This window comes from Tauraco erythrolophus, chromosome 19, assembly GCF_009769465.1.
Source record: "Tauraco erythrolophus isolate bTauEry1 chromosome 19, bTauEry1.pri, whole genome shotgun sequence".
NCBI lineage: Eukaryota > Metazoa > Chordata > Aves > Musophagiformes > Musophagidae > Tauraco > Tauraco erythrolophus.
In genome coordinates, this window is record NC_141483.1 from 6,166,726 (window position 1) to 6,219,823 (window position 53,098).

General features: G+C 42.8%; 1 protein-coding gene across 6 annotated transcripts; it reads right to left on the bottom strand.

Moving 5' to 3' along the window:
• Window positions 1–2,105: 2,105 nt before the first annotated feature.
• DGCR2 (DiGeorge syndrome critical region gene 2) lies at window positions 2,106–52,110 on the bottom strand. Of its 6 annotated transcripts, XM_086623349.1 has the most exons (11): window positions 51,968–52,110; window positions 36,459–36,491; window positions 31,626–31,748; window positions 21,610–21,735; window positions 19,106–19,316; window positions 18,079–18,155; window positions 15,217–15,393; window positions 12,987–13,190; window positions 8,864–9,016; window positions 7,959–8,195; window positions 2,106–7,167 (listed from the first exon to the last, which is right to left on the bottom strand). In XM_086623349.1, the coding sequence occupies exons 1-11, from the start codon at window positions 52,044–52,046 to the stop codon at window positions 6,926–6,928; spliced, it is 1,662 nt and encodes a 553-aa protein (XP_086479475.1). In that variant the 5' UTR covers window positions 52,047–52,110; the 3' UTR covers window positions 2,106–6,925. The 6 variants fall into 6 exon arrangements, with proteins under 6 accessions (XP_086479475.1, XP_086479476.1, XP_086479478.1 ...); XM_086623350.1 differs by lacking the exon at window positions 36,459–36,491; XM_086623352.1 differs by lacking the exon at window positions 36,459–36,491 and having other exon boundaries at window positions 18,079–18,168; window positions 19,110–19,325.
• Between the last annotated feature and the right edge of the window lie 988 nt (window positions 52,111–53,098).

Consider the following 53,098-nt stretch of genomic DNA (forward strand, 5'->3'; position numbering starts at 1 on the left):
ACCCCAGACATGTCAAGCTGGGTGCAGCTGCTAATTACCCTCTGAGGAAAAAGCATTTTAAGCTGGTAAGGGCTTAGAGCGAGCGGCTGCGCAGCAATGCCCTGCCACAGCATCCGAGCACCAATGCCGACAGCCTTGGGCAGATGGGACACAGGGGACACACGGCCACACGTCCCTGGGGAGCAGCAGTGAGCCCCGAGAGCTGTGGCTGCGCTCCAGGCTGCTCCCTGCAGCCGCATCACCCCTGTCCCCAGGAGACAAGAGGGCAGGAGAGAAGGACAAGTTGTATCTGCACAGAGGTTTGCAGTGTCAGCAGAGCCCAGGGGTCCCTGCCCCGCTGAGCCCCCACAAGCGCTGGTGACATCAGGCAGCTGCTATGGACACTCGTCCCCCTGAGAGCAGCAGCAAGGGACCAGCTGCAGCTCATCGCCCTCAGCTGAACCAGCACCTCCCAGCCCGGAGCGGAGATGAAGCGCCACTGGTCCAGGTCCAGCAGCGACGGAGGCGGCTGCGGTGGCAGCTGTGCTCTGCGGGCGCAGGAAAGGGAGAGGGAGGCCCTCCATGGCACCCGCGGCGGCGAGGACTCTGCACACTGGACGGCTTTCAGCGATGAACGCATCCTGTGGCCACGAGCAGGGCGCAGGGACAGCCCAGCGATGCTGTGGGGACTTGTTCCGCAGCACTCACAGCAAACATTGGGAGCTCGGCAGCGAATGTTTCTCGGACCTGATCTCCCAGCCCGGAGCACAGGCAGGCAGCACTGGGTCCAGAACGTGCAGAAAGGTGCTGCTGCTCTTTCCCTGAACCCAAACCCAGCCCCCCTCACGGCAGACCGGGATCAGGAGGCAAATTTTAATTCTTTAACTACATTCCCCCAAGTAAGGTGGGTTTGATTCTGCATGGCTCTGGAAAATCTGATGCCAGCATTCGTACTGCAGGCCACCCACGGAGCTGTCACCAGGACGGGCATGAGGACACAGGGGCTCAGCCTTGTGACACTGTCCTCACTGCCAGGACTGCTCCAGGAGAGGCAGGGCAGGCGCCAGCAGCACAGCTTTCCCCACTCCGAAAGAACACATCTTGCAACCAGTGGACTGACTGCACCGTTTGGAGTCTCCAGTCGCGTTGCGATGAGTACGTACCACAGGTGAAGTAACTTCCACAGCAGCGATGCTCAACGCACCTTGCGGGGACAGAAGAGATACGACAGTTTGACTCGGACGTGGTGTTGCTCCATCCCATATTCCAGCAGCCTGTCAGCTCCAGCTGCAAACCTGCACTGCTAAACCAGCACAACTGTTTAAAGAGCCTTATTTATCCAGCAAGTTCTTTTGGGGGAATATTCCCTGCTATCAGCCAGCTTTGTTAAATAATTCAGAGTTCCAGGCTCTTTCACGAGAGGGAGCATCACCTCCCACCTCACTGTGGGCCAGGGGGCTGGGGGACAGGAGACCTGCCTCTCCCACTCCACACCCCGGCTCATTTTGTTTCCCCCCAGCTCCAAAGGGAATTGCCATCGCCTGTCGTGTAACGCAGCTCGGGGCTGGTTTGAGCAGAATCGCCATCTGCTGCACATCCCCCTGCAAAACAGAGAGGTTTCAGCACAGGACAGAAAACCCCCCTGTGCAGCCCCCCACTGCCCGTGGGGCATGTGGGGGCACCACGGCTCAGCGATAACGCTGTCCCCCTCCGACTCCACGTTGCTCTCCAATCGACTTAGTTCATTCCTCAGGGCCCTGCCATCCCACACCGCGAGCCACAGGTCCGGAACACCCCTCCCACCAACCACAACCACCTGCTCCTCCTGCCCAGAGGCTTGGCACCTTCCCCACGGGTTTGGAGAGGGCAGCAGGAGAGGGCTGCACTTCACTTCTTGGGTATACAGCCAAGACTTTCTTAAAATTACACTAATACAGGTAAATTCCACTGGAATTCGTATACAAAAAAGGACTTGGGCAGCCTCCCTGCTCGAAGTTAAATGCGTTTATTGATCTTTTTGCAAGATCACAGCTCAGAAGCGTGATTTAACAAGACCTTCCTTCGCAACGCTGAGGAACCACATCGGTGCAGAAATCAGGAGACATTGGAACAGGCCATTTCTCTTACAGAACACAATTTATTTGGCATTTGGATGAAATGTTTCTCACAGCATCTTGAGAAAAAAGAAAGATTAGTGCCAACCCCAAAGAAAGAAGTTAAAACAAAAAAACAGCGTCACAGGGACTGAATTATTATAGTATCAAATTTAAATTCTACATGGTATTTCACAGAATATCAAAATCTTTTATACACTGCCACAGTTAAGTCCAGTCACAAACCAACTACACAGGAGAGGCCTGCAAATGCAGCGTTGGCTAAAATTATTTTCCAGGAGAAGGTAAAAAGCAGTGTCGCTCTCTCTCGCAGCCTCCCGGGCACCCGCCAGCCCCATGCTCGGTGTGGCGCAGCACGGCCACGCACGCAGCCCGCGAGCCCAGCATCTCCGCTGGCATCGACTCCCACCCACTCAACGTTCAAGGTGCACAATACTGGAAAATTAAAGCTATGTCGTACCGTAGCAGGCAGGTAATGCAGGCTGGCGTTGGGGGAAGCAGATCTTTACTGCCAAAAGTGTCTGTTCCCAAGAAATGTGGAATTCCTTTGGAACTGGGGAACGTCAGAAGCAAAATGTACGTACTTTGATTTACCTCCTCTAAGCTAATTTGCTCTAATTTTAGAGTCTAGCTCCCAACTCGCAAGGGAAATTGAAAAGACATTTCTGTATATTGCATGTACCTTAGCTCAGGAGAAAAAAAGATGTTTCAGCAACTGAAAAAAGAAAAGCAGCCGTGTGTTATGGACTGCGTGAGACAACATTAAAACTTCAGTGCTTTGCCACTGAAAATCCACATCTGAAAGATACAACATCTTTAAAACCAAATTAGTTTAACACTACATGGGAAAAGAACAGTAATGACTGGTCACAAAAACATGTTCTTCCTAAGTGGAACTCACGAGACACGTGAACAGGCCACCACTCTGTGACACCTGTGGAGGCAGAGCACCTGTCTGCTGTCAGATTAAGCCTGCAGAAAAAAATTTCCACCTATTTCATTCTTCTTCAGTCAGTGTCCTGCCATGAATGGGTAAAGGAATAGTCTGAGGCTCAAAACTAGACAAGACTGACCATGACAGAGGTCAGCTCTTTGTACATCTGAATGACAGTTCTGATCTAGCACAGAATGAAACCCACCGTCCTCCCAACGTTACAATGCTCTTCGACTCACCCAGTAAGAAAAACAGAGGGTGATGTGAGACTGTGTACGGGTATCACAAATTAACACCGGTAGAAGAGAATATCTAGGGCTGTTCTGGAAGGAACAGCAGAGACCTCAGTATGGCACCACAGCATGTCGTAAGGACAGGAAATCTGAGGAGTGTTTTTTTCCAAGGCCACAACGGGAGGTGTGAGCCCTGCACAGAACTGAGCGCTACGACTTTACGACAACTGTGGTCATGGACATCCCAAGAGAAACGCACTCTCTGCTCACGCGTGGTGCTGGGAACGATGCAGTAATGCCATCTCTCCCACGGGGTCTGGAGGGATGCTAGGGATGCATCAGTAGTTAAGGAAAACATCCAGAAGTGAACAGTGGAGGGGGGAGGAATCAATGCACAAAACTCAAAAAATCTCATCAATCTAATGGCAATCAAAACAGAAAGGTCTTCCTCAGGCAAGCATCGACCCTCTGTAATTGGTGCTCAGGACAAACTGCTTACCAGTCACCTTGCTGAGGGCAAGGCAGGTTTGCTGAGGAGTCAACTGCTGTCAAGAAAACTTAACTCTTCCCCAGTTGGTCCAGAAGTTTGAGTAGTTGTGATGTTTTCTGCTATAAAGGCTCTTACTCCAAAATGAAGTACTCAATGTGAAAAAGCTAAAGTAAAAAGGGAAAAAAAAAATGACAATTTTATTGCCAAATTAGAAGCTCACCAAGAGGTAAATGAGCTGTACTTAGTGAGCTGCTCTGTTCAAGGCAAAATTTCCCTTGTTTACAGTTATGATGAAGGAGGCTAGGGGAAAAAAAGAGAGAAAAAGAGCAGCCTCCATGCCAATATGCAAATGGGAAAGGCTCAGAAACAGAAAATCACACCGAGGCTTCTACACAGAAGCCATCACTTGGAATAGCTACAACCAGGAGCCAACATGAAGTTGCCAGTTGTAACAGAGCTAATTTTCAAATAAAATTCACCACAGAACCAAAAGTAAAATAAAAAAAAATATTCAACAGATTCCCACAGCGTTAGGAGAAGTGTGAGGTAAGGTACCTGTTCACCTCAGCCACAAAACACAGCTTCAGAGACTAAACCAAGCCCAAAGGCCTTCTGTTATTGCGCTAGGATACTACAAAGAACAAAATATTCCATCTGGCTTCAAAATAAATTGGAAGTTTACCGTTTTGCACTGCTAACAAAATATTTTTCAGGAACAGATTGTAGTAGCATAGACTTTGCATCCTATTTAAGTGTACACTATCACAGCCTGTCCTACAGGAGAGTGTAGCCAGCTTGAGAGAAGTATTAACCCTAAGAGTCTAGTTTATGTCCCAGTGCTTAGCTTCACCTAGCTGGACGCAGCACAAAGGTTACTGTCTACAGTATGTATATATATATATATATATTTCGCCACCCAGAAACACACACGCGCACACACGCATTCGTACCTATAAAACTAAAGAAAAATCAGTACATACAATGTATAAAACGTATGAATGTGCTCAAAAATGCACAAAACCCGCTTTATTTTCCTACTTCAGAAATGCTCGATAATTTGTACGCATGGTTCTGACTACTGCTATCCATCCACTTCATCAGACCAGGACTTGAGCTCAGAGGAGGAGACGGTAAGAGATCCCACAGGGTGGAGAGCTGCTCCTCTCGTCTCGTACCACTGCTGTTAGGGCTGGTCAAACCAGAGCGCAGGATGCGGGTGGTGATATGGCTCCAGGCGGAGGGGCTTCCTAACAGCGCTTCCTCCCATTCCTGTGCCAGCAGCGCACCCCAGAACTGTGATTCACGCTCTCCAATGGATTCGAGACTGTTAGCGAATGTCAAGACACCGGATACGATCTCAATAACGAAACTCAGTTTTCTGTGCAAAAGGAGTTAAATTGTCAAGACCAATCCCCACGTACAGTATAAGCCTATAGGCAAGACAGAATAGAAAGTAGCAGCATATTCAATGGGGAAAGAGTCTGCTGCACTGGGAATCCACCACAGTGGGTTAGGATTTGTCATACGAGTACGATTGCTCCATCGTTACTAGAAAAATAGATCACATACACACCCCCATGCAGTGTTCTCTTCCTGTCCCTCTAGGCTCGTACCCTTCATAAGGTAACAGGAGGACGCTCTCAAGGGGCATTCTTTACAAATTCCTTATAATTCATCTCATCTGCTGACTGCTAGAGTAAGTCAAGGAGAAGCAGAGGCAAGATGGGGAAAAGAGTAAAGTATTTGTACACTGAAATTCAAACTTAAATTTAAAAATCAGCTATAGAGATTATTTTGCATTCATTATCAAAACCAACAGTGCTTGACTTTGGGTTTGGTGAGGGATTGAATCTTTTTGCCGTCTGTAAATTAACTTAAAGAGTTCAATCTGAAGGGGAAATTTAAGACGACAATCAGACTGAAGCAAACTGCTTTATTGATTTAAGTACCCTAACCTCATTATAACCCTCCGTGGGATGTGGATAAATGGTTTGGGAGGCACAGGGGAAATCCCTAAAATAGGGTTGGCCATTTATGAGACTCAGATAAGGAACAAATGTCCAATTAGAATTAAACATCACATATAGTATGTGTTGATCACTGTTTTTAAATGGTATTTGTAGAACTATAAAGAAGTGAAATGGAAGGGAGGGAACACACTTACATGCTAAATATAGCATGCAATAAGAAAAAGCAAGAAGAATGGTCTTTTATCCAGGTCAGTCTTGTGCAACTGTTCACTGTAAAGGAGTTAAACTACAAAGAAAAATACCTCAATCTTCCTCGTGGGATTATAGCAAACAGGGCTCAGTACAGTGCAGTCAGACTGCAGCAAAAGTTAATTGCTCCTCACAGCTTCCCTAAAGTACTACCTAACAGATATGAGAATCTACTGATGGGACACAAGCATGACACAGACTCAGTTTTCTTTATGGGCCTGAAGTTTACCTGACAATATGAAATTTTGCAGCTACCAACAACAAATAGTTGTAACTGCAAATCCTAGTTTTTTTTAGTACCCACTTGTCACATACTGCGTAAAGCATTCATCCTCCAGTCCCTATGGTGTTTAAAACAGCATGGCAGATCAAAACACACAAATGTTTTGTCGTGTAACTCTTACTTGGTGGCACATGTTTTAGCTCCTCAATGTTCCCACTCTGTAAAACAGGCCCCCAGCCCCCTCCCCTGCAGTTACATCTTCGCTGCCTTTTCCAAGCGTTGCACTGAAGCAAGAGACAAAGCAATTGATTGAACGGTGACTGCCCCCACCCTCCTTTTCCATCGCCTGTTCCCCGGTCCAGTGGTATCCAGCCAAATCCAAGCAGCTTTTTTCTAATGTAGATTTTGTTTCCTTTCAGGTTAAGAAAAAAAAAAAACCCAACAAACTACCCATACTTTTCGCCTCCTTAGAAGTCAAAGGAATTCTCTGCACTCTTTTCCACAGCCAATGGAAAAAAAGAGCAGTTATACAATCCATATTTACAGGACAAACCGATTAGTGAATGAATAACGACAGCCAAAAAACGAGAGGCACAATCCTAATCTAGAACATAAAAGTAGTGTTCAAAAAACAAAGTGGAGATTCCTTCTGAAGTTCAAACCACGGATTAATGTTTGTCTGTGCAAACAGTTGCTAAAACTATTTCTGACCAGCAGCCAGCTTTTCACTCCTTTATACAATGGTATTGAGAGAACAGTGGCTGTGACGGCTGCCCGAAAGAGTTTCTGCCGGCGTGTTTTCATTTAGCGTTGTGTCAGGAGGGACAAGAAAGGTGCTGCTGTCAGCAGAGTCTTCCAGCTCCACTGGAGAAGGACCAACTGAGGGAGGAAGTGATCCCTCTGTAAGCTGTGGGGATACATCACAGTTTCCTAGTGATGGAGGACTGCTTTGCACAGTCTGAGAAAGAACTCCATCTGCAAAGGATAAAAAAAAAAAGCAGCATCATAACGTGAAGCATATCATTTCACATTCCCAAATAGATTTACTATCTGTATTTCTGGAAGCTCTGAGTTTTTCCTGGTTTTGCATAAATGCATAAAGAGATGACACTGCAAAAGAAGAAAATTATGTAGCAAAAATAAAGGTTCGATATATAAATAAGACGCTTGCACTAATCAGGCTTACTTATCTTGTGAGATATGCTGCTATAAAATCCCGAATTGGAATGATTTCTACAGTATGTGAATACCGCAGCTGCAAAACTGAAGAGCACTGGGTGAATCATTAGAAAGTGATATTTTTGGTCAATTTTTGGGGGATGTGGGTGGGGGAAGTGGGGAGGAGAGAAGACGGATATATTTTTTTCAAAATCTCTTGTACTTGACATTTGTTCTACTTTTTAATACCAATCTCTACAGACCTATCTCCAAAAGACCAGAAAAGGCACCAGCATAATGGAAAATAGGTAGCCAGGTGACCCATGCAAGGTAAGCCTTGAAAATAGGTAAGGTCTAAGAGTTAAACTGCTTGCAGCACAGATTCCATTTGTAATTTAGGTGATCCAAAGAACCTTTGAGAAAAAACAAGCTTAATGATACATTTTAACAAAAGACTCTTCTGTCACAGAAATAGGCAATTTTATAGCAAAATATATTTTTCCATCACAATCGCTAAAACATATGATTATAGTTTAAAAAAAACCCAAACATCTACTCTCTAGCCAAAATGAAAAAGAAGAAGGAAGGAGAAGTTATTGCTTGCATACCTGGAGTGGAACAAAGGATGCTGTCTGGATTGACAGAAGCCTCGTAAGGAGGAGGTGGGTCATCTGGATGTTGAATATCTGGATACTTGTAAGCAGTATAGGGAGGAGGTGGATCATGGAAATGAAATGCCCCACCTTCCCCATCATCTGAAAGATGCAGTGGAGTAAGGCCAGTTCCAAAACCATCGGGACCATAATCAAAACCAGGCATCCTGCGGCCCAAGTTAAAATGGTGCACTATTTCAGGAGAAGAAAAAGAAGTGACTTTATCCCATGCTTTCTTCTTCCATTTAAGGCAGGTCTCAACACTTTTCCATTTTTCGCACCCAAGGAACTCATGTCTCCTGAAGACCTAAAAAAGTCTACATAACCTATACAAGTCAACTTGCTGCAGTTACACGATACCCAGGCCCACCTGCTCCCTGCCTGTTTGTCCTGCATGACATCTAAATTTGAATCTAACCTCTTCAAACTAAGGAGCTCATTCACACACACAAGATATTTCAGATTTAGACCACATACAAACAAAAATATTTTTCCATTGTCCGCTAAAAAAGTTCAAGTTTGAAGAACCTACCAAGACAGACACACACACAGAGGTACAGTCAAGCAAGATCATGACGTTTCTCACCTTTACATACATTAATCTGTCAAAAATAAGCATGAGGTGTATGTAAAAGCAGTGATGTAGAAGTTTTTTCTTTGAACGTTCAGAGAACCAAAACTTGTACAAATCATGACCAGTTCAGGCAGCCAGCACAGAGCTACGTCTGGGTACAGCACTGACTACAATCTACAACCAGACTTCTGCTGATGTTTTCCACAGATTTGTATTCCTTCTGCTTTTTATTCTGAAGCACACACACTACTCAGATCAAGACTCGTTGCAGATACAGGCTACTTACAATTTGCTCCAATCAAAGACTCTATGCGCTCTCTCCGCCTCTGGCGCAGCCGGTGGACCATGAAAAGCAGCAGAGAGAGGATGAGGAAGGAGGAAATGCAGCTAACGATCAGACGCATTCCACCGGCCATCGAGTCAAACAAACTGTTGCCATCTGTTACATTAAAAAAAAAAATATATAAAAGCAGCCTGTTACTTTTGTTCAAGACTCATTTTTCTTTATGTTCTTCTGTCAGCAATGGAGAGATAAATGCAAAGTGGAGATTCGTTAGCCTGGTTTCACACTTCTCCATATTTCAAAAATGTAAAAAAATCGCAAATAATCAGGTGAGTTATCTATTTATTGCAAGAAGATCTGATCTTTTCTAAAAATATCTTAATCAGCAAAAGCGACAAAACACTGAAGGCTTCAGGTCTCTGAAAACGGGAAAAACTAAAGGTTAACGGCATTTTGCACATCCACGTGTCTCCCTGGCACGGCTGATAATGTTATACTAAAGAGGACACCACACCTGGAAGCTATGGGAAAGGCTTGAAAATTGGCGTATCTACACACTGTTTCTACATGATTTCTGGACTTCTTAACTTTTACATTTCCAACAACAAAATTTCTAAACATTGTCATCACCACCAATACATGGTCATCTAAATTCCATGTGTCACTGGTACATGAGTTAGCACCATTAAGGAACAGGAACTAAAAATATCTTAAAAGGTGAACCAACATGATAATCATCTTTCAGGAACTGAGGAGATTAAGGTTAAGAGGAATTAAATCTTTTCCTAGAATCACATACAAAGCAAGTGGCAGAACATGAAACAGACTCAGGAGCTTAGGACTTTCAGAGCTCTATTCCATCACTAACCAGATGCACACCTGGGAGGCTGCTGTGAGCAAATTATCACTGTTCTACCAGTGCCTGACATGAGAGGTATTAATTTTTCACAATTCAACTTATCACACTTGGTTATGCTTAGGTAGCATGCACATGGGCAGATACTCTACACAAAGAAAAACGACCGTGCTGTGTTCTTCACCCCAACTTCCCATTAAAGAGCTCTGGATGAGAAACGCACCCAGGTTAGGTGCAAGTAAGAAACAGATGAAGTGGCTGCACAACCTGGTCACCTGCTGCTCCAGGACACAAGTGCTGCCAGGTATGAACCGCTGTCCCCAGCCACCGCAGTGCCACCGCACTGCCTGCAGCAGCCAGCCAGACCCTGGCCATCCTCCTTTCCCACTCCCACCACGGCTGCAAGAGCTCTCTCAATACCTGTCCTTTCACTAACAGCAGGCTAAAGCTGCAGCAAAGATTCCTTACAAAAGAAAGCTAAAAGCCTCACAAAAATTTTAAGTACTGACTTGCTACAAACGCTAGTAACAGAAAAATCCACCTAATTTATACATCGTTAAAGTACGCGGCTAACGGGCTGGTATTCATTATGTAACGCATTCTTGGCAAAAAGAAATTCATTTAATAGTGCACTACGCACAGAGCTCGAACATCACACCCTCTCAAATCTGGCTGTGCAGTACCAAAGCCTCTGTGCTGTCAAACCTTTTAGCAACTCTCACTGTCAGAGCTCAAACCGATGCAGTCACACACCTACCAACCGACACATCCTCCCGAACACCACAGACCTGCCGCTGTTCCTCCTCCATTTTATGTCAATGCTGACTTCAGGAACATCATAAATTAGTGCTAATAACTGCCTTAAATAAAGTGACTTAAGTAAAACATACACACAGGCAAGCATGACGCAATCTTGTAGGCAGAAAGCCTGACTTCCACGTACTCTCTTGAGGACAGCTACAACTGCAATTCTTGGACTTTCTGGGGCATCTTGGGCATCTATCACATTGCTCCCAGCCTGCGAGAGCTCCTAATGTTCAACCTGTTTGGCTGGATGAACTGCCACCAAGTAAAGCCCTAGATTAAAAAAAAAAAGACCACCAAGACCCAGCTTGTACAGAACAAGGGAAGTCACCACAGAGATTTCCAACCCACATAAATACTAACAGGTGATTTCAGAAAGGCTGTTTTACACTCAATACAGTATTAATACCCTGTAACTGCACCAGTTTAGTCACTAGAAAAGCTTCTGCACTTTATTTCTTTTATCACCTTTTCACAAATAAGAGCTGCAGGTCTGTCTAAACAAGAGCCACACAGAAAAAATGACTTTCTACCACATCCATGGAGCGGCAACAGACAGACTACCTCAGTTTCAGCATTAGTACATGAAAGATTTTCCTCTGCTATTTATCTTCTACTAAACGAGGAGAAGCATCTTTCAAGAGGGTATAGCTGTGATTGCTCAGCTTACTCCTACCACTGGAAAATTCCCCTGCTACCAGGTCCTTGAGTAAGATTCGTTATCCACTTGTAATTATTGCTCACCCCCTCACACTGTGAGAGCTGATTACCTGCCAACCCAACAGCAGGATTTATTTCCCCCCCATCTCTCCTTGGGTGATTAATTTACTTACTGTCGATTCGTAAACTGTTTTCTTTCCTTTGCAACAGGGCTTAGGGAAGATATATGTAAGAATTGGACAAAGATAAATACATGCTGATTAAAGAAAGCAATTCATTAATTTTGTCATCTAGAATAGTCATTTATAAACACCCAGAAGGAAAACTGAAATGCTTCATTTAAAAATTTCAGTGTTTATCACCAGCTGAAGCAACTTCATTATGAAGGAAGTTTGACAATGGCTTGATGATTCTTCTCTCAAAAACTAAGTTACTAAAAAAAACAGAATGCTTCAGGCAAGAGTATAATGAAACACTCTTATTTAGCATCAGTACAGAAAGAAGAGCTTAAGGATCAGAAAGGATGTGGTAAAATACACTCTTCAAACCAGTATTCATGAAATCGTTAAGACCCACAGCAATAAGCAAGGATTAAAGAACACGGCACGAGGTTATCCCAGGTCACATGTTATCCTGTCTGCTGGATGATGCTTTGCTGACACTGCTCCTGAAGATAAAAAAGGGAAAACAAAGTCTGAACTCTGCTGATAAGAGCGGGAGGAAGACTCCCGCTTTTTTTCCCAGTTTTTCACTGACCAACCTGCAACACCAGCTACGAACATCTGTTAAGCTTAACCCTCAGAACGAATGCGAATGACAGCAAGGAGGAGCTACTGGCCTTTAATGATTAACTTCTGTAGTTAAGTAAGAAAGACTGCAAATCTGGAAGCCAATAAGCATCCCTCCTGTAGCAGATTGAAATAGATGCCTCTGATGGGAAGAGTTGACCTTCTGTGTTTTCCACAGGAGTTCAGAACAATAGTTTTTTAGTGCATTCAGATAAGATCAGGCTCCCTTAAAACACCGGTGTCACAGAACGGCAGAGGTTGGAAGGGACATCCTGAGATCTCGTCCAACTCCTGCTCAAGCTGTGTTGGCTAGAGCAGGCTGCCCAGGACAGAATCCAATCGGGCACTTAATATCGCCACAGATAAGGACTCCACAAGTGACCTGCTCCAGTATTTACCACCCTCACAGTAAATTCCAAGTAAGATACGTCTCTTTTCGCAAGTCTCTTTACAGAAAAATAACTCCCCCAAAATCTACATCCCCAAATGGTGACTGACAGACAGTTCAGTCAGGCAACTGAAGACTTTACTGGTCCAAAACAAGAAGCTGCACTGAGATGTCAAATCCAATCGGCAAGGTTGCATGTCCTAATTATTACTGAAACTCTTAAACTTTGCTTGCCACACGATCCCTGCAAACTTCTGCACACATAAATGCTCACGTCCAGACAAAGATGCTTAATTAGTGCTCAAGAGAAGTCTTTTCATGACAACTAAACACGACAAAGGAACCACGCAAGACGCTCTACTAAAACTCCACAGTAGCGTCAGCCTCCATACAGAAAATAAACTACTGCTCTCCCTATACAAGTAGCATCAAGGATGACTAATTATTTCTAGCCACAGTCTGAAGTGTTTCATTTCCCATGATTTGAGATCTTTCCCCACAGGGGGTTTGTACCCAGCAACGTCAAGGCATTGAAAGGATCCATCATTTCAAACAAAGTTCTACCCAAAGATAACCAAGTTGAGCCCCGCACTCATTTTTCTTGACAAAACTGTAGCAGTCAACTCTTACCTGGATCTAAACACGTGAATTTGCAGCACTCCTTCGGGTCTTTGCGATACTGCTGACACCCCTGGGGCCGTTCACACAAAGCAGCCACGCACATTTCAGGTTCGCCGTTGTGACACGTGCAGCTCAAACAGGGATCATTCCCTTTCGGAGTGAAATAGTAGCCTTCATCAACAACGTTGTCTTTGATATCAACGCAAGTCTGGCCTAGAACGGAAACACACATCGATATCCAAGTGTTTGTGAGCCTGCCAGACAGGAGTCCAGTTTATTCTCTTACATTAAATGATTTGTAAACAACAGCAGACCACCAGTTAAAAGCCACACCTTCACATTAGAGCAACTTTGAAAAGGGATCTCCAAGGAGCGGGGAAGATAATGGATAGTCTGGAGGCACGCAGGGATGATTTACTGCGCAAAATTGACAAAGAGAGTTGTAAGTATTTAATGGAATTGACACACTTTCAGGCATCCTCTCCAAGACATAGGAAAGCAAGCGCTCTGATAAATTTAAGCTTCGCTGCCAATGCCTGCTGCAGCTCCCTCCTTCTCTCCTGGTACTTGGGAAAAGCTGGATCTTCTCTGGACCAAACCAGAGCCAGGCCTAAAAAAGGAAACAAGGCAATAGTACTTCCACTGCCTTCGCTGCATCTTGATCCCTGCCTAGCGGCGGAAGTTCAGGTGTCTTCTATCCACTGTCCTTTCCTCCCACTGACCTAAAGGCAGGTACCAAACACAGAGAGAGGGAACACAGACAGCGCTGGGATCTGCCAGCTGAAGCAACTGCTCAGGGAGGGTGGTCTCCCCCCGACCCTACACACAGGTCAACTGGGAGAGACCTGGGGAGGTCTCCAGCTCAATCTTCTGCTCAAAGCAGGGTCAGCTATGATGTCCCAACAGGTTGCTCAGGGTTTTAACTAACCTGGTCATGAAAACCTCCAAGGATAGAGGCTGCACAACCTCCCTGGGAGTCTGTTCCCCTCGACTACCCTCATGACTAAACAGTTTTCCCTGACATTAATTAAAACCTCTTGTTTCAACTTAAAGTCCCTTGACTCCTGTCACGTTCTGCTGTAAAAAGCCTGGCTCCATCTTCTTGATAACTTCCTTATAGGAAGGACAGGCTGCTATCAGGTCCTCTGGAAGCCTTCTCTTCTCCACGCTGTTTCCACCGCCTTACCTCCAAGGACAGGCACTTCAGCCCACATCACCATCTTGCTGGCCTCCACTGAACTCGTCTGAGTTTATCAAGGTCTTGTCAACATTTTTCTTGCATCGTGAGGCCCAAAATTGGACACAGCACTCTTCTGCTCAACTTACACATCTGATACTCTCACCCTCTGGTTAATGTTTTGGCAGAGCTATCACGTTCCTTACAACACCATCCCAAAAAGATGACCAAAAAGGTCATCTTCTGATCATCATTTTTATAAAAGGCATATCCTTCAATATCAGATTCCAAAATTTTATTACATCTCAAGGTAGACAAGGCAATATCCTTGTCTTTCTAATTTTTAATATTTCAGGTGCAAAGCAGGCAGAGAAAGGCGCAATTTTCCTCCCTTGCTATTCTGTAAGGGTTTTTTTTCCTGCTTTAAAGAAAAAGCAAACTAGAAAAGGTTCAAGAACTGCAGTAAAAGTTCAACAACTTTTCTCCTTCTTGAAAAGAAGCACCATCTATATCAGGTATCTTAAATATTACCTGAAAATACTGCCAATACCTCTGTCGGTATAAAGCCTTTTGGAGTAAAGAAATGCAAGATACAGTATGAAAGCCATTTTTTTTCCCCACTTTAAGTCAGTAGCTCCACTTGCTTTTTCCACCCTCTCGTTCTAATAATGCTGGAAATAATTTAATACAATTTGCTATATTTAAAATAAAGCAGATAAGCGTTTCCTCATTTTCATGTGAAGTTAATAATTTAAGAATGATACTTACTAACAAAACATTTTTTTAAACTTTTTTTTTTAAGTATACTTCATTTTAAGGTTGATATGGCTGCTTAACAATCATTTTTTGGTGAAAAATCTGTACTGTGGCTGACAACCACACATTATGATGATCTTGTTTATTTAAACCAAGCAGAAATTTAACTGTTCCCTCCCCTCCTTTTTTTTTTCCTTCCAATTCACTGGGCAAAAGGCAGAAAGGATAACTAACCAATTTCCCCTTATTTATTTTATGCATATTTAAACACACAACACAATTAACAATGAACTAAAACCAACTTACTCCTTTTGCAGAGGAACGAAGACTTCTCATAGCAGTTTTCAGCATACCAGCTGTGTAAACCATGGTGCCGAAGGGTAGGAAAATGGAAACACTGAAGTTGGGCACAAAGAACGTTTTCATTTTCAGACATAGCCGTACCAAAGATAGGGTCAGGGGGTAGAAATACTTCTGAAGAGCCTAGAAGATGATGCAGCAGTATAAGCAGCCTGTGGTTACGCGAAGCTTTAGAAAGGCTCCGTAAGGTCACTCGTTTCACGCACACCAACTCTGCTACAAGGCTACTGTCCTCCAGCTGCAGCTTCCATTAGCAACATTCCTCCGAGGGAAGGCAAACAGCAGGGATGGAAGGGGTGACTCAGGAAGAGAAGAAGCTGCTGTTTTCAAAGTACTGGGTAATTTTGTTATTCTGCACAGCAGGAGTGATGTTCCGATATCTCTACAAGTGCTGCTTTCCAGAGTCCCATGGGATTTGCCTGCCAACAGCTACGCACCCCTTCAAACAACACCGAGTTTGGCCACGCTTGCTACTAGTGGAGCAAGAACCCGTACCAATCTTGTACCTGGCACTCCGAGCACCTACTAGTGCTTCTGCAGCTGTGTGCACATCTGCCCCCTGCAGCGCACCGCAGAGCTGCTCCCCCTGTCTAACGCTGCCCGCTCAGAGCGGTGCCATGCAGAGAACATGGTTGCTCCGCTGCTCCTGTTGCCGCAGCCGTGGTACAGACTACACCTGAGTTGGTCCTTCCAACTCATGTATTTGTTAAGAGACTGTATTGTGATGGTAATAATCACAAACAGTGATTAATCAAATAATAATAATTGAATAATAATCAAACAGTGCAAGAGGTGTTGAGGGCATTTTGTAACTTTTAAAATGTTGTTTCTGACCAGCGTCTCGCTTCACTGTTAAATCTGCAGGTATGCAAAGTTGCAGAGATTAATGAGAGACCAAGACACAGCATTTGTGAAAATTAGCCTATTTTATATGTTTTCAGAAGCCTGCTTTCCAAATCTGTGTGCTTAAACATTGATTTTAATAGCTCTTGCAGTTAGCATATTACGCAGTCTCCTTACGTGATGGTCCTTTCAAACACTGTTAGGTATGGGGGGTTTTGTTTAATTTTTTTAAATGTAGCTAGGTTCTGCTCTCATTTTTTTGAGGGCTTACCTTCCACATCTCCCAATAATGGATTAAAAATTCCAAGCTATATGACCCTAAATTACTTTTCAAGCAGATACTAGGAACTCAGTCTGCCTCACTACAAGTCAATGAAGCTTAAGTGAAGTTTTGCAGAAGCTACTGAATGCTATTATGTACTACGTACTTCATTTCTATTTATTTATTTATATTCCTTATTTTATAAAAGGATATAGGTATCCCTTTATTAAACAGAAAGCTTGCAAACAAAAGAATATATGGTATTGAGAAGGCTTGAATTAATATAATGCATGCAATTAAATAAAACTTACGATACAAACAGGTATCATGATTTTTCTATAATTTATGCCTTCCTGGTTGGAAACACTGTCAGCAGATGGCAGTGCAGGCACCTTCCCGAAGAGCGAAGAAAGGTCTTTTTAAGGAGAATGGGGTTTGTTTTTTTCTTGGGCTTCACAGGAGAAACCTACCTAGACAAACAGTTTTCTCCAGACCAGAAATCCCTATTATGAGACAAAGCTGGACTTTCCTCCCTCTCTTTCTCCTGCTGTCCAAAGACATCTTTAGGTGCTTTACTTCAAGGAAATAATTAAAACATTCCTGCCTCCACAAGAAGGAGCAATTTCCTCTGAATATTCAGTCAACTGTTCACTTAAATGACAAAAGAAATAAGTATTTTTGTGCATGGCAGCACAGTAAACAAGGCTTTGTAGCTTTCTAATGACAGTACTTCTACTACTTCTGGTATGTCAAAGGAAGTATTTTTCAAGACCCAACAATTTAGTAAAAATCTGTTCATAATCATGTATCTGTATCTAATTGCCAGTTTCTTTCCAGATTTTCCATTACAGAAAATTGTATATGAGAACAAAATTATTCAGATTAGTTTTCAAATTCTACACTGGAATCCACATTGCTGATGCTTAAAAAAGCCCCTTTGTTTTAAATTTTCCATTACCTAAACCAATACATCATTTACACATTTAACTCTACACAAGAGTTCATATAATGACTTTCAGATTAACTAATCCCTCAACTGAATGAGTTAAAAACAAAAGGTACAGAAACATAACTTCGCATTTTCAGCAGAGGGAGCTGCTCATTTTGCAACTGAAAAAGTTCAGCCAGTGATGCCTGGCAGATTAATGTTCAGTTTTTCATATAAACTGGGATTTATTTCTAGGATTAGGCAAATTTTGTCTTGGTTTAAGTAAACTATCTGAAGTACTTTAAAATGAAAAAAATCTGGGTAATTCTGCAGAACAAGATTTTTTTTTTTTAAGGATATAAAAATCCTCCAAGTTTTAAAAAGCTAAAACCCCCAAATCCTACACTATTCTGTGCAAATACTAGAATCAGGAATCAGCAGTTCAGCTAGACATTGACCATAAAGAGCGAGAAACTACAGGGTGGATTCCTTTTTCTCAGCTTAATCAAGGGAAAAGCCCAAATAAACTGAAAAAAACCCCTCATGTTCTTTCCACAAGACATCAAGGTGAAAAACCATGAAACTTCTCACACTTGAAAATAAGACGTGTATCGAGCATTAAACTCTTCCATTTTGATACTGTAAAGTAAAGCAGTTCCTCTACACTATTTCAACACTATCACTGAAAGAAGTTATGTTGTTCTTGCAAATAATATTCATGCTTTAAGACAGTTTCCATGGGCCGTTTAACTAAGGAATAATTTGAGAAGCCTACCTTTATAAGCTACTTCCCAGTGACCTTCTAGAGAGTGATTTCGATTGGTGATCACATACTGATATCCAACCCAGAACCTATGAAAAAACCCTAAATTAGATTCTAAAGATATAAGCCAAAAACATACTAACAAAATAAATCACACAGAATCTTTCAATGTCTTTATACTCAAAAGTCAACTTTCAAAACATTCTGATGATTTTTTCAGCCCATACGTTGGCAATGTAGAGAGAGACTCTACAGTTGAGAAATAGAGGAAAATACTTAATAGTTCTCTGTGTTTACAAATAATAACTCACCATGTCTTCTATTTCTACTCCTAAGCGGCACCTTATTCTGTTGTTATGGCAGCACTTCAGTATCTCAAACCCAAAAACCACACAAAAGCATCCAGAAGTCAAATATTTTATAAACACATACAACTTTTGTCAGACTGTTCCAGATCAAACCATCTAACTCTCCAGAGACAGACCACTGCTGAACCACTTCTGGTGATCTGTCATGGCAGTCCATGAGACTGACGAAAAACCCGTAGGCAAAAAAAAGAATTATGTTTGTTGTGAGCTAACAGAACGAAATATCTAAAGCCACCAGGACATAGTTCTTGCAACTCAAAATGGCTTTTTACTTCATTCTTATCTCAAACTTGCAGTCTTTCTTACAGCTACTGGTACTTAACGGAAACAAAAATGCTGTCGAAAAATTTAAAGAATTATTTCTATGCAAGTTAGTGCAGCAGTAAGTCATTGTAAAGTCCATTTTCCCTGTTGCAGCTCAAGAATACCGGCACATTGCTGAGACAACCTGAAGATAAAAAGACACTGTTGAATCGTAGCCTGTTAACGTTAATTAAAACACAAAATACAGATGTCCACTGCCAACCAGTCAACCAGCGTGCTCACATTGGGTTACTAACCTGAAGTCAATTTTACCATTAGATTTTTAAAGCAAGTTGAACTACCAGCATTTGTATCACACAGAAACCGTTCTCATATAATGAGATCCTTGTCCTCTCCTTCCTACTCACCTACGCTGGTCCTTCCGTACAAATGTTTTTTCTTCCAAGTCCCACTCCTGTGCCAGGATAAACCTCAGCTCCTGGTCTGCAGTGAAGGTGGCGAGGGATCCATTCACCCGCTGACATGTCTGCACGGCGTCCCAGTAGTTCTCTCCATTTAAATACACTCTGTAACAGCTGGCTGTGCCCTCATAGTGGTGCCATCCTGTTGGGCACTTTCCTAGGAAACATGAAGAATAGAAGGGAAACCATTCCCCCCAAATTAGGATCTTCAATATAATGCATCCTAATCAGTTTATGACAATGCAATGCATAATCACTTGGATGTGTACACAGAACATACTGCCTATACTTCACCTCACCAGGAGGAGATGCACGTGTTACAGATCACAGAAGACTTACTTCACTATAGCTTTTAATAAAGGAAAAAATTTTAAATGCATTTAAAAAGATTCAACTCCTAGTAATCTTTGATTGCACTGTGACAGGCTTTGAAGTCTTTAATTAAGACTAATGATCTACTGTGGAAGATATTTCCCTGCACATCTTTATAAATCCAATCAGTTCGATCAATCCAAGCCAAAACAAGCAGCAAGAAAGAGGAAGAAAAAAAACAGAGGTGGCCAACAATGATTCTGTTAGGCAGTTAGCAATACTTCCAACTTGCTGTGAAGTTTTCAATCTGCTTTCACAAGCAGTCTCAGTAGTATTCACATAATCCTGCTCCCATAGTCAATTGCTAAAGACAATGAGGGTTCCCAGGCAATTGTTTGCTTTGGAAAACCATCACTGCAAAGTGGATCTTTAGGAAGCAGGAAGGTGAGGGTGGGGACTGCTGGCTCTGCTTTCTCTCAGTTAACTCAAATAAGGGAATATGCTACAAAAGCCCTGAGGCATTTCTGGATGAAACAGGCCCATAGGCTTTTGACTGGTGTTCTTGGGGGTGATGGGTAACTAACAGAGAGAATCACAGAGACAGGCAGATGAAATTTAAAACAGACATGAAATATTGTTTTAGCACCTGCATTTGCAGTATTAATTTTGCACAACACCTAAGAAAGGAACTTTAAATTTGCAAACTGTTTTAAGTGCATTGCCTGCATTCACAGAGTTCCTGTCCTCAAGTTTCTTTATTCCCTTCAGAAGCAGTGATCTTTATCATCGAAGAATGATATACGAACTTAGACTTGAAGCCCTTTAATTAAATATCTTTCCTTATTCTCGATTTATAGGGGATCTTTTAAGATCTACTGTTCACATCACTAAGATGGGACAGAATACAGCATCACTCAGACTGCAGAGCATATTTGATACTGCTGTATTAATTTCTAATTGCTTTATTGTCCCTTATAAGTTTTACTAACATAATTTAGCTAGTGGAATCCATGACAAATCAAAATACCTATTTTAATAAGCATTTTTGTCCTTTAAAAAATAAAATAAAATTAACAAAGAGGTGAATTTTTACTTTTGCTAATCACTTTTCTTTTTCACCATAGTCCAAAGCAATTGTTCCCAATTACTGTCATGCTGCCTTCCTCTCCATGTCCTCTTCCTGACCTGTCCTTTCCCTCCCTCCAAGGTTAATCAGTGCTGTTTAACATTCCCAAATCACTGGATGATCTCTGGAGCAGAGAGGGAACCAAAATAAGAAGGAGAAGGCAGGGGAGATGTAGATGTTTTGGGCGTGGAGAGATTCAGAAGCAGCAGTCACTACGAGCTATGACCAGTGGGAAGGACACTTGCAGGACATTTGTAACACTTTAGATAAGGCTGGGAGCAGGATGCCAACAGTGGCACCAGCGGTGCTGCAGGTGAGGGGGCAGGATGACCAAATTGAAGTGATATTTCTGAAGACTCCTGATTGATTAATGGGAGCAGCATGGTCAAACCTATTCAAGTGCTACATATTTCCTTGACAGACTTTGTCTTCAGAGAAGCAAGTGAAGAACGTCCTTAAGTTCCCCACTCGCTAAAGAAAATTTTTCTTATTAAAAAGGATACAAAATTCACAACACCAGAGATACACTTAATTAACTAACAATAGTGCAACCCCTTTAAGATCATCTTCAAAATTGCTTCAATCAAGAGCAATCAATTTCAGCTTGCCCTCTCTTTCCAGGGGAACAATCCTGCAGGCAAGCTCACATCAAGAGCCAAGGGCTAGACTAGCATGCCTGCTGCAGGGATGAAACCCGCACGTAAACCACGGGCTTAGGATCTGTAATTGCAATGAGTTGTAACAGAAAATTGCAACTCTGGTTTCACAAAAACAGGATTACTAGGGAAGCAGAATTCTTTGCATGTATTGGACTGCTATATAAACCGTGCAATATAACAGGACATATATAAAAGAAACGTACAAAAACCTTAAAAAGCACTGCACATTAATGCAATCTGGTTAAAAAGCTATACAAGAGAAAAACCTATTAATTTCTCGTTTTAAAAAAATAGTCTCATTTGCTAAATTAATTAGCAGAAAGATGGCCCAGATTTCCCAGTCTGCAACTTACTGCTAAATCGGACAGGCTGTGCCACATTGACAGTGTGAAAGCGGGTTGTCTCTCCTCCTCTCCCTCGATTGTGCCTGGAGTCCACATTCTCCTTCCCATGGTAAGTTCGTTGGTCCCCTGTCAAGCCTGGGGACCAGAAGGAATAGTCAGTACAGGTGAAAGATGCAAGCAAAGGCAGATTTTGTTTTATCAAACTCTCTGGGTTGCAATTCAAGACATATATGATAAGTAACAGTCAGGTAAACAAAGATGGTAGATCCCTGCCATAACAGTTTGGTCATTTTACACGGTATGTAACAAAAACACCTACAATTGAAAAGAACCAACAAGCCATCACATGAGTCTTGCAGAGTAAGCTAAATATTTTTGGCAGATTCTCAACGGCCTGCAGTTGTACACAGGACTCGACACTCGTCGCTTCAATTGCTGCAGCAAATGCATCACCCCCAGTGCATTTCATCTGTTCCTGTCTACAGAACTACCCACTCTCCAGCTGCTTTGCTTCTCAGTTGCGTGTTCAAGGATATAAGACAACTTCTCCAATACATTTTCCAACACATCCTCCAAGATCTAGGACAAAATTAAAACCAGGAAAGGAAACCTCTCTTCAGCCAGAACAAGAAGATTTTTTCATTCACTCTAAAGCTTCTAAAGGAAACATTAGTTCATTATTCCTGAAACAAAAAACATACACACCCTCATCTCAGCATCAGGGCTTCTAACAGGCATACGTGACAATTGGATTCAGTAACTTAGGAAGAACACAGTGCAAGATGTTATTCCAGAAAAGAGGCTGAGGGTCTCCACATGCCCACCAGGAGTAAATAAGGAGCACGCGGTTCAGATGGAGATGCTGCAGGACGGGCCATAGCCAGCAAAACTAGGAAGATCCTAAGTAGGAAGGCTGGCACGGCAGTGGGGAGAAACCTTTGAAAAAGATAGAGACGAGCACCGAGAAAGATTAATCTGGAAACAAAGGATTAACTTTAACAAGAGAAAAATGAAGAACCCAAGAATGTAAGTGTTAGAAATATCTACCAGTATGTGATTTTATACTACTAGATGTTATTAAAGGTAATAGAGTTTAACCAGCACAAAGAGCTATGCAGACATTCATTTCTATTTCATTTTCAAAAAATCAGCTTATTTTCCTTTAAAGCTGATTAGCTCTATTTAGCCTAGCTGAACCAACTAAACCAGTCACAGTCCCAAATAAAGAAGAGCTACCTAGTCTTCTTCAACAGGTTTCATTACAGTTGTTTGAAATATATGCAAAACTATGCCTATAAAGCTTTCTACTTTCAGACTAACTTTAAAAAGCAAGAGGTCCATGGCAATTTCATGATAATTTAAACCCAGAGTTGGAGACCGTTCAGTGTATTACCTGGGGGGAAAGACCTCCAGAAGACCCACCATCAAACAACGCATTCCTTGGAACAAATGTTAGCACTGACGAGCAAAAAAAAAAAAAAACACTAGCTGGAGCCCAGAAATAGTAGAGTAGCTTTGCATTTGTGTGGCTCCAGCATATGAGTTTGCCCTGGGTTAATGGGATAAGCAAGGGATATTTAATTATCACGTTATCCTAGGAATTACATGTCTACAGAGATCACCCATTAAGAAATGGCTATGCATAATAGACTCACGTGGCCTTACAGAAATAAAGGAGTAATTCTACCGTTCAATATTAGAATACACTGTCACAGGCAAGAAGTTAGTGCCAAGAAATTCAGTTAGCGTACATTTCAAAGGACACAAAATGGTAAAATAATTTTGACAGTGAAGATCACCGATTATTTTTTATTACTTTAAAGGCCAAGCTATTTTTAGTTATAGAATCTGACTGTTCTTAATCCTAATGGTTCAGTAGCAGTATTCACACTATGATTTTCAGAGCAATACTGAACACTAAAAAAGCAACTCTTTAATTACAGTAAGATTTAAAAAACAACACTAACTAATGTACAATGCTTTATCAAAGATGAACTGAACTCAGCATGGGAAGCTCTACCTTCCCATGGCATTAAATGGTAACAACTAAACCCAGAGAATGAGTAAGAACCAAACGCACGAAGAATTAGCTCCCTTTCAGAAGTGAGAGCAGATGCAACACCATATGGCTGACCCTCCACGGCTAAACACGACGCCCACGAGGACTTAACAATTTACCTCCGCCAGGAATAAAGCAGCAGTTCACAGGTTCTGACACGCGAGGTTAAGAAAGGGTTACTTGGGCTAACATCTTAAATGGACAGAATTTAGGCCAGATGCTTTGCAAAACAGCTATGCAGATGCCACACAAAGCGAGTTCTGTCAGTCCTCACCCAGGACAGGACGCTCATTCCTTCCTCAGCATTCCTCAGCATGGCCAGCAGGTCGAGGGAGGTGATTCTCCCCCTCTACTCTGCTCTCATGAAACCCCACCTGGAATACTGCATTCAGCTCCAGAGTCCCCAACACAAGGAGGACATGGAGCTGCTGGGGCGGGTCCAGAGGAGGGCCACGAAGATGATCCGAGGGCTGGAGCACCTCTGCTATGAGGACAGGCTGAGAGAGTTGGGGCTGTTCAGCCTGGAGAAGAGAAGGCTCCGGGGTGATTTTATCGCAGCCTTCGAGTACTTAAAGGGGACCTACAGGAAAGCTGGAGAGGGACTTTTTACAAGCGCATGTAGCGACAGGACAAGGGGAAATGGCTTTAAACTGAAAGAGGGCAGATTTAGATTCGATATAAGGAAGAAATTTTTCACTCTGAGAGTGGTGAGGCATTGGAACAGGTTGCCCAGAGAAATTGTAGATGCCCCATCCCTGGAAGTGTTCAAGGCCAGGTTGGATGAGGCTTTGGGCAACCTGTTGTAGTGGAGGGTTTCCCTGCCCATGGCAGGGGGGTTGGAACTAGATGATCTTTGAGGTCCCTTCCAACCCTAACCATTCTATGATCTGCCCGTGTCAGCAGCATCGTCACCAAGACCCGGCGGGACTGAAGAAGCAGAAAGCGGTCACCAGGAGTTGCTTCTCCTTCAAGCTCAACACCGCCAGCTGCTTAACAAACTGGTGCTCTTGAAACATTAAATTGCTTCTGTTTGACCTGTATTTTAGGTCTCCAACAACAGTGATGATGACAAGTTTTTCCAGGGCAACAAAGAAAGAGATGCTAACGAGCCTCTAAGGCACTTGACTGTCATGAAAAGCTGTTGCAGATTCCGGTGGCAAAGGTGTAATTGGACTGACTTTCTATTGTACTTTTTCAATACTCTACAGAAGAATTTTCTGTGTATTTGCTGTTTCCGCTTCCTTTATAAAAATATTTCTACCTTTAAATAAATTAATAGTGCCATGGAATAAGGCACTTTGTAACAACCTAAGCCAGAAGATCACAACCTAACCATGTTTGAGTGCTTCAGAAAAGAAAAGCCATCATTTTATTGCTTATGTGCATACTTAATATTCTGAAAGCTGTCAAATTTTGGAAGATCAGCTATTTTCCAAAACTTTTAGTCTTCTAGATACAACCACAAGCAATAACAGCAACAGCAGTATTTTTACTAGCCAAGACTGATAGTTTTGTTTCCTTTGACTTCGTACAATTATACCAGAAATGTAATTTGCTTGTTAATTGGTGAGGAAAAGGTAAAAATGGGTTCAAGGAAAAATTCACAAGGCACAGTTGTTTGTTTTTTTCCTCCCCTCGAATACTATAGCGTGGTGGACGCGAGCACCATCCAATCTGTTTCCAAAGAGATCAACTCATGATTAGTATTCACTGAGCTCCTTCTAATTTACAGTTGCTATCTAATTCATTCTAGCATGATTACAGTCTAAGTATAGTGCTTTACATCAACAAAGTTGCCCAACACTGCTGATTCTCTGACTATTTTTGTTTGTTTAAAACTTCAAGCTACCAATTCAGAATGGATATTTGCCATGCTGGATGGCTCCTACGACATTTTATATTGGTAAACTTTTTCAGATCTGAATCAAAACAGTTCAACAATTGTTCAGAACAAAAATTAGGAGAATGGAAGGGGAAGAAATTTTGCTTACATTTCTAACTACCTTTTAGGTGAACATGTGCTGTTACTGCAGCCTGCAAAACACAGCCCTGCAAAATCACAGAAAGAGCATCATGCCATTCATTCAAGTTGTGCTGTTCCTGTTGGGGACATGGAAAAAACGGAGGGGACAAATACAGTCAAGTTTAAGTCTGAAGGAAATACAAGCTTGCCCATTATTCAGAGAGGTTGGAAGGAATTCAGTTACATTGTTCCTACTCCTCCATGTACATCCACAGAGATTACTCTGCAGCATTTATCCACAGGGTCTCATCAATGCTTTCTTTGCACAGTGTCTCACTAGCGGAAGCCAAGCACACAAGCACAGTAGAAAGCTCGTTCTTTGCCCCCCTCAGCACCTCCATCATTTGGACCAAGCAAAGGAAGCAAAAAGCCAAGTAATACAAACGGAACACGAGCGAAGGAGCTGAGACCACGCAGAAGTGAGAGCTGGCACCAGCTGAGATGGGAACAGGCTAGAACGTACGCGTGCCAAGCAGCACTGCACAGGGGAACTAACACAGGACGCCAAATGGAAAACTGTGTTTGGAGGAGCTAGAAGAGAAACTGCAATCTGCCACACACATCAAGGTCTGCTTTGCACCAAAAAAAGGGCGGACAGAAGACCATGACTGCAATGTAGACAAGTCCTTGCAGGGTCAAGACTCAAAGGGGTGAATACTGGATTTTGGGAAGCTGAACTAGTTTCCAGAGTTACTGTGTCACAGATGACAAGTCACTCAAGTCAAACCCTTCACAAGGATGAACGTACTATGTCAGATTACATAAAAATGAAACTGTTTGTGAAGCAACCAGGTCTTGTCATATCTTATTTGTTCCAAGATTTGAGTTGCTCCTGTTTAAACACACAGATTCTCAAAATTTACATAAAAAACTGCCTTGTCCCCTAAGCTTCAAATTCTGTCCAGCATATTACCTACTAAAAGCTTAGAAAGCTTTTAATTCCATCTGGTAATTTGAGAGGTGAGAGAACTTCAGGATTAAATGCATTTTTTTCCTAAAGATTTGGAAATACAGTTGCAAAGTCCCCAGAGAGGAGTGACTCTTCCCAGATCAAGGAGCTCCACGCTTTGCGTTATCAATTGTATGACTCTAGGAAATAGATGCCAACTAAGAACGGCATCCTGCTGTGCTGAGCACTATTCAAAGTAGTAGACTGACAGTAAAGAGCTTACAATTTAAACACCATGAAGTATGGTAAAAAGGACGCATCACATCAGAGTTCAGCAAGGGCTTCGAAAAGGTGTGGAAACGATCAGAGGTTTTAATCGTTACTATCTAGCTTTAAAAAAGGAGATGTACTAAAAAGTGCACAAATGCCAACAGTCACTTCAACCAAACACAATATCCTTGGCAAAACAAAACACAAAGCTGTTTATGATCACTGCAAAACAGTGTGCTGCAGCTGCAGCTTTATCAGCTACTGGCTGTACCTTCAGCCGGCTCCAGAGGAGACTTTGCAGACTCAGAGATGATACAGTGTGTGTGCTGGGGCATGCGACCTCCAAGTCTGCACATTTCTTCCTGATACAGTATCTGGAGAAGTCCTTAAGAACAGCATACAAGATTATATCGCTCAAGATCAACATTTACAGCTAGCTTCCCAGCAAGATTGTTTCTGTATGAAATCAGGCGCCCAATGTCATCATAAAAAGAGGTAAAGTCGTACTGTTTGCCAGGAAACTGCAGGGCAGCTCACACTCCTGCTAGCCACTGCTTGCAACTGCTGCCCCAGGACCACTGACGCCAGGGTGGTCAGCTGTCCAGTGCTCAGGCTCGGGGGGGGGGAATCCCTAAGAATTCAGCTCACTGAAACTTTCCAGTGTTCTTGTTGCTGACCACGCAGGTCTAGAAAACAGTACTGAGAAATACCTTATAAAGGAAGAATGTGGCATTAGGCAAGGGTGTGCACTACAGGGCAAGCTGAAGGATTTCAAATTCAGATGCTGGGAGAAGCCCAAGGATAGTCGATGGCACAATCTGATCCCTTATTCCTGGGAAGAATTCTATTTTTTAAAAAAATAAATAAATGAAGGAAACAATGATCAGCAATATAATTGCAAGCTGAAAAACTGTTACAGATAGGATTTATAAAAGGCACTGGAATTTAAGACATCTGTTCTCTGTTCACACGTAACAGAAAAACATCAAGCCTGGGGCACAAGGACAAAACACAAGTCAACAGCCCTGGCTACACTAAACCCTGCTCCACTCATGCTGCTGAAAATTAGTTTTGACCAGAAGGCCTGCAAAGAAGGTAGGATATTTGGAGAAGCTGATCTGATATTCTGGTAGAAGCAAAGCTGGAAATCCAATGAGCAGCAAAAGGCAAAGTGCAGAGCCCTTCCTTCTTATGGGTCTAAATATAGAACTTTTATAAAGGTGGAAGAGTTATGTTACTACTTTGATTACTTGTATCAAAACATAAGAGAAAGTGAGTAGAAATAATAAATTCCCATTTGTAAAAGTCCCTGTTTAATATATTAATGCCTGTTTCTACCTTTCACAGAATATACCACTTTGGCATAAACTGTTTTTAGGATCAATTACTGTTTATATGGAAAAGTACACAAATTTCATCAGTCTCCACTGCATAAGTAGAAGAGAGTTGCAGGCACATGCTACATCGACATGAACCCTCCCAGCAGTTTTTAGTAAGCTCACAAGAGCAAGCAGCCAACAGTTTTAGTCCACCAGAGAGATGAATTGAGGGTAATCACTGCTGCAGACTCCACTAACATGTGCATGCCCAGTGAAAGGGCAGGAGGAAGAGAACTTTACGCATCCCAAGTTTGGGACTGAAAGGAATTTCAAGTTTTAAAGGAAAATGGTCATTCTCAAAAGAGACAGTAAGAATAAAACCAGCTATGATGGTTGTCGTCAGAGAAACATATGGTCTAGCAAAAATAGGCATTTCGTACACTTATTCCGATTGTCAATGAATTAATGTCTTACCTAATTGTTTTCTGAAAAAAAGGCCAGAAGAAATTATTCTAAACAAAAACGTCTTAGGGTTTGGGATGTTTCTTGTACTTCAAACACATGATTACCAAACTAATTTATTAATTAATGATCTTATTTTAATAGAAGCTTTGTTACTAACATGAATGAAATCAGGCCTAGAAAAGGTGAGCTAAGTCAACAGTGCCAAATAACTTACGACTTTGTAGTAAACCTTTGAAAATACCAACATGACAAAGTAGTCATTGAAACACACCTTCGTCCCCACCACAAAACCCTAATTCACTGTCATTGATCTTTTCCGAGTTGCTCACATTGGAGTGTGCCTTTAGTAGCTCAAAGGCTGAAAAGTAACAAGCCTCCCAACCAGATTCAGAGCCCTTTCTTTCAAGCTTTCTTTTCATGCTTCAGAGAGATTTCATACCTTTTAATTTAAAGATAGTTTAATTCTCCAAGTTTCACAAGTCCAGGTGGCTTCACTAACTAGTTCTTTTAATGTTCAGTCTGCCTTTATTGAAATTAAGAACCTTAATTAAAAAGTACTTAAATTTAGCTGAATCATCTCACAATTGCTCATGTAAATCCAAAGGTATTTTCTGAATTTAAAGTTGCATCATTTCTTGTTAATTCAGTAGCCAAAGAAGAAAGTTATCACTATTGAGTATGATTATGTGCTTCTACTATTAGCAGCATTAGCTCCCCAATAAATGTCCCAGGACTTTGTCTCTCCTAGGACTGGTCACATACATATTGCCTTTCCCAAAATAAGAAAACCATGCTCTTCCAAACTTATTCTGGTCTCAGATTTACTTTCATTCATACTATTCCCTTTTACACTCTAGCAGGCCATTCACATGCACACCAGCACGCCAATCTGTCCTTATTCTTGACAGTTCTGAATAACACATGCCCTTCAACACCCATTTCAGGCCACAACGCTATCCCACTAACATTTGGTTACAGATATAATAGAGTTTTTACATCCTGCACCAGTAGTTCTTGTTCCTCTGGTTTGCTGGCTACACTCCTTGCATTACCGTGCAAATATCTCAGTTCTTTCATAAACACCACACCCAGTTTTCTCGCAGTTTTACTGAGCACAGCCTTTTCACCAATTACTTATCCAATTACTCTTTTCATCAAGACGAATACTTTCCTTCTCTATGCTGTCCATCATCTTCCCCTCTAGTACTCTTTATGTATGTTATTCTCCTCTTCCTGCATATGGACAAGGTGATGAATCAAGACTCTCTCACGCATCTCCCTTCATTTCTTAAGTTAAAGTTCTTCTCATCGTGTCAGGCCAGACAGTCCAGCAAGACCTACACCCCAAACACAGAAGAAGAGCCTATCTACTGAGAAACGTTACTTTCATAAAATCCTCTTCCTACCCATACACCAAACATTCTTTGTAACTCCAGTCCTTGAGTCAACATCATCCTGTTAGATCCTCCATGCGACAACTCAGATTGCCAACTAATATGCTAGGCAACAAGAGAAGATAAAGATACTGTTTTCTACCGATGTGGATGTTCCAATATTCCCACAAGTGAAGCTTTAAGTGTTTTTTGAGTAACTCCTAACATTAACATGACAGCTTCCCCCCAGCCATTGACTTCCATTAACCCCCAGAATTTTATTAGGTCCCTAGATTTTCACACTTGGCCGAAGTTAGCTAAAAAGGAGGAAGAATAACAACATAACTATAAAAACATCTTTAAGACATCCACATCATAAAGAATATCCTTAAACAGAACATCAATGGCACAGCTTATTTCAGTGTCAAAAAAAACTACCAGCAGTTTTTTTCCCTTGTGCTGCAAATATATATACTCACACAAACTAGCCAAAAGTTTTCTAAAAAGAACACGAAATACGTTTTTTTAATTATTTGTGTGTAACACACACTGGGCAGATGGCTAATTACAGCACCGTTTCAAAGTCTGAGTGTTACATTTACTACTTTAATTCCACTAGAAAATATGAATATTTAGAAGAGCTTGTTGCTGTAAAATACCAATCTTAATATTTTGAAGCACCTCTCTAAAACAGCTCAAAATTCAGAACAATGACAGACTGAGTGCTGTGGTGACCACGCCGCAAAGTTCATGTGATTCTCTCCCAAGCAAATTAAGTAGTTTAGTGGCAAAGAATTTCTTAGAATGGTTTTTGAATGTAATTTAGTCACACTGTAGAGATAAAAGTTTTGAATTATGCCACAGTTGAAGTCATGCTTTCAGATTCCTGCTTCTTGTTCTTAGCAAAAAAAAAAAATTACAGGTCCCTTCACTTTTAAGACACACAGAAAGAGAGTTGTGTTGCCCTGTTTGTCAAGAACAAATGAAAGTGTTCAAGACTGTGATTATATTTTCACAATCAAAAATTTTAGTTTGTTTTTTTTTACAGACAGCTCAGTATCTAGTAGCTGTAGCCAGGGACCACTGCTGGTGGTAGGTTCCTGAAAGCTTATGATCACAAGAGTTTATGAAAGGTAAATACACCAGCTTGTTCAGCAGAACAAAGTTCTCCACTTAAGCACGAGAAGCATAATCAGAACAGGGAGCAATAAAGCAAGCTCTCTACTGAAGTCCAACAATGTCACCCAGCACAGTTTGAGTGATATACTCATCCAGCCAAAACAGTAATTCCAAATTTAACCACAGGCCTATGTGTCATTTTGGTTTAATTGCAACATGATTTTTCCCTTGTCATGGAAGTCTCTTTCTAGACTGCAAACTCTCCTCATCTTCAGGGTACTTACTCAGACTGTAAGAATGGAAGGACAATTCAGACAAGCAAAAAACCGTTTGTCACATTAGTCATACAAAACGAAGAGAAGCCAACTCAAAGTGTGTTCATAACGAGTACAGTTCTACCAAACAATCTCCACTTTCAAATAAAAATAAACAAGTGATTTTAAAGAGTCCAAGTACTGCTGCAAAACAAGCTGGCACTGGGATAAGCAGACTTCTCAGCTTTCCTTACCTGGACAGTCAACTTCATCACTCTCGTCCTCGCAGGTGGGCCATCCATCACACTGCCAAGTTGAAGGGATGCACTGAATGGTACCACTCCGACACGCAAACTGCCCTGGGATGCAGCGGAGCTCTAGGAAACAAGAAAGTTGTGTTTTGTTTGAAGAGCTATTTATTCTTGCAAGTCTCTATAGATACTAATCATCCATCATGTAATGTATCACTGAAGTGTAAAGGACAAAATCTCTGGATAACTCAGCCTGTTAAAAGATGCTTCATTTCACATCACTTCCATGTTTTAAACTGCACATTTATGGTTTTATTAGACAGGAGAGTCAGCTTCCAGTGCTTGGGAGACAATTCTCTCAGACATCCACAGTAAAAATTTCCTGATAATGATACCATGCGAGCAGCTATCACCATAGTGTTACCCATTTACTTCTTGTGGGGCACTGAAGACTACTGGTTCACTTTTCTCAGAATCAAAGCTCAACAAAAACATGATACGGCAGTTAAGTGCGAGATTACGCAATAAATTCAGAATCCTATTTCCATTCCAATCCCTATGTATGACAGAACCCACTAAACCTGTGCAAACGTCCAGCCTGATTTAGAGCCATTTCACAGAACTATTTCTAAAACAATTTCTATATCCCTCAACCTGTTTTCACTTTCTAGCTTAAGCTCTTTTGTAGAATTTCTCCATACGAACACATCCTTTACAAGAAGCTGTCAATATCTGCAAACATGTAGTTCCTGCTTCTGCAAGAGTACTGCCTACTTGCCATCATTATACTGTCAGACCTAATTAGCATTACAAAAAGTACAATTTTTTTTAAAGCTTTTTTATATCAATTCCATCTATCAAATGTCAGAACCTAGTAATTCAGCTTCATTTTGTGTCCCTCAAAACACTTTGCAGGGGAAAAAAAAAAAATCTGTCTACACAAGTGAACAATTCTAAGCTTGTTAACAGATGGCAGGTCTGCAAGTCACCATCAGCACCCATAGGCTCACTTTTGCACCAGACCATCACAGTCCATCTTTATTCTGAATGGTGGTTGTCAATTTTCCAACCAATGTTTTTGAACAATTTAGCACATTTTCCTCTCAGTGAGTTACAATAATCCCAGGTAAGCTATGTCTAGAGAACGAGCACCTGTTTTTTTTTTTTAAAAAAAAAAGGTGTTTTGAAGTAAAACACACTCATGCCTGATTCTGAAAGAATCAAGTAAGTAACTGTTTTGCAAGGTGAAATCTCTAAAATAAAAATTTCAAATACAGGTATGTATTCTTTCATCCACAGTTTACAACCTAAGAGCAGCGCTGTAATTGCAGTTGTTACCTTCTTGAAACACACACCTAAACTCAACACAGAGGTGGCATTGAAGCGTTCAGCCAACATGACCAGGCGTAATAAACCCAGTCATCGTGCACGCTCAATAGAAGCTGCACCCGTACACCTAGTAATTGGTATAGGATATTGATTCTAATTCGATGTTAGACTCAAATCCAGTTGCAGTACCGGTTTCTCTTCAAAGCACAGACCTGCTTTTCTAGAAGAATAAAAGCAGGCACATCCTCTTAGCAACCACCTACTCAGAGGCAACACGCAGGTCACAAAATGGCTAAAGAACTCACACGGACCTGCCAGACTCCTGATGACAACAACAGACGTGACAGCGAGACAAGGCTGTTCTCACCCATTCAGAGTTACACTCAGCCCAAACAGCTCACAGTGAATGAGCACAGGACAAAAAAAAAAAAAAAAAAAAATCTAGCAGCTTATATCATAATTATTTACTCACACACACTCCCCCATCCCCAAAGAAAAACTGAAGTAATTTATTTAGTCCAAAGAGGGAATTAGGGGAATACAAGGTTAAGCTTCATTTGCCCAATGTAGCAAGAGAGAATATTCAAAATCTGTCTTTAAGATGGGGGGGGGGGAATTCGAACAAACATGAAACCTCAAGTTGAAATTAAAACTATTCCAATTTCCAGTTCACAGAAAAGCATCAATCATTGCAGCTGCTTCCACCACTTTGGCGCAATGTCAGCACACAGTGGGGAGTTTCTTAGAAAGTTCTACTATCGCAGTTTCAAGTGTGGAATTTACACGGAGCCTGATATTTTAACACATGAAAGACTCTCCTCAGCCCAGCTGAGTTTCCATTGCATCCATTTGCAGTTATGGCAAAATTCAATTCAAAATACAATTCTTTATAAAAAAACCTCTCGTTTTATTTACTGTTTGATTTTAATGGAAGTCACACACGCTCCCTGTGAAAAGAGCTGTCCTGCAGCCCTCTGGATTCACAGGCAGCATCCACCAGGAAAGCACTGCAAGTCAGCGTCCACATGGGGAAAACAGTAAAGAACACTTCTGTCTCTCTACAATTTCATACATGCTATTACTATTTTATGTACAATTACACATGACTGGTTCAGATAAAAGGATGACTCTGTCCCAATATTATGGGCATTAAAAAAATGCCAGTTACATGCCATAATGTCATTGCTTCCTGTATTATAGACACTCCTCTCTGAGGAATGTGAATATATGGAAAAGTACAAAAGATTTCTACTAAAACACCACTCAAAACAGCTGAACGCTTGTTCCCAACAGAGACCATGCTATGTCAGATGCACTAATTATTTCAGACGAAGGAACACGAACCACTACACAATTCTGTTGCAGAGGGGGAAAAAAGTGACACTAAAAGAAATACTGCAAAATGAAAATCTCCATATTCTGCAGTCGCTGCCAATAACACCTCCTGAGCCACCCGAACCCAGGGCCCACATCCCCACGCATTACTGAACTACCTAAATCATCGTGTCGTTTCTGGAGTTTCATCTGAATTGTTTTGCTTCCACATGCTGCCTATTGTGGTTTAGCACAAAGAGAAACAAGATGCAACCATCTGAGAAAAATCTACCCGCCTCTCTCACCTCGCTCAGGGTGGGTTTGGACGTACCCGATGGCCTCCTTGGGGACTGACGCTTAAGATCAGCTCTTTCAGAAACCCCTTGCCACTGATGGAGTACAGATTTCCACCGAGACCTCACCATACGCATACCAGTGGGCTGCCATCCGGACAGGACACGGCAGCACGTAAGGGCCGCCTGCTGACGGCATCCCCTTGGCCCCATGTGCCCCACGCAGCCCGGCACGCCGAGCTCAAGACTCCACTGCAGAGCACATCAGCCAGCCGGGGCAGGAGCCTTCAGAGGTGAAATACACACATAAAACCAGATGGAAGTCTACAGTGAACCTGTGAGATACTCAGCCAAGGAACCCCTAGAGAATTCAGGAGAGGCGAGGATGCACAGGATAGGTGCTAGTCTCCACAACCCTGTCGAGCATTTCATTTCAGTAGCCTATTTTTAAGCCATAACAGCCGAAAAATGAAAATGTTTCAAGCCAGTCTCTTTACCACAGAAAAGGCAAGTCATGCTGCCAGCAGCAGAACAGGGTTCATGAAGACAAACGAGCAGTAGCAAACAACAGTACAACACAACGTAACCATCCATCTTTCTTGAAATGGCAAGTGATCGCTTAACCCACAGTCAGACTTTGTACTTTCCAGGAGTGTGGTAAATAAAAGCTGTTCCTTCAGGCATGTAAGACTTCCAGTTCTTCAAAACAATAGCAAAGTTTCAAAAACACCAGTCCCACTTCTGTCCCTAAAGTCAGACATCCCACACTGCTCATGGCTACTGATGGTAACTCACAGCAAGGAAGGATGAGGAAGAAAGTACCTCAAACTATCACCTCCTAGCAGGAATAAAAACAAGTATTTTCCACCAGCTGTTAAAGCAGAAACATTTCGTATTTTCAATATTGTTCGAAAACATGTAATGGTGTAAGTTCAGCTACAAGCAAGCAGCTGCTGCAGCAGAAGCACTGATACATCAGCTAACGGCATCGACAACTGCCTGGAAGTGAAAAAAAATGGAAATGCAATCACCTCCAGCCTTCACGTACAATGTGACGGGTTCCATCAGCAGTATTACGGTTCACATGCGACATTCTAACACAAAAGGCTTCTTTTAAGGATCAGATGCAGTCTTCGCTATGCTACAGCATAAAATTTAGTAGACTGAAATCTCGTTTTAAAGCAATCTGACAATTGCTAGGAAGAAGGGAGGCACGTAAAACACTGGAAATAGCTGCAATTGTAGTTTTTGCACTATACGTAATATAAACTTACAAAACATCACGAAGTTCAAGCAGTATGAGAATGTGAAAACACTCCGAGCAGCAAGGTGTCATTATACAGTCTCTTCATTTTATCGTCTCAAAGCAATTCTACAATGTTCACTCCCAACAATCTTGCCAACCACCGCATCCTTCTGCCAGTGGTTACAATGCAGTACAGAAAAATTACAAAGCTCGCCAAAGGCTACAGATAAGACGAGCCTATGAGCAAGAAGTCAGCAACCTGGCTGCACTTCCATGCTTCCTCGGCAACACTGTGTTTCTTCCCTAAAACCCAAGCGACTTGCCGGTTGACCAGCACGGTCCTACCTGAATGAGCATTTGTCTTTCAGAAATATCAACAATTAATAACAATGTACTGTCTGGTAACACCTCACCTGTTCTGTCTAGCAACGGTTTATTAAGAGCTACAAATTGGCCAGAGGGAACAAGAAGCTCCTTAACTTTATATAAAAACAGAACAAGAAAAACTGAAATCAAGTTCAGACCATGTATCAGTTCTACAAGCTTAATATATAACCCAAGATAAAACTTACTGTTGAGTGAAGGCTGCAAAACCCAGTATCGATTTGTCGGGACACTTTATTTGATAATAGAACCTGCGCATGAGTCACTCACCTGAAAGAAGTCTTGCCAATGCTAGTCGTGGACCTGTAATTTGAAATTTAAAAGAAAACTTACAAACCAGTTGGAAACTTCATTAATCAAATACCAGAAACAACAGGCAAGATTATAAATAAATGTAAACAGTGCCATACAAACAAGAAGTCTTCATCTCCTTTAGCTGCCAAATACTGCTTTTCTAAGCTAGTCAATGACAAAACAGACAAGTTTTTTGACTAATAGAAAAATCTTATGTCTCATACAGGAAAAAACTAAGTTTCCAAGGTGGTTGCTTAGACTCTTACAGAAAGCTTTTGTTTCAAAGGTTTTCCCAATTCCATGTTGAATGCCAGGTGTTTCATGGCACTCATCACATATTTCAACATATTTTCTTTTACAGCATGCTAATTTCCAGATTTTCTGATAAGTACTCAAAATAGACATTTACAACAGGCATTATCCACAGGAAGGGCTTAATGACAGATGAATAAAATACACACCCACCCACCCTGCTTTAACTCACAGCCAGCTTCACATGTTTCATAAAACAAACACCTTTTTGCCATTATAAAACGATCCAGGAAGCCCTTTCGGGTTTAATCATCTCGTGTAAACTTTCCGTGTAATTGAGCATGTTTTCCATCTGAAGGCCAGGCTCTGGGAAGTCATGGTGCATCCTTCCCGCAGCAGATGCGCGCTTGGCCAGCGTGCTGCCCTGGGCGTTACACTACCTGCAGCCTGTGCTTTCTGCTTCATTGTAAGTCTTTCAGAGGTGTGTTTGAACTAGGACACCTCCTACTTCCATTCAAACTGAAACTAATTTCTTATTCATCTTCTTTTTTATGCAAGAGGTAAAGGATTAATTAGTTATTCAAAATAATTGTTTTATTTGAAAGACAGAGAAGATCTATATCCAGTGACTGAGACTACTTTTCGACACACTATATTTCATTTTAGAGCTTCCAATATCAAAGACTGTAATAAGCACACGAGACAAAGTGTGGATTCAATACAAGTTCACCTTGCTAGTTCAGTTTTCTGAATGAATTTGATGAGTTGGCTTTGAAACAGCAAGCTTCAGATCAAACAAAGCTATCATCTATCCACGTTAATTTTAAGTCACATCAGCTACGGTCTGTCCCCCTGCAACCAGAAAGATTGCACACTCCAACTAATTCCACAGAAATATAATTGTACAGATCCAGTATCAACTGATGTGAAATTGGGGCCTTGTAATAGTTTTCTGTCAATGAAGCTTGAACATATACTAATGTGTTGGTTGTTTTTTTTTTAATATTGGTTCTACTAGAAGACATTTTCTGATATGCTGGGATGACACACATCTCCTCAGAGACAGAAAAGCCAGTTTCAGCCCTGTGCTACCAGAACAGTGAACAGAGCTGGGCCCTTCACCTCCCTGCTGTAAGAAAAGCCTGGATTACTGACCAGAGTCAGAGCTCTGACCCACGGAGAGCTGTACCAGCTCACACCACCACAGGGGTAAGAGAAGTTGCAGGGGTGGAAACAGCTCTTGGGAACGGGGAAAACCAGTAAGCTGTAAAAACTTCTGTCAAGTGACAGAAGCCAACTGCCCATAAACCTCAAAAACGCACCTCTCTAGTCTACAAGCATCACTTAGTCATCAAGACACTTCTGCAAAGATAAGCTGGTGAGTGAATGTGAATGCTTCGATACAGTCTTCAGGGAATTATCTACCCTCCCTCAATGCAAGACAGAGATAAGGAAGAAATGCTACCTCCAATAAAACTGCCAGAGGCCCTGTCTCAGGTACGTATAATAAACATCTACTGGAACTCATTAGGTGGACACATCAAAGTTTCCAAAATTTAAATTTCAGCCTTATGTTTCCAAGACATTAAGTTCATCACTACAGGAACCAGCAGAGAAAGGAAGGCTGGAAAGCCCAATCTCTTCTAAGGTAGAAATCTATCCCTGAAAGACAGAAGATTCCCCTTACCTATAAGCCATGTGTTCCTAAATCTGATACATAAACTACTAGTGGTACAAAAAACTTCATGTCTTGTCAATTCACAATTGAAGAAGTGGGTAAATGCATGAAAAGATACAGATGTGGAGCCAGGGCTCTAAACTTAAGCCTCTAAAATATAAATCTCAATTTAGGAGAGTGCTTTGATACAAAGATTAAACTCAGTGACTGCAATCCCTGATTAGAAAAGTTCGAGTTCTTCTAGTTGCAATGACTTAATTTCTCTTTAATATCAAGAGATTCACCAGTCAGTAAAGTCTGATACATTAAGATATTCTTTTGGTAACTAACACTACGGATGCGTGTTAGGTTTTAGCATTTACATAGCTAGTACAGATTTGGATCTATTTTAGTCTTTAATACAAAGAAATGCCACTTTTCATTTGCTACATGAATTGTTTGTTCTTGTCTGCTGAGCTTCATTTGTATGGAAATTGAAATTTGATTAATGTTCTTCCAATTATAAACTATTACTCTAACTGAAATGCACGTATCGGAAAAGATAAGCTTGAAGTACACGGGTTGGTTTTGAACGTAAGCTCTTAATGAACAATGGCAGCTTTGTGTGTACCTCACGTGTACTTCGCTTATTTTGGTCACTTTTCTCAAGACTGGATCTGGTAGATCCTCTGGCATCATTTTTACTTACAGACTGACAGAAAACGAAGACAAAAAACTTCCTGCTTTCTCAGTGTAAGTCACTCATTGTCCCAAACCAGATGAATAAACCTGTAAGAAAATATTCTGTTCGTATTTCAAGAGGCAATTACGGCTATCAAAAGCCGATTAAGCATTAACAAAAACTCTAACTACAGGTGCTCAGGCCAGTAATCTCATTCAGATTTTAACTTGTCCAACAGGTCTGTCTTATATTTTATAATACTAAACTTAAATACTTAAGACCTGTGCTTACATGTTGCACTATCATTTAATATTTTGACTCATTTAAGAATAAATTTACTAAAATTGAAAATTGTTTTTGCTTAAATCACTGTTTCCTATATCCTGCCCCATGCTAAACTGGACAAGCATGAGCAGCTCCTAATGTCTTCAGCAAGAAACCTAATCCCCAAAGACCTTAGCTCGTGGAGATTTTACTCTGTATCAGTGCTCAATAAACACCTGCAAACAAGCATCAGAAACACCACACCCTAACCATCATCATCAAAAACATATACAGCTCCATATCTAACATTCAAGCTCAAGAGGAAGCACAGCATAACCAACATTTCTCTAGACCCATATTTACTGAAGTAACAGAAACCTTGAAATATTCTTAATATTCCTAATACGACAATACGGTTCTCTGAATTTAATCCTCAGCACAGATGTAAAGAAAACCTGTCCATAAGCTAATCCTCTGCACTTGAAAAGTAGCTTCTATAACCTAGACTTCTCTTGAGTCCACTGCTGAAGTTCACCGGAGCAGGTACCAAACCTCACATCAGCCCACTGATGACCCCCCAGCCTGAGCACAGCCCGGCCCCGGCTCTGCCGGCCGGCAGTCTGCCACGGAACAAAGTGTCCTCAGTGACCGAGAAGTTGACTACAAACTTGAGGATGTTCTGACAGAGTCTTTGAACAGGTTTTCTTGTTTTTAACTTGTCTCTGAGGTATCACTGATCCCACGCAAAGGCTCTGCTCTCAGGCAAGCACAGCCATACCTAAGTGGTATTTCCCCTCAGCTCCAGATTGCATGGAAATTTTCGCTATCCATTCACCTCCCAGCAGGTTTCTTTATGTCATTTGGTGAATCTGAGTTCCATTACATCTTTTTAGATTTGTCCTTACCCCACTCACTGCTGCATTCAGTGTGACAGAGTGCATACAGCACTTTATAACAAAGCCACAGTAGGAGAAAAACAGACTATGATAGCAACACCTTATTTTCTGAGAAGAAAACTATTTGTCAAGGTCACAGGTCACCACCAGACGATTATCCACTCCATAGACTAAGTTTATTAGAGTCTCTCAATAAAATTGGTTCTGTTCACTGTTCTTTAAATTAAAAGCCTCCAGAAGAACAGAGCACTCTATTTTCACGTTCAGTTCCGCATTAGAGACAATGCTCAGCCGTTGATCTGTGCTACGGAAAACGTGCCTAAGCCGATCCTCGGGTCAGGCAGCTTTCGCTCGTCACGGCCCAAGTGTGTGCAGGAGGGTATGAAAGCACAACAGCACACAGCCCAGGAAACCAAAACGGCCCTGTGCTACGTACAGAGCCAAACACGACCTGCATCTATTCTCAAATTTAATTCCAGCTCCCGAAAATTACAGATTCTGGAGCTATAATCCCATTTGGTAGGAATGCATCAGTTGCAAAAAAAGATATATAATACATGTTAGAGGCATCGGCATTTTCTGCATGACCTCAGCATGGAGTTTCATGAAGTAATTAAAATTGTGACAGCACTCCAGCTGAAAACTGTAAATCCTTAATGAGTAACTCTGATGAACATTCTGTATTACTCAGTGTTCTGTCATAGTAAGTTATGACAGATGACCCCAACATCCATCAAAAGATTTCGCAGCATGGTAGGGAACGCGGGCAGCCTCCTTCCCCTCAGCCCCTCGTCAATACTGTACCTACACTCTGCACCAGGCTGGAACTGACCCAGTTTCTCCTTGCTCTCAAGTGTCATTCACTGCAATTCATTGTCTGCTCTTTGTCTGGAGGGCAGATTCAATGCCAGTAAGGATTAAAAAACGAAAAGAAAAATCAAAACAAACAAATAAACAAAAGCTAAGGCAGTGCAAGGGACCCAGCATTCAGCCAAAGCAACATCGGAGCTTCTTGAATGGGAAGCCTGGCTATGATTTCCCAAGACTTAGAAAATACAGACTTTGTGCTTTATGAATGTGGATGCTTATTTCCAAGACTGAAGAAAAAAAAATATATTTCCTAATCCCCCAGTACCGCTAAAACCAAATGGAAAACGAAACTTGCTACTTGAACTAAGCTGAAAGAATACAGTGAATTAGGCAATGCAGCATTCCGGACTGAAAAACAGTTTATTTTCATAGCTGTGAGGATACTAGCTAAGCAAGAAGTTTGCATTTTTCCCCCCTAAGAAACTGTTATATTGCGATAGTAAGTAAACAGGCAGAAGGGAAAAGTAAAATACAGCGCTAGCACAAAGAGCACCCAGTGCAAACAAAACCAAAGCCATGGGTCCTTGAGAACCCTCTCACAGGGCTTTAAATTAAAGCCTACAGCTCCTCTACACTAACAACCTTTTTCAGGACTTCAGATGTTTTATATGGTCTTCGGTGGGACGTGTTTCAATACAACAGTGACAAGTGACCTAAAGCTGTGCAGCACCAAATGTTTGACCCTTTCCCTAAAGAAAGCCCAAGCACTAAGTGGCTCCGTGAAAGTGTCAATCACACCCCCCAATTCAATTCACTAATTTTAAGCAAGCTTGAGAAGGAAGTCAAGACCAGAAAAACACAGTGTGCAGTGCAAGTTTTAGAAAGCCTAGAGCCAGCGTGAGGGAAGGAAACAACGACCACCTGCAACTTCAGAGGGCAGGAAAGCCCCTCGCGGTTTGCACCGTTCGGCAGTTGCCAGCCCAACAGCACATCTGTGCAGCGGGGCGGCTTCCCGGCTGGCAGCGGAGGGGAGCGAGGAGCTGGGGTTACCAAACCCTTCCACGAGACCCTGCAGGACCCCCAGCTTCCTCGTGCCAGGGGACGTATCGTGGACAGATGGGTGGACATGGGGAAGACACAGCCTTGTTACATCAGTGGTGTCAGGCAAGGGTGTTGCAGCCGAGGAAGTCTTGGGTCAGAAGAGACAAGCCCATTGGAGTCCAGGTTTCATTAAACCCCATAACTTATGAAACGTGTTCATGGGTGTGCTGAGAAAACAGCACTATTCCTCACACAGAATTTAAATACAGTCACAAACGCAACATTAATTCTCCCAACAAATGCAACAACAGAGAAAAAGTCCATTAAGAAAGACATCAGCAGTGAAATACTCAGCAAGTCATCAATTCTGTCCAGAAAAGGCCACCATCGCAAAGAGTGCTTTCTCCCCTACAAACCATACACTCAGGTCAGGACAGACTGACTATCCCACATACACCACAAACACTTTAACTACCTGCGTACCTCAGCTTAGCTACTCCCTGATGCCATCCTGAATCCTCACCTCAAACCTTCACCATCTTCTAAACACAGCTTTTATGACAAGATCCTCACGCTCTGTTACACTGAAATATTCTAAAACATCACATTAATATACTCATACTCTTCTTGTTCATTTGCAGTTCTTCACAAAGCTGGGGCCATTCTGAACAAAGAAAAAGCATCTTGTTTCCAGCTCTGTCTTCACAAGTTTTCAGCATTACCTGCATCTCTTTCCTCCCAGGAGGCATCTGCACTGGTCCTTCACCAATACGATCTCCAGTATACTTCAGAGTCACCTCTAGGATGTTCACAAAGGTGCCAGCCACCTTACAAGGACCAGTCTGGTAATCAGAAGTATTTAAATAACAGGAACATTTCTTTTTTGCAATTTCTGACAGTCCCTGCAAAAGCTGCTTCTTAGGAAGCCTCTAAAAAGCAATCCAGAAAAACTACAGATAAAAGTAATCTAGAAAACACTTCTACATCTTAAGCTATTACCAATAGCTGCCTACTCAAAATTACCCAAAAAAATCTAAGCATGTGAGATAGCTCCTCTCCTCTTCCAACCAACTGTATTCTCAGGATTGGAGAAGCACACATCCTATCAAGTCAGTTTGGACCAATATTTGTTCCTATGCAAAACAGTTTTCACTTAAGCATCACTAGGGAAAGAAGCTGTATTCCCTTTCACCAAATAAACTGCAGGGGGTAGGGGGAGCAAAAAAGCAAAGCTAAACACCAGCAAATACTCTATAGATCAGTTTTCTACAGAGGAAAGAAAAATTTAAATCTAAACTTTTAATCCAAAGTTTTACATGAACTGTATTAGTATTTTCTTTAGATCAGGTTTCAACAAGAAGAGTATTCAGATGAAACACGGTAACAGCAATTCAAGAACTGTCAGAGCAATCAAGGTTAATTTGTAGTCACTGTCAAACTGAAAGTAGGAATTGCCAGATTTCAGTTGTATTAGTTGGGAAGCACATTTACTGTCAAGAGGACAACACATGTTCCTACTTTGCAGGAAAACAAAAAAGTTAGTATCTTTTTTTCCCCCCCAGTACAGGATTCAATAGCATTTAAGCATATTCTTAAAATTTCAACATGTGAGTAATCCAAACAAATCTAATGAAAATACACAATTTAGGGACAAGTACATATATAGAACACCATGCTGAAATAAAACATGAGGAATTGCAATAGTCGTTAATGTCAAACAGGTGACAAAACCCTATCTATGAAATCAGGTATTTCTAACCACTCCACTCTTCAAAAAACTAATGCCATTTCTTAACTTCAAAACCAAATTAACACAGAAGAAGCTCTCTACAGGGCCCTAAGGAAGGTCATGGTCTTAAACAAGAATCTAACAATCCAGGGAGACAGGAAACCTGCACATAAGCACTACTCAAATGCAGGTCACACTAAAAAAAGCTTTTGCTCCTGTTTCATTTTTTTCCTTCGCATCTTGCACAGGACTTGATGAGCAAGCACCTAGAACACTTAAAAGTAAAAAATTTGATACACAGAAATATTCTGACCTCAAATATGGAAAACCCATTTTATCCCCACAGAAGCTGGTGCAGTGGCTGTTGTGTACTGGAGCAAACGGCTCGTGCTTCGAATAGCATTCCCCTCCTCAACTGAAGCCGGACACGGCGGGAACGCAGCCAACGTTGGTCCACATTGTACGAGATACTGTGCTTTCTTCTTCCACAGTAAAACAAACACTTGAACAGAAATTTCATATATCAAACCCCTAGGTTTAACAGTTCTCTCACAAGTCAGCAAATAAAAGTCCAATCCATTTATAAAAAGCCACTTAACCCTTTAAGCATCATTTTCTCATTCCCCACACCTTCTAACAGCTCAAGTACTGCCAGCGCTCTTCAGCTCTTCAATCAGCTTCTATTATGCACCTGTGTCAGGTTTAGCATAAAACAAGGCAAAATGCTACTTGGGCACAAACTCAAACCAAGCAGGTGTTAGAAGCAGGATTATGTTTCCTTTTAAAGTGCATAAAAGAAGACATGTTATTTTTAAATCAGAAGAAACTTTTTTATTTAAATCGCTAAAGAAATATTAGCACAGTTGAAACATACAGATACTGAAGGTCAACGCTAACTCAGTTTTACACAAAATTCTTCTCACTTGTGCAAAAGTGATGCTTGACACCTGCCCTTGTATCACCCCATCTATCTTCCCACAGAGACATGAGGGCAGAGCTGGGCTGGGAGAGCCCCGGTCCAGGCTGGAGCTGACCCCTCTCCATACAGATCTAAGGGCTGCGCTCACCTACTTCAAACCTCAGCTGCTGCGGTATCCCCCACTCTGCAGCACAGATTTGAGTGTCAAAACACAAACCGATAGAGGCTTCAGCATTTCACAGTGACATCTGAAGCTCCCTCAAGAAAACAGAGTTGCAGTCAGCCCAGAACACCCAGCATCATTCTATCTCATTTTTCTACTAGCTTTGGTTCCCAAATAATTTCACTGGGTACCCCAATTAACTGGTCTCATAGTGGGAAAGCTATGAGGAAGCACAGCAGAGGAGGTATATGAAAGACAAGACAACACAGGAAAAAAAGTTACACAAATGAAAATATGACAAAGAAAAAAAAATCAGTAAGTTAAAGGACAAAAAAGCAGGGAACGTCCCAAGAACAGCCACCAAAAGCTAATTCTACGTTTCCACGCACTGATCTGGTTGATAATTGTCAAGCACTCATCAATAAACAGAAGAGAAGCTAAATATAATGGTTAGATTAACCAATATTACTTTTAATTAACTAGGAGGTTGAATCTTATTTTATTTAGCTATAGTTAATGAGGCAACTATCAATTCCCATTAAACTTAAAATTGTATTTCTAAATAATCTAAATGGTAGGCAAACACTAATAATAACTTCCTTAGGAGTTCCATATAGCAAATACCATTAAAACGCTGTTCATCAAACCCAGAATTAACAGGCTGACCCTTTAATACAAAGACAAAATTGAAATTTCCCAGGAAACCACAAGATGCCAGAAGATTTCAGTTTGGGGAAAGAGGATTAAAGGTTAATCCCAAACTCACGTTTTTAAGCAACTCAGTTGCTAGAGTTCTGCTACAGCTAATCAACAACTGCTGATCAACCAAACAATCTGTGATTTTTTCTCAACTCAAAACCACCACTGGCAGTAGAACACAAAGGTGTGAACTTTTGCAAGGACCTCGAACGATGCATAAACCCTTCCAGAGAGCGGAAAGACAGGAAAGAACTGCCGCTGCCAGGCACCTACCCGCACTTACCACTGTCAAAAAAATGGTGGGTCCCTGCACCTGAACGGTCTTGGGAAACGAGCTAACTGTTCTTTGTAACTGCAGTGCGAGAGGGACACGTGCACCACACTGTTTAGACAGGAAGAATTAGCTGCAACTGCAGAACAAGCAACAGACTGACAGCTCAACTTACCAAAAGAATCTGTGTTTGGAGTCTCTATCACAGGAAATTGTTAAAAACGTGCTAGTCCTTCAAGAATTGCCCAAATTTACCAAATTTTGTTTTGGGACAGGAAGACGGATGACCCAATCTCTTAGCACATCTTCTAGCCATAACTATCAGTCTGCACAGAACAACAGATCAGCAAGTCTTTTCCCATGGCAGGTCAGCCCTTGAGATCACCCAGGCAAAGATCAGCAGAACCTCTCATCAAGCCTCCCCTTAGCTGCTATCAGTGCAAGAACCCTTCGCACACTTACTTCATTTTAAAATACAAACCAAACTCGAGTACCCACGTTAACCCCTGAAGGACAGCAGTGGGGATGCCACTGAGCTGTCTCCAGGGTCTGCTCTGACCACAATGTAGGTACCCAAGGTTCGATGCGGGGGACGCGGGCCAGTGTGGTGCAACGCACGCGAGTGCAGCAGGAAGTTCTGCTCATCAGGTCAGAAGTTATTTATATGCATCCCACAGGATGAAACGAGACCTTATAAAAGTTGCAAGAAGTCACCACGTAAAAACCCAGAGACTCGGGCACTACTCAAAGACGGACTGTAGAGGTAGTTCCTACTCTTGCATTACGATTCAACATCAAAACCAGCCCTAACAAAGCTAATTCCAAGGGACAGAATAATTCACTGAAGTCTTGGCTGGTTTTCTGAAATCCGCTGGGGGATTTTACATCTTTCATACTTATTATCTGAAGTTACTCTCTCTTCAAGCAAGCTGTTCCTTTCCCCCTCACTACTGAGAAAGCAGCAGCACTTCTACAGCCACCACCTCCCGCTACAGAGAGGCTGCAGCAGTGCTCTCTTCTCCATCACTTCTGCAGTTCTGGCCTAATCTTCCTCTACTTCCAAACATACCATGGGGACACATGTTTGCAAATCCCGAATTTTCCCTCCTGGTTTATCATCTCCCAGAACCAGAGCAACGCATGTGAACAGCCCTCTGCCTACTGACTCCTTTCTTCTCCTTTAATTTGTGGCCATGGCTAGTAGCGAATCCACTTGCACCTCAAAAATTTTGCCTTATAATTAACATCAAGAATTACCAGGCTTAAAGTATCAGACCTGCTAATAAGGTCTGATACCTTCTGCCTTGTCTCTCTGCTGCACTGATAGCAGCCGTAAGAAAGGCTTTTCAAATCTATCTGCCCCACTCTGCAGCTTGTAGCAACAGCAAAGAGCAGAGCACAGGAACACCAGGAAAAGAGCGCACGAATATATAAGAGTAGGAAGAAAAAAAACAACTAAAACCAGTAGATTAAGAAGTAAGGGGATACGGGGTGAAGGTAAGACTTGAAGACAGGCCAGCCCTAATTTCAGCAAAACTGAGGAGGTGTGATAAAATCCCTTCAGCTTCTTGCACCTAGAAGTCCCCAGTCAAGAATTCAGCTAAATACAAAGACAGGGACTGTGGTCAGCAACGACATGGAACCAAATAAATATTTCTCACCACAGCTCTCACTAAGGTAGAGACAGTGAACAAAAGGCAAAGTAAGGGCTTTTTTGGCTTCCCAACAAACTCCCTTAGAGCAGAGGAACGCTGGGCCCAGCTCACGTTTTATGACACGCATATTTGGGCCTTCTATTGAATTAACCGATATAATTCAACCAGCCAAAAATAGATAAGCTCAGTCACAGCAGACACGCGGATCACCTTGAAATGATGTTGGTTGTGGGTCTGTTTAGACTTCGACTCAGAGGAGCTCTGCCTTGCATGCAAGACCTACAACTTTTGACTAAGCAACAAGAAAGAGTTGGCAATTTAGACACACTTGTCAATCGAATTGTGCCGAGATACCAACACCTCACGGGTCAGAGCAGAACCACCAGCTGTCTACAAGCCACCACCAAAGCGTATAAAAAGTTCAAACTTGAAGCTGAAGCTGTGGGGCTTTTTAACCAGACCACTTGCGCTGGCTGGTCTTTCTGAGCATTGCCCATCAGGCAAGTTGTGCAAAATTTTTAAAACCAGAACTTGGGTAATGAAATTACTTCCTCTAGCTAGCTTTGAAGTGGAGAAAAAAAAGCTGCAAGAACAAGAACTCAATTGGCTTTTAGCTGCCTGGCAAACGCTCTAATAAGAAAGCCCGGTGACCTACATTCACAAGGCTCTGTATTAAACCACTATTACAAAATCCAATATAAAGCCTGATCATGTTTAAGTGTTTTCCATTAGCAAGCAGCAGTATCTTGTTAAGAGAAATATGAAAACATGTTATTGTCTTTAGCGACGATGATCTTAATTAATCTTCTAAACTCCTTTCTGAAACGTATCGTCCTGATCGTTCCAGACTGTTTAAGTTCACAGCGTTACATAAAGACACCAAAACCTTCGCTTTTCGATTGTGCAACGGGATGTTAACAGAAACAGGAACATCTTACATATTCTCAAACCACGCTGCAAAACTGAATTCGTAACAATTTATATCTCTGATGCTCTGTAGACAACCGATAGAAATGCACTGGTATTCAGAAACCAGGTCTAAATCCAAGCTAGCAGCAGGACAGTTTACTGTGACTCAGTTAACACAACACTGAAATATTTCTTCACATAAAGACAACAGCTCTCAGCTAGCTAGCCAGACAACCTGAAGCAGATATTTTGAGATGTCTCAGAAAATATATTATTAAGCCAAACCCTACTGTGGTAAATATCCCCAAAAACAAGTGTCTGAACAGCAGATATAATCAAAGCAGTAAATGTTTAAAGGAAAAATTAAGTTAGTCCTTCACTGTACACCTATATAGTTATATAGCTGGAAAAGTTCAATATGTTCAGCTTCCAAACACATAATGAGTAACACAACTCGAGGAGAAACGCCCTACTTTAAAAAAAAGAACTCTTTCAACAATGCATTATAAAGCAGGCAACTAGTCAAAACAAGCAGCTTATGGTCAAAACAGATAGAAAGGGAAAGACGGAAAGATGGGGACAAAAAAAAAATAATCCAAGCAGAGATTCTCAAAGGCACAAAATTACCATTAAAAGCCCACAGGCTCAGAAAAATCTAACTGCCCACGGTACCTTTAGGAACTCATGTCTCCACAGCTAGGGCTGATGTCATGGTATGTTGGATGTACCTGACGCTGTTACTGGTGGCAGTAGCGTAAAATAGGGTCATGCAACAAAGATGGGAAAACTAGGAAAAAATGAAATTTTAATTAATTTCTCTCCTAATTTACTAAAACCCATCTCACCCTAAATGCAGAAAAAATAGGTCCACGTAAAATCACTGCCTTTCAGATGGTCTGAAAAGACACTACAGTTGAGGAGGCTTAAAAGAAGGTTTTATTTATCTGAAGAGTACAGCAAGAACATGGATACAAAGCCAGTGTCAAATTAACATGGAAGTACAAAGAGGTGCCTGATTCGCTGGGACTGAATTGTGAAGGGACTACACATTCATCTCAGAGTACATAAAACCTCCCATCACTCTGCAGCACTCGTTTGATAGCTCCAAGTACAGATTTAAGCTAAGCAAGCTGCAGGTATCCTTTCTAAACCAGTAAGACAGTTGCTACAATACACAGGTTTAAAGACGCAAAACCAAACACCACTAGGAAAATAAATTCTAAGTCCAAATACTCTTCTTGTACTGAAATCCATGCACCTCTCCCCAAAAACAAACAAACAAACAAACAAGGGAGCCTTCTTCACCATTAATTAAAATGATACATTTGGTTCTGTACATCCTCTGTACTTGCATGAACCAGATTTTCCCTATTTGCACCTTTTGTTTCAGGATCAACCCCATATACTATTTAATGTACTAAATGGGTGATCTACGTGAGACAGTAGATTCAAGACATTAAATGAAGCAAGCTAGAAAGCAAATGACATTGGCAAAAAGATGTGAGGTTGCCCTGAAGCCGAGGGGCTCTCTCCTGAGGAGGAAGGAGAGGCATCACCATGGACAGCTCAGCCTCCAAGTAAACAGGATGGATGAGCATATTCCAAATGGAATTCAAAAATTCCTCACACAGCAAGGAATTCCAGCTGCCACACTACATCCAGCTGGGTTACTTCACGTTAAAGTTCAGGAACACATGCGGTTCGAGCAAAACTCAAGGAACACATATGAAGTTGCCACACAGGAATATTAAAGCTACAGGTTTCAAAGCCAGTGGTGTATAACCCGAGCAGATGGGAGTTAGGGTTTGTTCAGAAGAAGGTGCTTCTAGCAGTGTGGCTACAGCACCACAAATCTCTAAAGTAGACACATTACAGCTCCAGTGAAGAAAATTCCTTTGCCTTAAAGAAGCAAGCCTCAGTGAAAAACTTGTCTTCATCCATCAAGCATCAGCTGCTCATAGAGATTTCATATCAAACCGAAGCAACAAATGTTATGACACAACATGGAAAATGCCATTTTCTAATTTCTAGGAGGCTACAACGCTCAACACCACCAGAGTTCAGGGTCAAACCCACCAACCTGTAAAAGTACACAGCCAGCCAGGATTCTGTGCTGAACCTTTTCAACCAGCAACTCGGCTGTCTGTGGCACTTAGCGTCAGCTATGAAGGAAGTTGCTTGGAATCAGTTTTATATACTATCTTCTCCCACGTAAAACCCTCTAGATGTAATAACACCAGGTTAGCAAGTCCATGGGGGTTTTGGCCACTTAAGAGCATATCATAAGCCCTATATAGACACCACACTGCCAAAAAAACAAGCTAAAACAAAACAAGGCGCACACAGAACAGTTTCAACACCTAAGTTAGTTATTTCAATAAGGCTGCCTACACTGACCCAGTTGTGTTCCAGCTGCACTGGGAACTTGCTTAAACGCAGTTCACTAACACTGTCATGTTTTATTAGTCTGGGTCATAAGAGTTATTTTGAAGAGCAAGAACAAGGGGATTCCAAAGTACACCACTGTTCTTACTCTCCTATTTACAAAGGAGAGACTATCACGCAGGAGCAATCGCACTGTGTGACGGGAGGACAGTTTCCAAACCTGCAAAGCCGCTCCAGGCAGCCTCACGCATCGGCTAGTGATGCTCTTTGGCAAGAGCAGCCTGAGATACGTGAAGGATGTACCAAGCTCAAGCAAGTTCAACACCCAAAAAGAAACTCCAACTGAGCAATGTAGCTAAAAAAGCAGGAGTTTCCAACCAGCAAACACCAACCATTTCTCCAAAGTCAATCACCTTTTAAAGCACCGTGCCAAACTGCTACCACACGAACTCCATCTCTAAATTATTTCCCTAAATGAAGCAGAAACAGAACTAGAAGATGACATATGAACTGAGATGCAACAGGGTTAGGCGGTGGGGTTTTTTGGCATGATCATGTGGCTCTTTGAAAGTGAGGTTTTTGCCTTGTTTCGCTGGCGCCCAAGGCCCACAACAAAAGCAGGTAAGGAAGAAGCACCTGAAAACTTAGTCATGCCGCCGCATTTCCACTGCTAATTACCCGCAGGGTTACGCACTTTTCTAGCTAAGCTTTCAAAGTCTAAGCGAATTTTTTAGCCCTAACTCTCAGTCCTCTCCAGACCCGCCCGGCCGGCGCAGGGGACCGACGTTTCGCCCCACGGCTCAGCCCGGTCCCGTCTCTTTCCAACACCCATACGGACGCGGCAGAGCCCCGGCCAGCCCCCGGGACCGCGACCGGCTTTGGGCCACGGCGACCCCGGAGCGGGACTCTTCCCGGTGCCCCGTTCTCGGCGGGAAGGGAACGGCACCGACGCCCCTGCGCGCCCGCCCGGCGCTGACCTCCCGGGGACGCCGCTCGCCGGAGGCTAACCCGGCCGGCCTCCCGTGCCCGCGGGCGGCTCTCGCCGCTCGCTCTCCCGCCCCGGCGGGCCCAAGACCCGCCCGCAGGCGGAGGAGAGAGGACCGGCACCCCCGGCCCCGCTGCACGCCCCCCCCCCCGACCCCGCCGCCCCTACCTGGCCGCAGCGGCTCGGTGATGCTCAGCACCAGAAGGAAGAGGAGGAGGAAGGTGCCGCTGTCCGCCTTGGGCACCATTTATCCTCCGTTCATCCTCCCCCGGCGCAGCGCCACAAACCCGCGGGGAGGGACGCGAGGAGCGGCGGGAGGAGGGGCCGCCGCCGGGCCCGCGGGGGGCTCCCGTCCGCACCGAGCTCTTCCCCTCCCCCGTCCGCCGCCGCCCCCGGGCGGGAGCCAGCGGCCCTGGCTGCGGCGGCGGCTGCGGCGGGAGCAGCGCTGGGGTCGGGCGGCGCCACGCTGCGGGCCGCTCGCCTGGCTCCGGCGACGCACAAGATGGCGGCCGCGCCTCCCCGCCGCCTTTCCCCCGCACCGCCACGCCCCCCTCCCCACCGACGGCCGCCCGGCCAATCGGCGGCCTGGGGGCGGGGCGGAGCGCCGGTATCTGCGCACGCCCCGCCCACCGGCGGGCTCGGGCGGGGCCGAGCGGCGCGGCGGCTCGGGGTCGCCGGCGGCGGCTGCAGCGAGGACGTGGCGTTCACCGGCGGTCTCCGCCCGCCAGGGCGGCCTCCGCTGCTCCCCTCTGTCCCCCCAGCGTGGCCTTGCCCAGTCCCTGCCGTACCGCCGCGGCGGCCATCGCCAGCCACCTCCGTGCCCCCAGAAGTGGCTTCCACTGGTCCCTTCTGTCCGCACCCGAACAGCTTCCACCGGTCTCCTCTGCACCCCGGGATGGCCACTGCCAGCCACCACCATCTCCCCAGGAGGGCCTCTACCACTCCACTTGGTCCCCCCGGGATAGCCTCCAGCAGTCCCTGCTGTCCCCTCGGGACAGCCTTTCCCCTGTCCCCAGCTGAAGTGACCTTTCCCATTCACCCATCACCACCAGACAGCTTTTCCCCATCCCCTCCATTCCAGCCTCAACCAGCCTCCTCTGTCCCCCTAATGCCTTTCCCAGTCCCCTCCATCCCAGCTGTGACAGCCCTTCCCTGCCGTTGCAGGGACTTGCCAGCCCCATCACCCTGCTTGTCCCCGCGGTGCAGGCACAAGCTGCTGGGTTTTCCCAGCCCCAGCGGGCTCCGAGGTTGACCATCATTCACCCGCTTCATTAACTTACTCCCGCCTGCCCACCGCAG

What these genes read in the sequence shown, in the direction of transcription:
- DGCR2 (XM_086623349.1), bottom strand. Translation starts at nt 52,046, where the DNA reads ATGGTGCCCAAGGCGGACAGCGGCACCTTCCTCCTCCTCTTCCTTCTG. An exon ending in CACCGAGCCGCTGCGGCCAG is followed by an intron (nt 36,492 to 51,967) that starts GTAGGGGCGGCG and finishes TTCAAATTACAG; the next exon opens with GTCCACGACTAGCATTGGCA. An exon ending in CATCCTTTGTTCCACTCCAG is followed by an intron (nt 7,168 to 7,958) that starts GTATGCAAGCAA and finishes TATCCTTTGCAG; the next exon opens with ATGGAGTTCTTTCTCAGACT.